The 60,948-nt window shown below is 35.9% G+C and overlaps 2 protein-coding genes across 2 annotated transcripts; both read left to right on the top strand.

Moving 5' to 3' along the window:
* Positions 1-1,691: 1,691 nt before the first annotated feature.
* Positions 1,692-15,197, top strand: dusp3a (dual specificity phosphatase 3a). The gene is made up of 3 exons (XM_051124280.1): positions 1,692-2,125; positions 8,160-8,386; positions 12,204-15,197. Exons 1-3 carry the CDS (start codon positions 1,959-1,961, stop codon positions 12,410-12,412), a joined length of 603 nt encoding a protein of 200 aa, XP_050980237.1. The 5' UTR covers positions 1,692-1,958; the 3' UTR covers positions 12,413-15,197.
* Positions 15,198-27,931: 12,734 nt separating this feature from the next.
* sost (sclerostin) lies at positions 27,932-31,805 on the top strand. The gene is made up of 2 exons (XM_051124278.1): positions 27,932-28,258; positions 30,328-31,805. Exons 1-2 carry the CDS (start codon positions 28,018-28,020, stop codon positions 30,720-30,722), a joined length of 636 nt encoding a protein of 211 aa, XP_050980235.1. The 5' UTR covers positions 27,932-28,017; the 3' UTR covers positions 30,723-31,805.
* The last annotated feature ends 29,143 nt before the right edge of the window (positions 31,806-60,948 follow it).

Raw genomic sequence — 60,948 nt, 5'->3', positions numbered from 1 at the left:
GTCCTATTGAAAGATGTTTAAATCCTCAGTTAAAATTTTCTGTAGGGAAAGTGTTTTCATGACACACCATCAATTGGCCATACTGGCGGCACTGAATGTAAACAATGCCACTGAACCCAACAAAACTTGTATATTTTGCTGATTACTGCTTCTGAAAACCGTTAATTATCGTCATGTTTTGGTCTGTGCTAATCAGTTGGAATGGGAAAAACATTTAGAGTACTATAGACAAGGAGAAAAATGCAAAAATAAATACAAAAATAACTGTCTGGGGAACCAAAGGCATTTGTGGTTGGCCAAACTGAACCAGGATTTCCAGGGCAAGAATCTTGACAATATTTGTGTTTGTTCAGTCAGGTAGGTAAAATATTAGGCTAATATTACAATTAATACTACTTGCATTTTTTCCTACCTATTAACTTTAGTTCATCAAAATATTGCACACTTTCCTGCTTACTAATATGATTTAGCAGCTTCCACCCATGTTTACATGGTTTAGACAGAATAAATAAGCAGAACAACGTACTTAGTAGTACATTAACCATGCAGCTCATGTTGTTTCATCCGATTGGGGTAACTGACAAAACAGTTATATAAGTATATAACTATGATTCCTTATTTGACAGTTCAGAACTTAACGCCAATCAGGTCAGCTTCACGGCAAGTAAGCAAATAAATATAGAGGATTTGCACTTACGTCACAATTTGATCAGTTACCAGGTTGTGTGGCCATACTGGTGATACTTGGATGTAAACAACGGCATGGATTGTACAGTTAATGTACTATTGAATATGTTTTTCCACTAATTAATGCTGTGTAAACCATGGAAAAAATGTGTGGAAGCTGCAAAATCATATAAAGAAGGACTTAATAAGCAGGGAAGGGCATGATATTTTGACAAAGTAAAGTTAATAGGTGGTTAAGATACGTATGAGTAGTATTAATTAAGATATTAGCCTAATATTTCACCTACCTGACCGGAAATTATAAGAACAGACTCGAATGTAGTCAAGATTCTTGCCCTGGAAATCCTGGTTCAGTTTGGCCAACCACAATCGCCTTCTTTCCTCAAAGAGTCTTTTGCACTCTTCTCCTTGATTCGTTATAACTTTTGGCATCCTGTAGTACTCCAAATGTTTTTCCCAGTCCGGCGATTAGAACAGCCTAAAACATGACAATAACTGACCATTTTCAGCAAAAATTTGCGAGTTCCGTTCGGTTCAGTGGCATTGTTATGTTCAGTGCAGACTGAAAACACTTCAGGCTATATCTTGTTACTCCATTAATATTAAGTTAAATTTCCTCCTGTAACATACGCTTTTGGACCAGATAACACATTTTCCTTAAATTAGATCTAAACACAGGTGGGTCATGGATGGTCCAGAGTTAAAATACAAGGGTTAAAAGCCACTTGTTGTATTAAACAGGAGAGAGAGAGAAATAAATCAAGAATCTTAATTACTTTCAGTAAGCCTGCCTGTCACAACATCAATTAACACACAAATCTGGCCTTTCATTGAAGGGAGGGGTTGATGCTTGGGAATAGACTAGTACTACTAGATTAATGAGCGTTACAAAACGGATTGCGTATAGAATGAACGCACAATAGGCCACATGAAGACGTGAAATGCTGTGTAACCTCTCTGAAATCTGAATGGATTCGACGAGAGAGTGATGTTCCCTTTAAAGCAGCTCTCATGACTCTATCGGTGCGTTGTCGCCATCTTCCGCCAGTTCTGTTACCGACCTCACCGAAGCATCACATCAGACCGCCGGTGGGCGAGTCCCGGGTGTGTCTGTCTGCCTGCGAAAGAGCGGCCGTGCGAGCGTGCGTTCAGGAAAGCACGCTAAAAACACCGAGTGGGGAGGGAAATAAAATGCTGGGGAACCGAAAGCCGTTACATTTTCATCACTAGACACTTGTTGTATTTTTTTGCTTTTGGAGGAGGACTGAAGCATGAAGAAACATCTCAGCCCCGCGAAGGTACCACTGGAAGTCACCGTACCAGACACCGAGGCGACCATACAACAACTCAACAAGCTGCTGTCCAACGGCAGCGGATTCTACAGCCTCCCAGCACAACATTTCAACGAGGTCTTTCCCAGGATTTACATCGGCAATGCGTAAGTTCAACGATCTTATGGAGACTTGTGTGCTTCTGATGGGAGGAAAACACTGACAGGTAGCCACTTGGACAAATATGTGTTGATTCGTGAGGTGGCACGAGCAATTGATGTGTAGCGGGTCGGTAAATAAACCCTCTCAGTAGATATTACCTGAATATTTGACAGTGCCCAGGTGCAAAACAACAAACCTGTGAATGGAGCATGTCAGCTCTCCGCCTACGAGAACAATCACGAAGCCACAGGAGATTTTGCTAACGTTTAAATAGTGAGTCAGACTGCAAGGGAAGCTGTTTTTCTCCACGACCGTCCTCTATCGGTACCATCTCGCTATCTCTGAGATCACTGGTTACAAAATCGCTTCTGTTCGACCTCAGTCACGTGTTTCTTTGTATTAAACCACTACTATTGCACATTAGTTGTACATTTTCTCAATCGTACAATAACAAAACGACCTCAATGAGGTTTAACGAGTCGTCGTTAACAGAAAAAGGACTTTTGAATAATTTGCTAATAAGAAAATATACATTTGAGTAATTCTGACACAGATCCTTTGTTTACAACTTCCCAGTGTGACAAGTCTGCTGCCACTTTATTTCCGTATGTGGTTTTGAGCTAAAGGTCTATAAAGGTAGTCAGGTAATGTTGCTTATTTTTTTAATGTTTTAAAATTTGCATTGGGTTCATGATTACACAGTGGAATGCATTTTTAAAGACACATTGCTCTTACATGTTAAAATAAAATGTTAAAATGGTATTTTTGGTGCAGTAGACAATCTAAAGCACATTCTTGTTTTTTTTCCTTGTCTAATACATCGCAAAGTATTTCAGGAAGTCTGTATGAATTTAAAAGTCTGAATTAGCTGTTGAGTGCATGTAATCGAATTGAATAGTTCAAATTAAAACACATTGCTTTTGAATCACCCCACTGAATCTTAAATTCTAATCAGTTTTTTAAAAGATTTACTTCCCTTCCACTTGAACAATTAATCGCGATTAATCACATCCAAAATAAAAGTTTATGTTGACTATATGTGTTTGTACTGTGCGTATTTATTATGTATAGATAAATACACACACATGCACGTATAAACTAAGGAGAAATATGTTAATTTATATATAAAATATTTATATATAATCTAAATTATATACGAATATAAATATATACATGTATTTTTTTTAAATGTATACATGTATGTGTGTATTTATATATAATAAATATACACAACACACACACACATAGTATGTAAATATAAACTTTTATTTTGAATGCGATTAATCGTTTGACAGCCCTACAAAGGTGTGGTGCCCAGAGGTGGTTTGCAAAAACTCAAATGAATTAAGAGTTTTGCATCATTTGCTAGTTTGTGGCTAATATGAATAGCAAACATGCGAAATATTTAATGCAATATTATGAAATATTTTAAACTGTAATAATTTACCAGCTAGGTTCATAAATTGTCCAATATTTAGCCATTTTGAGATTATTGTGCCTGATATGCAGATCAACAGAAGTATAATATCCTGTTGTGTTATCTCCAGCATCCTGTTTAGTCAGTGGATTATAAACAATTTTCAGATATTTTAAGCGGATATCACATAAAATATTCCATAAAAAATGGCTTATTACATTTAGGAGTATAATATTTATTTCTGTATCAAATTGTATCTGTTGCAACTCTAATGGCAACTTTTAAGCTTTAATTTTCATTTCAGGCACTTCTAAATAGCAAACTTCCCTCTCCCTTGTTAAACACACACACAGCTTGGACACAGACTATACACACACACATACACACACACACACATATATATATATATAGAGTGACTTTTCCTCTGTGTCACTTATTTCTTTAATAAATCAGCTCACATAAGCATCATTGTATTGGATAACTATAGAACAAGCACATTATCTCTTTGTAACAACAAATCAATTTGAGCATTAAACCACAGTCTAATGTGCCTGGCTTAGTCTATGCTACTGCGAGCAGCGGGAATTTACATATGGTCATTTGTAGATATTGACAAAACATTTTCACTGAGCTGCTAATGTCTGTATCTGTGCTGTCTGTAGATTCCAGATTTGCATTCAAACAGATAGATAGATAGATAGATGGATAGATAGATTTAAACGAAAATAGTTTATATAGATGTACACCTTGCACAACAAATTCTGCTGTTTTCTTTACACAGTATACACAAAAGAGTTCTTATTGCACATTGCACAAAGTATTATATTAGGCCTGAAATTGCAAAAGAATTATGTTTGAAATTAGATGATCCCATCCATAATTACCCATCTAGATAAGATTGAATGTCCACATTGTGTTCAGCACACCCTGCACTGTTTTGTTTGTTCACATTCTTGCCAATACAACAGAGCACATTAATAAACTGAGTGCAGATATAAGAGTGTGCCAAACCTTTGGGATTATTATTCCGTTAGTGTTATGACTGTAGGATGTGATCTAAACGATACTGTCTTTAGCAATACAAAGTTATTATGATTATACAAAATAGACAAAATACTTGAATTTTGCTAGTACTCAATATAGACCGTTTATCATATGTAAAGGTGCAGTATGGGGCAATGGGCCACTTTCTTCATAGCACACCTCTCTTTGTAAGACTTACATTAATAATGCATGTGAAGGGACTGCAGTGAACAGAGTGCAAGACAGGTGAACAAGATGCAAAGCAAACACTTTCTCTCTCTATCTCACTCTCTCTCTCATGCACATGCATACGAGCATGCATACACAACGCAGGGAGAAATATGACCACAATCTGCAAAGGCTCCATATAGACAGGATCTCACTGGGGGAGAGTTTGAATTATGGGTGTTGGGCGGCGCATCTGAGTCCATCACTTCATCACCACTGAAGAGCCAGCGCTGCTGGCAGAAACAGAGACTGATGGGTCGCTACATCCTCCAGTTATAAACCAAAAGAGCTGGAGACTTTATCTTTATTTAGGGTGTTCTTTTGAAATACTGTGTAAATACAGTGTCTTAATATTTTAGGAAAGTATTTTAATAGGTTTTAAATAGGTGTATTTTGTCCATTATTTATCCACCTTTTTTCCCGTAAGAACGGGTATGGCCATTTGTAAATTTTATGGGTCTGGCTCCCGGTCTCATCCGCGCCAGCTATTTTTAGCTGTACAAAACAGCTCGTTTTGCTGCTTGATATTGCTAAACGGTTATTACCATGTTATTTTAATGTATTATCTAAATTATGAATACACTGGTTTGTAGTGCAAACAGTTTTACTGTAGCAAATAATAAACCTAAAGTCTCACCCATAGGCGTTGAAGAAAAAGGTGGATATGTGCAGCGTTTCCTCTACTGCATTCTCACGAGGGATTGCGATGAGGAGTGGACTAGAGAGACATAAAGAGGCTGGATTTTTAGGAGACAAAGATGAAAGAGTTCCAGGTGCTCGAGCTAAATAGAGACAATGCAACTACATGACAGAGCATTCTGCTCATCTCTCTTCTCATCTCTTGTTTTCTCCCTCTGTGGACTCAGAGTCCTATTTTGGGCCTTACGCTGGACGCCTATGGCTCTTTGTATGCCTCTGGGCAGCAGCCAAGATCTCCTTGGTGTGTCTGTTCTGGTTTAGAACACTGCTGTCCCCGGGGACCCTCTGACATAGGCTGACATCTCAGCCAACTAAAAGCGGCTCCACAATTCACTCCAATCAATCTCAAAACAGACACAGCAGACGATCCATAGTTGAGGCTTTCTGGGTGGGGTTGGCAGGGTCTTGTGTTTACTGGAACTACAGACTGAGAGAGTGCAGATTGCCATTGTTTGTCGCAAATGCATAAAACATGTCTGTAACATAAGGGGTTATGTAACTGTTTATCAAGAATTAATGGTTACAAGGTATTCAGCAGTGAGAGAAAAGAACACAAGGAAAGTTATTCAATTTTTAATATACCCTAAGAAATGTTTTTGGGAGTAATGCCATGAATTACTCATTCTCAAGCCATCCTAGGTGTATATGACTTTTTTCTTTCTGACGAATATTAAAAATGTCTCTTCCAAGCTTTATAATGGTCATGAATGGGTGTTACTGTTTAATAGTCCAATAAAGTCCATCCATCCATTATAAAAAAGAATTCCACATGGCTCCAGGTGGTTAATAAAGGCCTCCAGAAGCGAATCGATGCGTTTGTGTAAGAAAAATATCCAGATTTGTTTTGTCATCAGTTGGAACACCACTCTCTCATTTAAAGAGTAGTTCAATTCCAGAACAAAAATTTTACAGATAATTTACTCACCCCTTTATCATCCAAGATATTCATGTCTTTCTTTCTTCAGTCGATAAGAAATTGTTTCTTGAGGAAACATTTCAGGAATGATCTCCCCCAAGTTTAAATTTCCAAAATGCAGTTTAAATGCAGCTTCAAATGGCTCTAAACTGCTGAGGAAGAAGGGTCTTATCTAGCAAAACGATTGGCCATTTTTTAAACAAATTGACAACTTGTATAGTTTTTAACTCCAAACGCTCGTCTTGTCTAGGTCTGCATAAACTCTGTTTTTCCCATTCATAACAGTTAGAGTATGTCGAAAATCTCATTTTCTTCCCCAGCTTCAAAATCACCCTACATCGCTGCAGACGTACTGAGATAAACTAGCGATGTAGGACGATTTTAAAGTTGAAGAAGAAAACGAGATGGGATTTTTCGACATACCCTAACTGTATTTACCCGGATTACACAGACTACGCATGTTCATTGCAGAGATGAGACGAGGTTAAAAAGTATATAAATTGTCAATTTGTTTTGAAAATGACTGATCGTTTCGCTAGATAAGACCCTTCTTCCTCGGCTGGGATCGTTTAGAACCATTTGAAGCCACATTTAAACTGCATTTTGGAAGCTCAAACTTGGGGGCACCATTGAAGTCCACTATATGGAGAAGATTCCTGAAATGTTTTCCTCAAGAAACATAATTTCTTTATGACTGAAGAAAGAAAGGCATGAACATCTTGGATGACAAAGGGGTGAGTAAATTATCTGTAAATATTTGTTCTAAACGTAAACTAATTCTTTAACGAATGTACGACTGTTAGCGGAAGCTAGAGATTATGATTTAGAAAGTTTTAAATGTGGATATTTTTCTTACAAAAATGCTTCAGGAGGCCTCCAGAGCTGTGTGGAGTACTTTTTATGATGGATGAATGCACTTTATTGGACTTTAAAATCTCGTCACCCATTCACAGCCATTATATAGCTTGGAAGAGCCAGGACATATTTTAATATAACTCTGATTGTATTCATCTGAAAGAAGAAAGTGATATACACCTTGGCTTGAGGGTGAGTAAATCATTGTTGTTGAGACCAGAGGAGAGTTGAATTCAAGTCAAGACTGAGTCCACATGTTCCATGACAAGACCAAGACCATAAAAATATTCTGTTGGACTCAAGGACCAGCCTGTTGGAAAAATATGGTATGTTTTTAAGCATGGCTGCTGGTTTGAGCTGGTTTAAGCTGGTCCTAAGCAACTAGCTCCTAGCTTAGGGCCAGCTCATGACCATCTTAAACCAGCTCATGACCATCTTAAACCAGCTCAAACCAGCAGCCATGCTTCAAAACATACCTAACCAGCATATGCTGTTTTTTTTTTCAACAGGGCAAGGCCATATTTTCCATCACATTGATGTCTTGGTTTTATTGACTTGAACTCAACACTTCTGGTCTCAGTCTTGACTTAAATGAGCTGGTCTTGTCTACAACACAGCCCTGAAGGAACATTTCATCTCAAACTGAAAATCTTTTCATCATCTTCTCACCTTCAAATTGTTCCAAACATGTATGAGTTTCTTATTTCTGTTGAACACAAAAGATGTTGGTAAAATGTCGGTAATCAAACAGTTGATAGCAGCTAAATGGTTTGGAGCAAGTTGAGGGTGGGTAAATGATAACAAAATTTTCATTTTTGGGTGAACTATCCCTTTAAAACATCACAAAATTGGTTTGTTTGGTTTAAGTGAATCTCACACGAGCTCTGCTTCTGCTCCCCAGGTTTGTGGCCCAGAATGTGATGCGTCTGCAGCGGCTGGGTGTGACACACATACTGAATGTCGCAGAGGGAAACTCTTTCATGCATGTGAACACTAACGCAGAGTTCTACACAGGAACCGGGATCACGTACCACGGCATACAGGCCAATGACACTGAGCAGTTCAACATCAGTGCCTTCTTTGAGGAAGCAGCAGACTTCATCGATAAGGCTCTGGCACACGGAAAAGGTCGGCTTTTCGTAAATGCTTTTGTTTCCTACCAAATACCCACTTTAGACTTACATAAGCTGATTTGAAAGAAAACATTTTCCATTCACTGACAAGACTATCCCTAGATATTACAGGAATCTTGTTCAGTCCATTTGACACAGATTCTTGATAATTCATGAAGTATGAAGGCAGCGATGTCTTTGCTGACTTAGAATACAAAGTATTCTGTGGCGTTCATGACTTGACCTTTCTCTAACAAGCCAAGTTACTTATTTTAACACCAAGATTTTTCCCCTATGCCAGCCTTCTTTGTTTTAATGCTTAGCTTGCACAATAGTTAGGCAGAAAAAATACAGTGGATTTATTGAAATGTTACAGTATATGTACCCACAGATAATAATGTATCCCAAAGTGGATCTGGTAGTCCCTACACACAGATTTTATCCCTAGATATCTCACACCAGTCGTTTTAATTGGTGCATTTAAACCTATCTTTTATGGCATGGATTTTATGCCATCTCTAACACAGAGGAGCAATTATAAAGCATCTTAATTGCAAGTCATCTTGGCAGCAGGAGCCCAGTAAGCGGTAAATCAGACGCCAAGCCTGGGTCGAGGGAGGACACTAATCTTTTCACTGAGAGCTTAAGCTGAAACAAAACCTCTAGAATATATGCTGCCACTTCGTAGCCCGCCTGAGCTCAGCTGTGACATTTGCGACAGCCGTGCTTACAGTGGGCTTGATGTCGTCTGGCGAATTTGCTGGCTGAATCACAATGAGCAGTGGGAGGGATGAAGGTCTGAGTGCTCCCGCTGCCTCTGAGTCACACTGAATCTGTTTTAAAAATATGCTCTGCATAGGGGTGGGTCTCGATGGCTGATTTGTCGCCTAGTTTTAGATTCAGGTGCACTGTGGAGGACTGACATGATTATGTGAGCACATAGAAAATCTGTATTCTTGCTTTACCCCTATATAATTATTTTGAGCAGTAGGGTCAGATTTTGTGGGGTTTCAGGTTTGCATAATTCATTCTTGATGTCAAAAAGTGACATGTGACATGCAATTTTATATTTCAAACATAGATGACGTGATAGAGGCCAAAGTTCAGAGTGCCGTCATCCTTAGACGCCACTCATACAGAACTGACGTTTTTGCATTTAAAATGTGAGATGCAGGGCAGCGGAATTAAACTGTATGGATGAAAATTATAACCTGGGGTGGGCGATATTACCAAAATCATATATCACAATGTAAGTAATTTTACTTGGCAGTAATAATATATATCATGATATAGTTATTTTTGCTCAACTCAAGCTCACTGAAGACAAGTAAACAGTCATTAAATACGAATAAGAAACTAATTATAAGCAATTGGACAAAAAAAACACTACAGTAGAACAAATAAATATAAGAAATGCTCCAACATAGTAATCAAATATATAAAAACACTGAATATTATTCACTGTGTAAATTAAATATTTCTTATTAAAGTTCTAAAAGCAATTTAATCTAGAGCAGTGAGAGATTTTCTCTTTTGTTGTCTGATTAACATTAATGACTGCTGTCACTTTAATAGCTGCCTGGATTCAGTATACTGTTACACATGTGTTTTCTTTCTCAGCTGTTTGATTTCACTTAAAAGGCTAGTTCACCCAAAAATGAAAATTAGCCCAATATTTACTCACACTCCAGGCATCCTAGGTGTATATGACTCCCTTCTTTCAGACAAATCCAGTCTGAGTTACATAAAAAATTATCCTGGCACTTCCAAGCTTTAGAATGGCATGGGTGGGTGTTTCTCTTCATCAGTCCAAAACAAGTCCAATAAAGTGCATCCATCCATAATAAAAAGTGCCTCACACGGCTCAGGAGGGTGAATAAATGCCTCCTGCAGTAAATAGATGCATTTTTGAAAAATAAGAAAATTTTGAAAATTAAGAAAAATATCCATATTTAAAACATTTTAATCACTTTAATCTACTGGTGTACCAACTGGTGTTACACTGAAGTCTTACCGGGTAGATAAAATAGGACGTCGGCGGTGCATATGCGCTGCTCAGAAGTGACGAACGTGGGAAAAAACGAGGATTGGTAAAGAAAAATGTTGGAGGATTTTGATATAAGCCAAGAGGAGACTGGTTTGCTAAAGTAAGGACACTTTGCTTCCTTTGCTCCTGTAAACAAACGTTGGTTTGTGCGAGACTCATCAGTGTATGAGAAGCGCTGACGTCCTATTTCATCCTCCCGAAAGGGCTTCCGTGTACGACCAGTTGGTGCAAGCTAGATTAAAATGATTATTACATTTTAAATATGGATATTTTTCTTACAAAAAAGCATCGATTCGCTACAGGAGGCCTTTATTCACCCCCTGAAGCTGTGTGGAGCACTTTTTATTATGCATGGATGCACTTTATTGGACTTGTTTTGGACTGATAAAGAGAAACACCCACCAATGCCATTCTAAGGCTTTGAAGTGCCTAAATAATTTTTAGTATAACTCAGAATGGATTCGTCTGGAAGGAAGTCAAATACACCTAGGATGCCTGGACGGTGAGTAAATAATGAGCTAATTTTAATTTTTGGCTGAACTATCCGTTTAAGACCTAAATTACTGGGTTTTACAAGAATACTTGGAAGTGTCCTTCTAAGTATCCTCGGGCATTTTGACGCATACAAATGTGTGTATATTTAAGCGTTCAAGGCCTATAAAGCAGCAAAAATAACTCAATACTCCTGTGCTCTATGAGCACCATCTTCAAAAAGCATTTAGAAACAGTCTCTCAGACAGCGCACGTTTCTTTTTTGCTGCTGATTGCATTTCAACACCTTAAAATCTGGTGTTTTTAGCTGCAAAACTTAAAAATGAATGCAAACGATCCGTTTTCGTGACCACGCAGCACAGCGATGTCATGTGAACGTGTAACCGTGTAACAACAGTTGACAAATTTACGACACAGGATATCGATATTGTAGGAATTGCTTTCAGAACCATTTTTACCAGCTGATGGATTATAAAAACATGACAGCCAATCAGAATCTATCCTGCTTTAAAGAGCACAGGCATTTAAAGTGGCAGACAACATAACCGCAGAGAGTGCTTATAATAAACAGAACATTATTGTGTGATAAAGCTGTAGATGCTAATATAGTTATTGTTCTTGGTGTAAACAGGCCTTTAGAAAAGTGTTGTTTTACTTTGTACAATGCCATGGCATGTGCGAGATGCTTCAAAAGATCCAAGACATAACCGCAGTGGTAAAATGCATCTGTCTAGCAAATGTTTGCATAGAAAAACAATGGAAAAAAACTTATTCTGTGTGAACAGCCCCTTCCTCATGCGATGTAATGGATGCGTTTGGCCAGTGCGGAATGGCTCTCACTGTTTTTTGAAGCTCTTGCACCATGGATGGTGTATCGAATTAAAACACTTTTTTTAAAATCACCTCAAGATCCATCTGTACTGATCTATTCCATTCCAACCATAGTTTTGCATAGCGGTAGCTCTGCATTGGTCTACAGGGAACAGAGATTTAAGAATCAATGAAGGTTATATCCTTGACACATAAACAGCACAAAGACTCACGGGAAAACGTAAGTAAGCGTTTGGAGGAAGTGTCAGGTTTCAGATGCTCTGCTGCATCTGCCAAATAAGCACAGCGGAGCCTGGCAAGGTGAATTCCTCCAGGAGAGTAAGCTGGTCAATAATGAATGTGTATGTGTTTGCTTGCATGTTTGGAGGGGAATCGGTCTGAAGGTTGATTTGAGAAGGTTCATGATGAATCATGAGATCTTCGGCGATGCTTTCTTAACTGTTATTTCTTATTTCTCTTCTAGGAAAGGTATACGTTCACTGCCGTGAGGGCTACAGCCGTTCGCCCACTATCGTCATCGCTTACCTCATGCTCCGTCACAAGATGGATGTACGAGCTGCCACAGCTACAGTAAGACACAAGAGAGAGATCGGCCCGAATGATGGATTCCTACGCCAGCTGTGCCAACTCAATGAAAAGCTGGCGAAGGAGGGCAAGTTGAAGACCAAATGATAGAATGTGCTCTACCCCCACATATTTCACAAATGCAGGCACACTCACTAGTGTGCACTGTTTCCGCTCCAAGTATATAACAGAATGTATGCATACAGTACATCCAGAGCTTAAGCATGGAGGTATACAAAGAGTATTCAAACACACACTCACACGAGGTGTTGTCAGTGTCCTGAATAATTACTCCTGCTTCCAGCTGGCTGGTAAAGGGAAATTTACTGGCGTATCTGAATAATTAAGGCTGTAGAAGAAGCAAGGGCAGCATTTTATACGTCATCACAACTGGTTTGTTTTTGCATCATTTCCCATGATAATTAGCGGCCCACCTAAAGCATTCCAGTACCCAACACTTTATATGTCTCACAAATTCAACTTTTGGAGCATAATAGCCCAATCATCATCTGTAAAGATAGTAAAGTAGAGCACAATCATCCTATAGGTTCCAATCTGCCAGAAATACTACGATTGCTCATCCCATTTCTATTTGTATGCGAGGGAATATAATATTTAGGTATAAAAAGCATGTCTAATACCTTTTAACCCATCCTACAGCCAGATTTTTGATGGCTTTCCAGCATTTTAAATCAGGATTAAACTGTTGTGTACCAGCACACACCCCATTCGCTCACTTAACACGAAACAAATTAACATTCCACGTCGTACCGAACGATAGCATACAATCAACAAGATATATCTACAACAAGCCAAGCGTATGTTGTAGCTCAGATTCAACAGACGCTACAAACAGGTTCTATGCAGCAGTGATAATGCATCAGCCCCATTAGATGTCTTTACTCTGGAATCACTGTCTCTCACTGCCAAGTCTCATGCCACATTTTGTCCATCACAAGATCACACTCAGCCTTGACCAGAGAGACACGTCCGATAGATGGAGAGCCTCTGCCATGCCAACTGCCTAATGATGTGCCCTTACACAAGGTTTGTTACCCAGAGGGCTAGCGCCCCTTTACACTGCTAGTTCAAAGATCGCATGAAGCGTGTCAGTTACATCTGTGGAGTGTGGATCAGATTTTTAAAAGTTTGGTTTACTTCGGGCTCAGCTTTGTCCTTAAAACAGAATCAGTTTAGCACTGGAATTGACTCATTTAGCTGCTGGCTTGTTTCAGGTTTTAAAGGGGTCATATCGTACATATTTTTATCATTTAATTATTTCCCCCGAGGTCCACTTATAACGTTAGTCCAATTAAACGGGCCGTTTTTGCTGCTGTGCCTTTAAGACTTCTAGCATCCTCTTTGCATGTGAAAGAAGTTACATTGATGAATAACTGATGGTTTTCGATATAGTTTATGCTGTCCGTTGTTCAATAACAGCATCTTTGCAGATTCACAAAACGGTCTGCGTGTTGAAATACTGAAATACAGACAGTAACCGCAGATTTTATTCTTAGCGTTAGTTATTCAGTTTAGGAATAACAGGATTCTTCCTACTTTGTTTAAATAGGCTGGTTTGGCTGTATTAATGTGTAAATATAGGTGGTCATGTGTTAAATATTCAGTTTTTTGACATCAGAAATGAGACATTTGTTTAGCTTAGCTTCAGTAAATGTGACCCTGGACCACAAAACCAGTCTTAAGTCGCTGGGATATATGTGTAACAATAGCTAAAAATACATTGTATGGGTCAAAATTATAGATTTTTCTTTTATGCCAAAAATCATTAGGATATTAAGTAAAGATCATGTTCCATGAAGATATTTTGTAAATTTGCTACTGTAAATATATTAAAACTTATTTTTGATTAGTAATATGCATTGCAAAGAACTTAATTTGGACAAATTTAAAGGCGATTTTCTCAATATTTTGATTTTTTTGCACTCTCAGATTCCATATACTGAAATAGTTGTATCTCAGCCAAATATTGTTCTATCCTAACACACCATACATCAATGGACAGCTTATTTATTCAACTTTCAGATGATGTATAAAGCTCAATTTTGAAAAATTGACACTTATGACTGGTTTTGTGGTTCAGGGTCACAAATGGTCTGGGGAGGACGTTTTGATTTCTTAAAGCTAACCCAAAAATGAGATTTCTCATAATATGACCTCTTTAAAGGAGAACCAGCGTCACTTCATTTCAATAAGTGCATGCGAAAGTTTCAAGCACGTAGCTTTTTGAATTAGTCTAATTTCTCTTGTCAAATTCAATTGATGTAATATTAATATCCCCGGGCCTCTACATTTATTATTACTGAGGGGGAAAAAACTAGAGTACAAATCGTAGGCTAGATTAAAACACAAAGCACTACTTATGCCTCTTTTTTATATTTCTATATTCCAGATATATATACTTGTATATACGTATTTAGATGTTGACATATATGAATGTATGAACTGTCCATAATATTTGTGTATGACCAGTATCTATTAACAATAGAAATATCTAATATATTGTAGTCAACATTCACTTTATTTTAAAACGCAGTGAACGCCATACCTAAAACACCGAGTTGTTTGCTTGAAACTTTGATTTTATTTAGATTTCTTTATACTGTGATGGAGAGTGGTGTATTTTGCTTTATTGTTTGATATTTCACATCGTGTTAGAGGATCAAAGTCTGTTTTCACAGGTGCAGCCCTGGTGAAAAAACCAGCATATGCTGGTAGGTATGTTTTGATGCTGGAATGCTGGTTAGGTAGGTTTTGATGCTGGTTTATACTGGTCCTTAGCTGGTTTATGCTGGTCCTTTGCTGGTTCATGCTGGTCCTTGACCAGCAACATGGCCAGCAAAAACCAGCGAAGGACCAGCTTAAACCAGCTAAGGACCAGCTTAAACCAGCATCAAAACCTACCTAACCAGGATTCCAGCATCAAAACATACCTACCAGCATATGCTGGTTTTTTCACCAGGGAGGCTACCTCACAACATTCATACCACTGTAGCTAATCCACAATAATTAGATTTTTTTGTTTAGTTTCTAGTCTTAATAACGTTTCAATTTACAGATACCTATATATATGAAAGCATTCAAACTATAAACATTCCTTTATTATAATCTGGAGACCTAGGCTTTATACAACCTAACCAACTGTAGCTATGGAACCTGTGTGCCGTGACAAAAACGTGAACCAATGAGGATGGTCTGTGCCAATGGCAAGCAAACTGTGGGAGTTTATCAGTCGTTAAACTGAACTGAAACCTTCCAGTGCTTTGAGTTTTTAGCAGCAACTTTTAACCTCAAAAAGCAACAATAACACGTTTTGGATAAGCATATTTGGACATTTTAACGTGAAGATGTGTTTGCTGCCGCTGTTGGCTACAAGGCTTCAGAAGAAGACGAACACACCCTTTTCTGGATCTGAGGAAGGAGAAACACTGCCATCTGCTGTTGATAACCCATGTGGTTTGCACAAACTGTCCTGCTATGTATTGCCTTTTATTCATATGTATCCGATTGTATGTTACACAGTGTATAGAAATTGTAAACAATGTAATTATACAGGGAAGACTAAATGAAAATGGTTGTACCACTATATGGCTTAATGATGTCAATAGTATATAATAATGAATCACAATGCTGCTTGGTCATTTTGTATTTATGTCCCGTGATATAACACAAACTAAGGTGTCTAAAAAGATGCATTTGCATTTTTGGACATCAGTGATGTGCATTTTTGCTTCCGAGTTTGTTTTGTCCATGCGTACAAGCACATAGCTGTATTCATGTTGCTGAAACGCCGCTGACTACACGTAACTCTATATCGTCTGTGTGCCGTCTCTTACTCCTTTATGCTTTGTGTTGTTGCTGTAATGTGATATTGTAAATGATTGAGCACTTGTTTGTTGTAAAGGACGTGGAAACCTCAGCAGTTGCAAATTTGGCAGGAGGGTTTGGCACAAATGTTCACGCTCTCAAATTATGTTTTGCATTTTGAGTTTGGGAGTTGCTTGATGTGACTAGACGACAGACTTATGGTTTTGTTTTAAATCTGACTTAATCAGGAAAGGAATTGCCGAATGCTTGAAATGGAGGTCAAATGAATGCATTCACACGACACAGGCTGTCTAAACATCCCACCTTAAAGCCTTATCCTGAAGATGGATTATATATTTTTGATTCATGTCTTCACTTCACAAAGCAAGGTGTACAGCTTCTACAGACACTTTGTTGAAGTGCACTTGATTAAATCACAGTTATTTTTCTTACATTGGACAAAATGTTCTTTTGTTTTATGATGTCAGAAAATAAATGGCAAAAAATCAAACTTTGCACATTTTTTAAAGATTTATTTAACTACTTTAATGAGTCTCAACTGGGAGAATGCATTGTGAAACCTATACAACTGTAATAAACAATATATATATATATATATATATATATACACACACACACACACAGAAGTATATATTCATGATTTACACACACACACACACACACACACACTACATTAGAATTATAACTACATATTAACAATTTACATTTATATTTTCAGAATTATAACTATATTTTCATGATTCACACACACACACACATATAACAATTTACATTTATATATTAAAACTTACATCTACATATTGCAATTTACCATTTATATTTTCAGAATTTTAACTATATTCATGATTTATATATATATATATATATATATATATATATATATATACATGCATACACACACACATTAACAATTTACATTTATATATTCAAACTTACATCTACATATTGCAATTTACCATTTGTATTTTCAGAATTATATTCACATTTTACATTTATATATTCAGAATTATGACTATATATTCATGGTTTACACAGACACATGCAAACACACACACACACACACACACACAAATAATTTACATTTATATAATTCAAACATCTATATTGCAATTTTACATTTATATATTCAGACAATTATATATTCAGATTTACTTCTATATATTCATTATTTACATTTATATATTAAGATTTTATTTTTATATTCAGACTTACAACTACATATTCTAAGTTACATTTATATATTAATTAACTTCTATAAAAAGCCTTTTGAAGGAAATTGTATGCTCACTAAGGCTACAATTATTTGATGAAAATAATATAATGATATGAACTAAATATAATATTATGAAATATTATTATTTCATAATTAAAATGATGTTTTCATTTTAATATATTTTATAAATGAATTTTCAGCAGCCATTAACCCAGTTTTCAGAGTATCATGATACTTTAGAAATCAATCTATTTTGTTTATTTGGTGCACAAGAAACATCTCCTATTATTATCAATGCTGAAACAGTTTTGCTGCTTTGTTTTTGAAAATGTGATACTTTTTTATTATTTGCTGAGTAGAAAATTCAAAAGAACAGAATTTATTTATAAATCTAAAACATTTGTAACATTGTAAATGTCTTAAAGCATAAACACTTCATGCTTTAAGAAACTGTAAAAAGTATCTTCAACCTTGCTAACACATTTTTTCCCACTTCTATTTTTCTACTATTGTCTCTCCAAACTCCAAAGCCGCCAGAAAAAGCACCATTTAATATAGCTTTTCATTGCTTCATATTGCTCAATGCAATAATAAATTATTTTTGCATTTCCTCCTAGAGCATGAGAGGGTCTCATTTTTCATGTACAAGGGTAGTTTGCATGACAATACCCTATTAGTTCTCCTCGTGTGTTGCAAGCAGTCCATGTCTTTGGGCCTCTGCGGTCTTTGATTACAACAGAATGGGGCACATGAAAAAGCGCTCACAACAGCCCCTAATTACTCCTGTTAGGTAACAGAGATAAATAGGGTAACGTTCAGCTGTGGACAGACTTCAATGCAACATTTGACTTGCCTCAGCAAATCTACAAAACTGAGCACATGAATGACTTCACTACATCCGCAACTAGATTTAATGTGCATGGTGTCATGTTTTACTGCGTGTTATATATTTGTTGAAGAGATCATTATAAAATATAAGTGCAGGGTCAAGGTTTAGGGTCAGAATATTTATGCATTTATGGAAGTACAGTATGTATATTATTTATGCACTCTGTTTATTCATAAATTAGAAACATATCTGAAAGATGCTTTATGGAGAGTTTATGGTCTGTCTCCAACAGATGGAGACAAACGCTTCCATAAATCTGTCTCCCTCTTGGGTCCTCTGCTCCTTGTACCATGACTCGCACACTAACATAATACTTTCTTTTGACACAAATACATACTGTACTCTGTCACAGAATCACAAAGGACAATTTCAAATGCGAATGGCCTTTGAGGTCCTTTAGCATTTGTTCGGCGCACCTGGGATGACCAGCTCAGACTTCATGTATCCTCAAGGATCACTGAAAATACTCAAATCAATTGGTCTGACATTAGAGCTGATCTCTTTCCATGACCCTGTGCACACAGCAATTACCCGAGCCCAGCTGTGGGGTCCTTTGAGAATGCTGTCCAGGGGCTCCTCCCTGTCACACTCACAAAACCATGCAGGACCACAGAACCAGACCCGGAGGAGAAACACAGCAGAAAGACAGAGCAGGCTGGGATGTTCACAGATTGCAGTTTCCAATTAAATCAATATATATATAAAATTAAAATAAATGTAATATTTAAATTTGAATAAAAATGCAATATTTTAAATGTTGTTGTTTTTTATTTTAACTGGAAAAATTTAATTAGTTCTTAAAGGTCATGCATATAGATAGACAGATAGATAGATAGATAGATAGATAGATAGATTGTTTCATTAAAATGTAATATTTAAATGTAAATTATTTTGATATATACTAAAATATTTTAATACAAAATAAAATAAAATTAACATAAATTTAATATTTAAATTTGAATAAATATATATACTTAAATATTTTAATTAAAATAAATTAAAATAAATACATTTATAGATAGCAGGCTGGGGTTTTCACAGATAAATCAATCAAATAAATCAATATATGTAAAATTAAAATAACTAATATTTACATTTGAATAATTTTATTTTTTATTTTCATTTCAACTGAAATGTGAAAAGTGTAATATTTTTAATATATATATATATATATATATATATGACTTTTAAAAATAAGATGTAATATTTAAATGTAAATGTAATTATCATTTAAGTAAATTAAAATAAGTAAATGTATTGATAGATAGGTAAATAGTTTTTAAAATAAATGTAATATTTAAATGTAAATTATTTTATGTATATGATGTATACTAAAATATACATTTAAAATAAATGTAATATTTAAATTTGAATAAAACTGTGTATATATGTGTGTGTGTGTGTGTGTGTGTGTGTGTGTGTGTGTGATAAAAATTAAAAAAAAAAACCATATTTCATATATATATATATATATATATATATATATATATATATATATATAAATGTATTTAATATATTTAAATGTAAATTATTTTGATGTATACTTACATATTTTCATTTAAATAAATTTAAATAAATAAACATATAGATAGATAAATAGATAGAATTAAATTTAAATGATTTTTTCATGAAATTTAATATTTAAATGTAAATTATCTTTGATATATATCAAATTATTGAAAAAATATTTATACTCTTTAACACACACACACACACACACACACACACACACACGTTTGTACTTGTTTTTGCTACATTGTGGGGACCAAACGTCCCCACAAGGATAGTAAAACCTGAATTTTTTGACATTGTGTCAAAATAATGTTAAAATCATGTTAAAAAATGATTAAAAATAGTAAATGATGTTTATCTGAAAGTGTAACGATGCAAACATGTTTTCTGTGAGGGCTAGGTTTAGGGTTAGGGTTGGGTTAGGGGATAGACAATATCGTTTGGTCAGTATAAAATCTATAGAAGTCTATGGAAAGTCCCCACAATTCACAAAAACACATGTGTGTGTGTGTGTGTGTATAATGTGTGTGTGTATAACATTTTAAGTGAATCAAAACCTTTCAAAGTTGTTCTAAAACTAACACAATACTATATATATATATATATATATATAGTGATATAATGATATGTAATGATGCTACATAGATTATAGATAGATTTAACTTAATAATTTTTTTATGAAATTGTACGATTTTTCATGTATTTATTATTCTGTATACTATAACTTTAATGTATTTATATATTTTAACTTTAGTTTTTGAAGCATTTGATTAAAATTTTTCAAAATTAGAATCTTTAGATGAACTACGTTAATGTCATGCGTGTGTCTGTGTAAATATGTTGAATTAATACATAATAAATAATTATTATTTTGTTTCATATTTTAACAAACATTGTCTAAACATTTTAGCATGTTATTCAGTTGGACTTGACCAAATTCCGTACAGATAGTTTGGCAGAAGATCTCCATTTTAGCAACAACTAATCTAAGAACTAATCTTTTGAAAATCTCATTATTAATGGCACGTCTTATAAATGATATCCCCTTTCTTTCTTTATCGTCCTCATTAATGACCGGCTTAAATGAAAAGCATATGACGTTTCCCTTTTTTCAACTTTTTTTTGTCCCATTTCACTGCATGCTCCCATAATGAAAACTTAAGAAAAAAAGGAACATCTGTGGAGCAGCACTAATTATTGGGAAATATGGGAGAGAACATTCTTGGAATGGATAGGCTTCAGATCCTCTTCCAAGCACTTGTGCCCGCAGTGGTGTTGCTCGTTTCATCTTCCTGCACTCTGCTGTTGTGTCGTTCCTGCGGGGCCTTGCCAAGTGCGTCTGATATCTATTAAAGAACTGTCATGTAAAGAACAGCAGAATATGGCCGCACGGCTCCTCAAGGTCCAACTCAGATCGCTGGTGAGATACTGGTGGGAGTGTTTGATTTGGAAGCGAACGGGAAGAAAGCTGGATGCGCTGTTATTTTTCCAGAGGCATTGTTTGATTTCAGTTGTGAAATACTTGTTCCTAGTCGTGTAGAACAACAAATAAGACACATCTAAAGCACTACTTCATTGTTGCGGGAGATCAACTGTAATGATCTCTAATTAGCCACAGACACAAAAACCACATGAAAAAGGATCTTCAGCTGTGTATCGATACACAAATGCAGCCAAAGCTAAGATACAAAAGAGAAACATGAGATCATGCAGAACAGACTTCACATTTGACCTTTATTCGCAAGGTCATGTATTAATCCATTTGCTAGTTTTGGAAGACACTTAAGTCTCGATTTCGGCGCCAGAAATCCAAAATAGCATAAATCAACTGTAAATATTCAATGTTTCGGAAGCTTTGGAAGCTCTAAACACATTAACACTAAAACTACGAATTTTCTTCACAATAACACAAATAGCTTGGTATGCTGACAACAAAAATGACCTTTTAGAGTGACGTCTGACTTAAAGGAAACCAAACCGAAGAAGGTTGTAATGATATATCAGCACAAAGGAGGATTTACGTGCATGTCTGTTGTCTTTGGCCACCCGTTACAAATCGACAGCTTCGACAAAAACAGACGGAAGGAAAGTCCACACCGTGAGGTGTCCGAAACCTGTCCCTTCCCAAAGCAGGTTTATTTTCTCAGCACAGTTTCGTCAGCGTGGGTGGCCGGTGGGAATATCTTCCCTGCTACTCCATCATCAGCTACCATCACATGACAGCCAGTGGCATGACCCTGTTTATTGGTCCTGCTTATAATTAGTCTTTATTAGATTAGATACCAGAGAGCAAGATTATTTTCACATGCTTGTTATCTGGTTTTATTGATCCCATAAAAAAGCAAACTTGTGGAGCTTTTTGAAACATGCTCTTGAAATAACTTCCTTTTTCCCTCCCTCTTTTTGAACCCAAATAAATTCCTGCGTGCTCAGCAGCTGAGCCTTTTTATACGTTCATGGCTAATTAACGCACCTTTCTCGAGCATTCTGGGAAACGATGACGCTTCATCAGAAAAGCACAAAACCACTGAGCGTTTCAGCTATTAAAATTTAGATTTTTAACAGTCACTTCCTGAGAAACTTTCACTCTGAAAACTAACACCCAATGAAAGAGTGATTCATGCACAATTAAAACGGCATTTTGGTCCAAACATCACATGAATTACCGATACACATATTTTGGGTTTTCCGTCAAAGATTACAACATACAAAAAATCTTCTGAAATCAAGTGACATTTCACACTCTCTATCTATTACAAGTACAATGCTGATAGGTATTAATACTCATTAAAATAAGATTAATACCATCACAATGAGAAAAGATTAAAATGCAATATTTACAGTTAAAGGTCAAATGTTTACATACACCTTGGAGAATCTGCAAAATGTTCATTATTTTACCTAAATAATAGGGATCATTCAAAATGCATGTTATTTTTTATTTAGTACCAACCTGAATAAGATATTTCACATATGTGTTGTTACCTGAATGATTCATAGCTGTGTTTTTTTTTTTTTTTGTTTAGTGATAGTCGTTCATGAGTCCCGCTGTTCTTCAGAAAAATCCTTCAGGTGCCACAAATTGGGGTTTTTTTTTCTGCATTTTTGTGTATTTGAACCCTTTCTAACAATGACTGCATGATTTTAAGATCCATCTTTTCACACCGAGGACAACTGAGGGACTCATATGCAACTATTACAGAAGGTTCAAACGCTCACTGATGCTTCAGAATGAAACACAATGCATTAAGAGCCGGGGACGTGAAAACTTTGAAGATCAGGGTAAATTGAACTTATTTTATCTTCTGGGAAACATGTAAGAATCTTCTGTAGCTTCTGAAGGGCAGTACTAAATGTAAAAAATATGATATTTAGGCAAAATAAGAAAAATGTACACATCTTCATCATGTCCAAAAGTTTACACCAAAGTCTTAATGCATCGTTTTTCCTTCTGGAGCATCAGTGAGTGTTTGAACCTTCTGTAATAGTTGCATTATCGTCCTCAGTTGTCCTCAGTGTGAAAAGATGGATCTCAAAATCGTACAGTCATTGTTGGAAAGGGTTTAAAAACACAAAAGATGCTGGAAAACCAAAGATTTTGGGAGCTGAAGGATTTTTCTGAAGAACAGCGGGCAGTTTAACTGTTCAGGACAAACAAGGGATTCATGAAAACTATTACTAAACAAACAAACAAACAAACAAACAAACAAAACACACACACACACAAACCAGCTGTTTATCATTTATGTAATAAGACAGTATTAAGAATGAAGTGTACGTAAACTTTTAAACAGGGTCATTTTTATAAATTCAAATATTATTTTTTTCTTGTGGACTATATGTAACAGTCTTTTATGTGAAATATCTTATTCAGGTTAGTTTTACATAAAAAATAACATGCATTTTGTTTATGTGAAATAATTAACATTTTGCAGATTCTGCAGGTGTATGTAAACTTTTGACCTCAACTGTAATTGTAAATTATTTTAAAATGTTAATTATTTAGATAGATATATAGAAAAACAGATTATATTTTTAATTCAATGTAATATTTAAATGTGAATTATCATTTATATATATAATTATTGAATAACTTAAATAAAATGAATATTTATTTTAATGTATTTTATGTATGAAAAAAAAGCAGTAATAATGTCACTGACTACTTTAGAATGAAATGGCAGTTCACTGAAAATGTACTTACCCTCAGATTATCCAAGATATAGATGAGTTCTTCATAACAGATTGGAAAAATGTAGCATTACATCACTTGCTCAGCAGTGGATCCTGTGCAGTGAATGGGCGCCGTCAGAATGAGAGTCCAAACACCTGATAAAAACATCAAAACAATCCACAAGTAAGTCCATCAAATAATGTCTTTCAGAGTGAAAAGATGTATGCAATAAACAAAGTATGTAATAAACAAATCCATCATTAAGACGTTTTAACATCCATAATATTGCTTTCTCCAGTGAAACACTCATCTCATCTGAATCAGGAGAGAAATATGCACTGATCAAGTATTGTTTACAAGCAAAAACAGTCCAAGACAGTTTTAAACAAATATGTTAGTGGATTTTGACATAAGAGGACAACAGCAGATAAACTTCTTCACAATAGGAAGCATTGTTATAGATAGAAGCCGGACGTTAAAATGCCTTGATGTATTTATCCAGTCAAACTCATATAGACTTTGGATGGCCTGAGGGTGAGTACATTTTCAGCTAATTTTCACTTTTGGGTAAACTATTCCTTTAAGATTAAACAAACATGGTATCACAGTGCACAGTGTAAATTACAATACCAAATCATTACAACATGTGATGTTGTTCTGCTAAATCTCACTTCCAGTAATCCTGGACCAGATTTGATTAAATAAATAGATAATAATGAAAAACAAGCAATCATGATTGTAACAAAGTGAATCAGAGAACAATGACGCACAATATTTCCCAGTAAGACTCTCTCACAACTACTGAAGTCATATGCAATGTCCATGTCTTTCTCCCACAAATCCCATTTGTTCATAACCCCCACCAGAATGAATTTAATAGCTTAGCTTCTGATCATTCTAGTTGCAACTACACCGCCAACCTCTGAGCTTATGTTGTAGTAATCATCAATGGATAAATAGGCTGAATAATATGTTAGGTGAGCAGTGTTTACAAATGCCCTTGTGGCAGCAACTCTACGTTAAGTGGTTAGAGAGCGGTTAACACATGGACCCAGTGGTCAGCAAGCATTGCCCAGGCGCACTGTGAAACCACAGCTGAGGTTTCTACTGCTCTTTTAAACTCAGATGAACTCTTTAAAGACATGATTTAGACCTGGAAGCACTCTCAGTATGATTCAGCCAGTCATGGCTTATTTAAACATCTAATGTGCTGCTATTTCTGTAAAACTATTGTTTTCAGTATAAAAAATGTGCTAATAATAACAAATGCAAATGACTTGGCAGAATGAGAAGTAAAGCATTACTGTAAGATTATATGTTCATGAGCTGCAGGGGAGCTGTACTTTATAAATCATGGATAAAAAAATGATCTGTAACTATTTTTTTCTTCCGTAACATTGCACAGATGCTTCATTTATAATAATATTTGTAAGAGCTGGGTTTCTAAATGGAACTTCAGTCCTCAGGACAGTTTAAAATAATGTAATCTACGCATCTGAATCAGGAAATAGCTGATGTTTTGGTGCAAAACGGCTCCATTTACCAATTATTACATCGATGTGTCCTCTTGGCAGGCTTTGTGAAATGTTATCACAACTACATCCCTTAGAGTATCCATTAATCTGTTTGCTGACTCTAGTTCTGTGTAAAAAATGACAATATTTATCACAGATACAACATAATTTCCCCACTTTATTATTACACATGTAAGGAACTGCAAATAAATGAGGCAACAAAAAAGTACAAGTTTGGACACTTTGAACCATGATTATAAATTTAAAGACGTAAGCAATAGCATTAAATGTTTTATATATATGAATCAGGGGGGCAAAAAAAGTATTAGCAGAGCTTTTTTAACATCTTTGCTCAACTTTGACCCAGTTCCATCTTATCTGAAAACTTTTAATGCTCAGCTGCAAGTCAGTATGTTTGCATTTCAATTGCATTGAGTTCAGCCCTGTCAGTTCAGATGAGTTAAATGCTTTGTTTATGTGGCTTTGACATTGTTACCTTTTTTTCTTCTTTGTAAAAATATCTCTTGCAGCCCTTGTAAATCTGGAACACATCGAAGTGTTATTTACGCACAAGCTGCTATCTTTATAAAGCATGCCTGCGAACCCAAAGAGATATAAAAACAGCCAGTGAATGACAGGGAAAGAACACAGGCTACAATCAGACTAGTCTTGTGGTGGACATTGTGATCTTCATGATTACAGGACGAAAAGAAGAGTCACAATAGATTAGACTCTTTCAGCTAAAATGGTTTCTAAACTTTAACGACTGGTGTGCACGTTGTGTCAGAATAGCAGTAGTGTTAAGTTGTTGCTCAAGCAGTTTCAAGCATACTGACACATTTTCTATACTTTGTTTAGCCTAATCAACAGGAAAACCAGAACATGTAGGGTACAACGGGGCTAAAGGTGCACCCGGGGTAAAAGGTGCCTTTGATATTATTTTCCTTTAAACCACTAGATGGCACTTTCTAAAACATACGCTTTTCAAGATGCACGTGCAAATCTGTCTGATCCTTCATGCGATCGCGGGCAGCAGCACAAAGTCGATTCTGTGCTTACTTGATTTAACATTTGATGTTTTTTAAAATGTTGTAGATTTAAGTGGCAAATGAGAATCGCTACAATTATTCAATGCATCTTGAGACAAAGGTCTTCTTAATGATTTTACATTTTAAGATAATTAAAACAGCAGTTTTACAAAAAAAAGAGTATGCAAAAGTATGCACAATAATTAACATTTAACATTTGTTTTTACTACTGTAAATCTATATTAAATTATTATGGGATCTCCTTCAATGCTTTCAGAATTTTAAAATGATTTTGTTTCTGTATTTTAAAATATATGTTTTATAATGACAGTATATTTACTTAACAATTAAATTATATATATATATATATATATATATGTGAAAATAAGCAGAAAAAAGTGATTGTTTTGAACAAGTACTAACTTATACATTATTTAAAAAACATTATTTTAGCTAAAGTATTTGCATCAATACTGTGGGGTAAAAGTTCCCCCTTGCCACTTCATACATTTATGAGATTTTTAAACAAAATAAACGACTTGTATGATTTTTCACACAAGATCTGTTGCTCCATTAATGTTCAATACAAACGTATGTATTTTTCTGCAATCATACACTTTGGGCGCAGTGAAAAGCACACTGTGCTTTTTTTTTCTTAGGGGGTGCCTTTAGCCCCGTTGTAACTATATGCCAGAATTAGGAAATAATATCCTTTCAAGGTGTTTGTTTGGCTCCCTCAAGAGGGCAGTGTTTGTACAAAGCGATGTGAGACAGTTATGTGCCACAAAGCATCTGAATCTGGTGCGTGTCCCACTGCTTATTCATATTCATCTTTAATTTATCCTGTCAGATTGCTAACGTGTCTTTAAATATTTACCCACAAACAGAATCAAAGAAAGTCAAAACAAGACATTTGCAGTTAGTAAAAGTTCATACAAATATATATAATATTTTAAAACGTAAAACTAATTTTTGCTTAGTCACAGCACTTAAATTTCACCGCTGGCTAAATACGCTAGCAAAACAAAAACAAGTTACGTTCACGTTCTCACACTACAAAACTGCGCCTGCTAAAAGATTATCTAGCAAAACTTTCTTTTTAAAAACATTTAAGGAAATTCATATCAGCAAGTCATTGGATAGTTTAAACACTGACTGCTTTTAACATAAAGCTATATATAGGCTATTATTGAAAAGGCGTGTTCAGACTTTTAAGTGGCTGTATGTAAATGTACCTTTCTAAGCAAAGAACACAGAAAAGACACCGTTTGAATCACAGCAATAAAGACATGCCCTCTCATTTCTGGTTAAAAAAAAAACAAAAAAAAGGACTTTTCTCTCTCCAGGTTTGACCTTACCCGTTCCTCCCCATCAGTTTCTGAATGAGCGGCTCTGGCTAAATCCCTCCCACTTCGTGTAAGCGCTAAATTATCTGGGTTTTTGCGAAACCTGTGGTACTTTAAAAAGGCAAGCCTCTCACGGAGAGAAGAAAACCGGTCGGAGTTTGCCCGCTGAACGTCTCGTACTCTCTTTCAGTATGCAGGTGTCTCTAGCGCTCGTGCAGTGCGGCGCGCGGCTGTTGCTGCTGCTGCTGCTACAGGGATGTTTCACAGCTGCGCACGGATGGAGAGCTTTAAAAAATGATGCTACAGAAATTATCCCAGAATACACAGAGGACACGAATAGACCCGAGGAGCAGATACAACTTTCTGATAACAACACAATGAACCGAGCTAAGAACGGAGGAAGGAGGTCATCCGCCAACTCACGCACTTATGGTAAGGAAAAACTTCAGAGCTCTATCAAATCAACAGCAACACAAATATGTACTAGTTGAAATATGACAGAACGTGGATTTAATTAATTTATTTACTTTTCTTTTAAGATTACTTGCGGGCTATTTTCTCTTAAAAACTGGGCCGTATCAACATATTAAATAAACTGCACCAATAGATTTTTATTATTATTATTTTTAAAATTAAAAGTTAATAAGCTTCCAGGTAGCTTAATAGCATTAGTTAACTTAGTTATTTTGAATTTTATTTCAGCTATTTTGTTAAACAACTACTTAAATCTTAGCAGTTTAAAAGAATATGTATCTTTTAGTAAGTTTATGCATGTTTGTGTGTTTTAAATGTGTGAAAATTAGGTGTTAAAAAGGAATTAGTGTCAAATATGACTAGACAATTTCCGCTAGATAGACAGACTGTAGCAACTAAAAAGTTCATGTGGTAACTAAACGTCAACTATCTGTAATTAAATTTGCTCTAACAAGTTGTTAATAGCATTAAACAGATCACTTCTCCAACCAATGACTTAAAATTCACTCTGTATTTTATATTGTAAGGTATACATGTATGCTACGCATATAATTATTATTTACTTCCTCAAAACTGGATATTCCTGTATTGGCTCTAAATAGATCTGGCCGCTTTTAAATGAAAGCTCTATAGTTGTTCAGAAAGAATGCATGCCGTTCCACCTTTTCACCAGCACAAGTGATAACTTCGATAACCCTTTTTTCGTTGCCGTATCCCCAATTTGACATAATTAGACAAGGTCTGCCTTTCCATAACCATCTAATTGCAACAGTATGGTTTTGGGGTAGTTGAAAATGTGAGAAGTTATTCTAAGGGGTCATTTCTTCAGGGTATTGCCATGATAGAGAATGACTCCCACCTGTGGAAAGTAAAACTACTGTGAATTCAGGTCTAACAATATACACTGTGTGTGTGTGAATGTATATGTTAATGTGAGAATTAAGAAAAAAGTCTCTTACTGCTTGTTTCCAGAACACAAGTCAGCAAAGTCTTGGAAAGCGTGTTAGAGCGAGAAATTGGAATGTCTAAATTTATAGCTAAATAAATACACCGATTACTTCCAGAAATAATATCAAGCAAGCCTCCATGAACGGAGTAATGAAAATATGATAATAACAATAAATAATAAAAGTAATTAAAGATTGAGACACTCACAAAGTCAACCAAAGATACAAGATAATTTCAAATATCTAATATCATGTTAAGTTTCACCATAAGGAAACGGTTATCAAGCCAAGCATGTACGTTATACTTGCTCGCTGGGGGGTGGAGAAAGACATCACACTCTCATGTGCTGCTCTTGACGGGGTGACGTGTGGTGTAGTTTCTCCGGTGGTCAGTGTGGGGTCATGTTGAGATATGTTCTTCTTCCTCTGGCTCTCATCCCGCTCCTCATAAAACATCAGATCAGGTTTTCTGAGAATCAAGGGAGGCAGAACCTGAACTCATCACACACATAAATCCTTTGTTCTTCTCCATGAGGGGGAGGCGAAGAAGGAAACAGATCTTTCCATTCTCAGTTTCATCTCTTTAACGACACTTTAAATGCCAAATATTAATGAAAACATCTTATTGAGGTCTTTCGATCTGGTTCACAAGCAGTCATTCGTTTCAGAACAATCTGGTTTGGTGTTTAGTGTCTGTGGGTTTCTAATTGATGGAGATTCTCATCAATTCCAACCTCGAACCTGATAGCCAAATCCAAATCAGATTAATAAAAAACACTGTACTCACATTAACAGATTTTATCATGCATTTCCTTGCTGGCTGGACACACAACAAACTTCTCTGGGAATCTAACAAAACACACAACAAAGTCAAATTCAGGAAATTTACTTAATGCCTGTGTATATAACAAAACATAAAACATAAAATCTGTTTTGTATATTGTAGCTGTGAATAATCCAAAACCCAGTATGTTATACAGGCTATAATAAATACCAGTTCTGGTAGCTGTGTTTTATTTAAGATGCATTCGTTTTGTAAATATTTAACTAATCTGTTCTGCTTCTCCACTTTTTTTCCAGGAGCCTCTGAAGTAAGCTGTCGCGAGCTGCGTTCGACCCGCTACGTTACCGATGGATCTTGTCGCAGTGTCAAACCTGTGAAAGAACTGGTGTGTTCTGGTCAATGCCTTCCGGCTCACCTGATGCCAAACTCAATTCTAAGGGGAAAGTGGTGGAGAAGCAGCTCATCCGATTACCGCTGCATTCCTGCACACTCCCGCACCCAGAGGATACAACTCCAGTGTCCTAACGGACCAAATCGGACATACAAAATCCGTGTAGTCACGTCTTGCAAGTGCAAACGCTACACTCGCCATCACAACCAATCGGACGTCAAAGAATCGCCCTCCAAGAAACCCAGACGCAATAAGAAGCACCGCAGCAAAGTGCCGTCAGTCAGCAGCAATTCGTACTGAGGGGAAAAATTATACAGACTGATACAGAAACTGTCTCTTGCACACATACAAATACACTTGTATACATATGCACACATATTTTTCAGAAACTGCAATCCTCAAGTTCAAGGGAAGGAACAAACGCGTTAGCTTTATAACAAACTTGTTGGCGTGCCAACAAGTTTCCAATGTATTTCAGATGTCTCACTGTGCCGAAGTAGTCCCAGTTTGATCACAGAATGCCAGCGGACTAATGGACGCTTGAGTGAAAGACGTATGCTGTTATGTGAGATTAGTTCAGGGAATGTGATAGTTCGTGATATTCTTGCTCAAGCAGTTCAATTTGAGTTTGAAGTTCATTGAAAGGGTAAGCTAACTGCGCAGCGCTCATTTGAATGGTTGTGTACCAGATTTGGAGCAGCGTATGATTTGAGCGTCCAGCCGTGTCGGGCCCAAAAGACACGCCGCTGTTGACAGATCGCTGAGGCCCAGAATTCTTAACCTTGGTCAGTTTTACCAGCCGACGAGTCCTTTTGAAGGGCCGGGGAGCTGAGCCAGTCACCATGTGAGTTTCTGCAACTCTGAAACTGATCAGAACTGGCAGTTACGAGGAGTTCGAAAAGTTGTGTCAGCCCTCCGCGGTCCAAGTCCCTGGAGGTCAAGAACCGCAAACGATATTCCTGTGACTTGTCCTAATTACCAAATAGTTCCATTCCTGTGTTTAGGATTTGAGTCATAAAAAGCCATTTCCTCTAGACATGGTCAGTTCCTGTTTGTTAGCACACCCGAAAAAGAGGCCCACATGTGTGCAAGAATCTGCAGCGATTCCTCGCGGGCAAAGAACCTTTCTGCACCCTCCTTCAATGGAAACCATTTGGAGATATTCAGCTATCTGCAATCGCTAGCAGGTTACCTACACCCATTACTGAAGTCTTCAGCAAAGATGTCATCCTTCCTGTCTCGTGACCGGAAAAGTGAGACAAATAAGTGAAGCAAACGTTGAAATTGTGGGCTGGATGTTGATTTTACACAGGATAAGAGATAAGAAAACTGTTCAACATGTTCTGCTCGTGACTTCCCCACCTTTTTTTTTTTTTTTTCAAATCAGTGCTGATAATATTTGCTTATTTTTCAATTGTGTATTTGAAATAGCAACTGGAAGGGATTTTTATTATGTAAGCAAACTTGCCATGAATAGCAACTTGTACATACTGTACCTGTGTGGTCTCACTGAGTGGATCTAGAACGGATCCGCGCTCTCTGTCCGACCAAAAGACTGTTACAAAGAATGAATTGCGTATTTATTTTTTTCAATTTCATCATTTAAATTATTTATACGATCATTTTGTAGAAAATAATAGCCATTATTGTACTATATGTAATTATAGTGAATTTCATAACGAAAAAGAATACATGAATAAAGTTAAGCAACGTATATATGTGAAAAGAAGTGTGTTTGTTATCATTCTTGTCTGACTGCTTTGACAGATCCTTTCTCCTCTTGGGCCGTGCCCGCACACTAAATCCGTCCCTCAATGAGCCCTCTGTAAACAATATTCCACAATTAGGAAGTAGAGGCTTTGTAGCACTTTGGAATGTCTAAGACACCTTTACAAAAGGCGAGAAAAGGAAAGAATCCCCTCGTCAGACAGGAACAGTACAGTCACAACAGAAACAGCCCTTTTTATCCGGTATAGTGAACTCAACCCACAGGCCTCCATTCATCTGTTTGTTTGTTTAAGCTTGCAGAGTCTGAGCCATAGATTGACAAGGAAATGTGTATTGGCGGACTTGTTCTAGTCCTTCTAATCTTGTCTGTTGCACACTTGAGTGCTTCCTCATGATGAAATTCTCTATATCAAGTCTAAATGGGTCCAGGCTGCTCAGTACACAAACTACATGGTGTCATTATGCTGTAAAACAAACAAGTTTACTTTTTATATAGGCCATTCTACAAAAAAAATGTCTTTGTCCAAAAAATGTGCATTTTATATCCAAGGCAGACATTTCTAGTAATTGTGCAGTTAATTCTCATATTGTATTTTCAGAAAGTTTTGGAATATTTGTCCTCTCCCTAAATTTGTCACTACTGAAACACACTAATATATAATTTAATTAGAAGGGTTATATATTGACATTTTAAGATTTTGCTTACATCTACAGTGTCAATATATATCTTTGCTATTTCATTAATATTTTTTCAGAGGTAAATCAATAAAAATTACATTTGAACAATATTTCAAGTGTAATTTATGAGATTTGTTGTATTTTGAATCCAATTCTTCTTTTCATGAAAGGCAAAAAGTTGATCATACTGATTTCAAAGTTAAGGATTCATTAGTTTGAAAGTACACTGAACCAAACACTATCATAACATCTTAGCTGATAATTCAGTACACTTTATTTCTGACAAAACATCTCATGTTTCGGTCGTGACAGCACATTTTCGGTAGTGGCAGTAATGTTTTGGTAGCAACTACATCAGATTCAATAATTTTAACTTGCAGACTAAACACTACTAAAACATACTAAAATACCAAAAAAAATGGCATAACTGTACAAAAATTTTGTTTATTTCCCCCAAATATGATGATTATGTGTTTCCTTTTGTCACTACTGAAACTTCATCAAATGTTTAGCTCGTGACTGTTTCAGTAGTGACAAATTTATGGGATATCACCTAAAAAAAACAAAGATGTCACTACCAAAACTTCACCAAATGTTTAGGTAGTGACTGTTTCAGTAGTGACAATTTTATGGGATAACACCTAAAAAAAAACAAAGATGTGAAGTTTTGGTTATGACCATTTCAGTAGTGACAAATTTGTGGAATAACACCCAAAAAAAATCAATGATGTCACTACCGAAACACAAAAAAACCAATGATGTCACTGTTTTGGTAATGACAATTTTATGGTATAACATAAAAAACAAAAATGTCACTACAGAAACTTCACCAAATGTTTTGGTCGTGTTTCAGTATTGACAAATTTTTGAAAGAACAAAAAAATATAAAATAAAAAAATTAAAGATTTCACTACCGAAACACCCCAAAAAAATCAATGCGGTCACTACCGAAACACCCCAAAAAATCAATGATGTCACTACTGAAACACCCAAATAAATCAATGATGTCACTGTTTTGGTAGTGACCATTTTATGGGGTAACACCTAAAAAACCAAAAATGTCACTACAGAAACTTCACCAAATGTTTTGGTCTTGACTGTTTCGTTGGTAACAATTTTAGATACTTTTAAAACTAGCTCAAAGATGCTAATCAGCGCATGGTTAGCTAGCATAGTTCTCAACAGTGGTACACATATAAAAACTAAATGTTATGGAATAACTCCCAAAAATGTAATAATAATTTCAGAAAAAAAGGTGTTTGTTAGTGATGTTCCTGAATTTGACAGATTTTTCAGATTGTTGAACACATTTACCTCAAAATGAAGGGGCATATCTAACCACCTTGTAACTTTAAGAGAACAGTACAAGGGAATATTTCCTGATCATAAATGTAGGGGTGTAGTTCAAATCTGTCTCAGCCAATGGAATAAAACATACACTGTTTCGGTAGTGACGTAAAAATGCGGGACATTTATTATTATTATTTTTACATAAAGTTACATAATCTTTTTTGTTTTTAAGAATCAAAAAGACACATTTAAAAACAACAATGAAACAAGATATAAAAATTATTTCAATATCATTTTCTTAAGTTGAAATTTAGGGGCTAGGGTTTGGGACAGCCACCTCCCAACTGAAAGTACCCAAGAAATGACGATTTAATATATATTACACTTACTAATATTTTAAATATTTTTGTGGGTTTCAATAGATAATAAAAGGATCTTAGTAAACATATAATATTAAAAATGCTTTTTAAATGTGTTTTTTGATTGTGGACAGCAGTTTGCACCACTTCTGTAGAATGGCCCACATTTTTTTTTGTTCTTTATTAGAATCATTGGTTCCATGAAGAACGTTGAACATCCATGGAACCTTTCAAATGCAGAAAAGGTTCTTTATAGTTAAAAAAGATTTTTTAGATTTTTAAATTGTTCTTCAGAATGGTTATTTTAGAAACCGTTCAGTGAAAGGTTCTTTGGGGAACCAAAAATGGTTCTTCTATGGCATCACTGCAGAAACACCCTGTTGGAACCTTTATTTTAAGAGTACGTATTGAACTGTTTCAAACTCTGAAGAAACATTCTTAAACTAAATGATTTCTACTTGTTCTACTATACAACATCTATCGAGAACATATTTTACTGCAAAATTCTAATATAATCGTCTCAAATTGCGGCCACTTGACGTGCCATGCCTTCACTCAAAAGTAGCTGGCAGGCAGAAGCTTTTCCCAGTAATTCAAGAACAAGTGCTTGAACGTGTCACTTGAGTAGTTCCTAAATAAATTGATGCTGACAAAGCATCTGACCTGAGTTACGGCCCCTGTTTGCAGTCGTTACTCGGCAGGGACCTGGCACGGACCTCCACAGCCACAGGGAAAGCAGGAGTGTGTGAGAGAGGTCAGCTGGGACTCGCTCCTCAGTGTGTGTTTAACACTTTTGTGCCTGCTTCACAGTATCTCAGACGCCACAGCGCTGCTCAGACGCTTAACTCCTCCAGAGACCTTGTCGGGCCAGATCAGACAATAGCTAGGTATGCGCTTCTGAATGTAATAAAAGTTGTTTGGATTCTTAACTCTACTTTTGTTCTTAGGTCAATAGTACAGAAATTTTTGATATGTAACATTGGCTTTTTACATTAGTTGATATCTTACATACATAAAAAATCTCCATTTATTATTTAGTTAATTTAACAATCTAAGAATAAAAATCTGTTCATATATTAAATAAAATTACTGTTTATATGAAATAATATTAAATAGTAATTTTAAATAAATTGCTTTTTATTCACTACCAGCCAAAAGTTTTTTAATGTTTTTTTTTTTTTTTTAAATAAGTTTCTTCTGCTCACCAAGTCTGCATTTATTTGATCCAACGTACAGCAAAATCAGTAAAATTGTGAAATATTTTTACTGTTAAAATAACTGTATTCTGTTCGAATATATTTTAAAATTCAATTTATTCCTGTGATCAAAGCTAAATTTTAAGCATCATTACTCCAGTCTTCAGTGTCACATGATCCTTCAGAAATCATTCTAATATGCTGATGTGCTGTTCAAGAAACATTATTATTTTTATTATTAATTACTTACATTTTTTTCAGGATTCTTTGATGAATATAAAGATCCAAAGATCAGCATTTATCTGAATTAAAAAGCTTTTGTAACGTTATACACTATACCATTCAAAAGCTTGGAGTCAGTACAATTTTTTTAATTTATTTATTTATTTATTGGGAAATAAATGATAGAAATTAATACTTTTATTTAGCAAGGGTGCTTTAAATTAATAAAAAATAAAATGCTAAATAATAATAATAATAAATGTTTTGGAGCAGCAAATCAGAATATTAGAATGATTTCTGAAGGATCATGTGACTGTAATGATGCTAAAAATTCAGATTTGAAATCACAGGAATAAATTACATTTTCAAATATATTCAAATAGAAAACAGTTATTTTAAATAGTAAAAATATTTCACATTTTTTATGTTTTTTTGCTGTACTTTGGAACAAATAAATGCAGGCTTGGTGAGCAGAAGTGATTCTTTAAAAGAATGTTAAAAATCTTACTGTTCAAAAACTTTTGACTGGTAGTGTATATAAAACTATATGAAATTAGCCAGAAAAATAGGCACCAATTTGGGACTACAAAGAATTCAAGAAGTTTTGAATTTCTTTCTAATTCAGTTCAAGGACCAGGCGGTTGCAGTTTCTTCAGACAATAGGAAGGTTACGAAAATAATGAAGCTCTTAAAGTATCTTTTAGCCCTGTTAGCCACTTGACTTTGACTATAATGTATTAAAGACATTCATTGTTGAGGTCATAGCTCAACCTAAGATGACGTCTTACCTTCCAGTGCCTCAAAACACACAGGCTGACCTTTCTTAGTGGTACACTGTGGACTTCCAACACATGATGGTGATTAAGCAAATCTCACTGAACCGCTCCAGAATGTCACTTCCTTTTGGTCAAGGCTGCATGCACGCAAAATTAAATACACTGCTTCTGCATATGAAATGTTACAAAGCCGCTGTGTACTATTAAATAAATTCAAGAAGTTGTTCTTGAGGTTGCATAGTACCTAAATAAATTCATGCTGACTGTCGGAGCTATGGACTGTTTGTTGTGTTTAGTTCCTGTTTGTGTTCATTGTGCTCAGTTCTCAGTTTATTGTCTGGTCTACTACATCCATATGTGTGATTCCTGCTTCTCTGCCTCATGTTTACCATTGTTTGGATTAATTAAAGACTGTATTCGTTATATCTGCATCTCCCTCAAGTGTTCATTACACTATATTGTGACACTGACAAAGCATGAGTCTATAGATCAGTGATATTATTAATGAAGGCACTGATGTTCTGTCAAATGTAGGCCAATAAAGCATCTGATCAGCTGATTTATTTATACTTCTATTAATTATCTTAGATGGGATGGTTTCTGTTATTGCCAAACCCCAAAATACCTCGGTGATATATCTTTCAGTGATGATTGCTCTGTTAGCTGGGATTATGTTGTAAGTTTTGGCTCGATCAAAAACAGTAAAGGTCAAATTCTCACAATTGTTTGAATCTTAAGTTTCCTTCTAGACTTGTATAATGGCCCAACTATTGTCGTCAATATCCAAGTTTTTCCTAGGGTGGGTATATTTACTGAGCGTAATGTTATACAAAAGGAACAGAAGTTTGTCAGGAGCCCAAATGCATGAAACAAGAAACAAAATTCCCCAACATACAGTGCTTCCCAAAAGTATGAGGCCACGCTGAAACCCTGGGATTCAAAATCTATGATTTAAAACAAACAAACATGAATTCGTGAAATGAAGTGTAAAAGAGGGGTTTAAGATTATATAAGGATGAAATATGTAAGATTATATACACTAGTAGTTAAAAGTTTTTGAACAGTTAGATTTTTAATGTTTTTGTTTTAAAGAAGTCACTTCTGCTCACCAAGCCTGCATTTGTTTGATCAAAGTACAGCAAATAAGTAAAATTTTGAAATATTTTTACTATTTAAAATAACTGTTTTCTATTTGAATATATTTTAAAATGTAATTTATTTCTGTGATCAAAGCTAAATTTTAAACATCATTACTCCAGTCTTCAGTGTCACATGATCCTTCAGAAATTATTCTAATATGCTGATTTGCTGCTCAAGAAACTTTTTATTATTATTATTACTATTAGCAATATTTAAAACAGTTGTGTCAGAATTCATTTTTTTCAGAATTCTCTGATGAATAGAAAGATCCAACAATCAGCATTTATCTGAAATAAAAAAGCTTTTGTAACATTATACACTATTCCATTCAAAAGCTCTGAGTCAGTATTTATTTAATTTTGTTAAAAAAAATAAATTAATTAATAGTTTTATTTAGAAAGGATGCTTTAAACTGTTCAAAAGTGATGAAAAAGACATTTATAATGTTAAAAAAGATTTCAATTTCAGATAAATGCTGTTCTTCTGAACTTTCTATTCATCAAAGAACCCTGAAAAAAATTTCTACTCAGCTGTTTTTAACATAATAATAATAATAATAAATGTTTTCGAGAGGCAAATCAGAATATTAGAATGACTTCCCAAGGATCATGTGACTGCTAAAAATTCAGCTTTGAAATCACAAGAATAAATTACCTTTTAAAATACATTCAAATAGAAAACAATTATTTTAAACAGTAAAAATATTTTACAATATTACTGCTTTTGCTGTACTTTGGATCAAATAAATGCAGACTTCGTTTAAAAACTTTTGACTGGTAGTGTATACAACTGTTAAAAGGTTTGGGGTCGGTAAGACCCCTCATATAGCATGCATTTATTTTATCGAATAAGACAGTAAAACTGTGAAATATTATTACAGTCTAAAGTGACTGTTTTCTATTGTAATACATTTTAAAATTTATTTTTCCTGTGATGAGAAAGCTGAATTTTTACTTCATGTTCCTGTAATCGTTCTAATATTCTGATTTGGCGCTTAAGAAATATTTCTTACTATTAACAGTGTTGAAAACAGTTGTGCTGCTTAATATATTTGTAAAAATTCCAAACAAAGAAAAGCAAAACAGGCAAGTTAAATACTCAAGAACATGACGTAAGTCGGACCAATTAGATAAATTAACAAAACACACCTGGAAACAATAAAACAAATGATCAAAAAGGTCAGGAAATGAGAACTTAATATTAAGCATATCAAAATAAAAGGGCATTGGATGCACTGCATGCTATTGGATACATTACTGGGGATTACTTTGATTCGAAGTGTTTAACACACCAGTCAGTCTGCCTAAAACTCAATTCAAGGCGCTCCAGAGAAGAATTTAATTTCAAAAGTCAAACACATGTGGGCTATGACCGATGCATTTGGATACGGATGTTTACTCTCCATCTGCCACTCCCTTATCAGGTCATAGAACTAACAGCTTCTAACAAATCCAAAGCAGAGCAGCACTTGGCACAGACCTGGGAACATGGGAAGCGTTAGAGAGGACAGAAAGCGGGATCTGGTGGTGGCGGCAACGGGGGCGTCTGAGGGAAAGGCCAGGGTCAGGGCAGAAAAGAGAGACTGGAGCCACTCAGCATGTCCTCCGTCACACCCCCATCAAAAAGGCTTTTAAGTGTCCACTGCTCACTGGATTCAAAGAACGAACCCTGGGACTAAGAGTGGTAAAGGGCCACCTATCAATGATCCATGAAGGATGGCTCAGTGGGAAATTCGGGTGGGGGGAAAAACGGATGTGTCCAGGGGTGGATGGTAGCATCACGGTTCAGCGGCGTTTGATGAGCCTTGACCGTCCCAACCAAGTGGCAGCATCCGATGTAGGCCAAAGATACGCAGAGCAAAAGGAAACCAGATAGTTAATAAACATTTACGTTACTATCTCAAAACAAATATGCATCGGTGGACATTTTGTGCCTCAACCGTCACCAATATGCCAAAAAGCTGGAAGTTCTTTTTGTAGAAACACTGCGCAAGAGGCTCTGCGCAATGTATTTGTGTGGGAAGCGAGGTAATGTTCGTATCAGTGTTAACTGCAGGCCTTGCCAGCTGGGTGTCGAGTCTTGGCTCTGGTTTTCAGTTTGTTTGTTTAAAAGATTACAATCCATCCAAGTCAAACAGACACCTTGAACATAACCCAGCTCTGCCAATAAACACATACCAAATGGTGTGAGTATAAGTGCTATGCACTCTTGCATCAGAGGGGAAGGAGAAAGGCCAGGTAAAGGCCACCATACGTATGTGTGACATCAACATATGATGTCATCATGGCTACCAGTATACAGAAAGGCGAACTGATTACATATAATAATTCTACAGCTTAGTCAGTTAACATAAGCAAGGTCTGATGTTTATGGAAAGTCTCATATGGAAAATCTTCATTATGTTTGGATCTTTCTATGACATATTCTGGAACGGCATGTCTAGAGCAACAACAAATACAATCGCCTGGTCTATTCTCTCAGTGACAATCATCACTAGTTTGTTTTCAGTAAAATTATGATCAGAATAGATTTAGCTGCCTATTATGAGAAGAACATGGCCTTTAGAGTAGAGGTTCTCAATCATTACATTCCAAACCTGTTCATCTTCGGAACACAAATTAAGATATTTTTGATGAAATCCGAAAGTTTTCTGACCCTGCATAGACAGCAACACAATTGCCACGATCAAGGCCCAGAAAGGTTGTAAGGACTCTGTTAAAATAGTCCATGTGACATCCGTGGTTCAACCTTAATTTTATGAAGCTACGAGAATACGACACATAGAAGAATGATACAGAAGCGAAGAAATTGTTGAATTAAGTATTTTTGTTTTCTTTGCGCACAAGAAGTATTAGTAGCTTCATAACATAACGGTTGAACCGCTGATGTCACATGGACTATTTTAGCGATGTCTCTACTACCTTTCTGGGTCTTGAATGTGGTAGTTGCATTGCTGTCCACACAGGGTCTGAAAGTTCTTGGATTTCATTAAAAATATCTTATTTTGTGTTCCGAAAAGAGCGAAGGTCTTACAGGTTTGGAGTACACTTTAAAAAATAAGTGGCTTCACGATGCCATAGAAGAACCTTTTTTGTTTTAATGGTTCCATAAAGAACCTTTAACATCTGAAGAACATTTCTGTTTCACAAAAGGTTCTTTGTGGCGAAAGAAGGTTCTTCAGATTATAAAATGGTAAGAAAGAGATGGTTCTTTAAAGAACATTTGACTAAATGGTTCTTTGTGGAACCAAAAACAGTTCTTCTATAGCATCGCTGTGAAGAACCTTTTAAAGCACCTTCATTTTTAAGAGTGTAATTAATGACAGAATTTTTATTTTTGAATGAACTATTTCTTTAAAAAGCATAAAATCAAGATCTACTACATACTGAATTATTGAATAATGAATAATCATTTTCTCCCCTCAATGACATTTTTTTAAGAACACATAGTTAAACTTTTGGAATCATAGAGTTTCAACAAATTATGTTTAGTGAATTTAATGCATCAAAACTCCCAGTTTCTGTTATTAATAATAATAATAATAATAAAAAAAGTTTGTAAACAATCAGCATTTTTATTACAGCAGAAACAGCAGTAATATTTTTATGTAATATTGTGTTGTACCGTCAAATTAAAAATGTTTGAGAACCACTGCTTTATTCAAGACACAGTTTTATCCTAACTTTTTATAAAAAATTTAAAATATTGGTCTAAACCTGAATGACTTTCTTTCATACATTAAATATGAGTATAATAATATGATTATAACACTTAAACATGGAAAATATCAGATTTTTAAAGAGTTTTTAACATTTTTTGGGCAATACAATGAAAGTCAGCCAGATCTAATGTTGTTTTGAGCGCTTTCTGTATTATGCCGAAAAAAAGCAATGCATATTGTTGGATATTAAGCAAAAAGTGAAACACCAAAAACCTAGTGTTTGCATCCAAACACGTGTATTTAATTTGAAAATGGTAGGAAAAATGATTGTCTGCCTAATGTCGATCCATTTGTTGACAAAAGACAATCACACTGGTGGATATAAAATATGGTACCAACCATTGAAAGTCCATGTGGGTCACGCCCAGCTCTCATCACCCACATGTGCACCACAGCGGGTTTTGATCATGATACAACAGTTTCTTTTTTTTGCCGTGAGCTTTCATATGTCTCTGTAGCATTACCTCACCACTCAACACAGGGGCTGACAGCTCTAATGGTGGTTTCACTATGTCTCTGTAAAAATGCCACTCCACTACTTCAACATCCCAAAAAAAGCTTAAGAAGAAATGCAGAAACCTGGGAACCACATATAAGATATCACCTCATCATTGCCAAGTTGATTAATTTTATTCTTATTGAAAGAGCAGATCTGTCCTGCAGTGCACATTCTGGTCAATACATTTATTAAATCGTTAAATTATATTAAATGTGCTAAACTTAGCTTTTTTGTTTTTGCTCTGCTTTCCTCAGTCATGCCCTCTCTTGGTCCTGTGGACTTTTTAATACTTATTATCATTAAAAGACACTTTTCACACTATTACTAATTTCCCAACAGCAGATATACTTTAATTACAAAGAATTCTGTCATTTGTCTTGCGAAAGCTTATAAAGCTAAAGCTTATAAAGCTCTTCAATGTATAGAAACCCTTTTCCGCCACTTTTTTTTTTTTTAAAGGTAATTGCAATTTCAGAATTGTGTAATACAAACTCACAATTCTGACTTTTTTTGTAACTCATAATTCTGAGAAATAAAGTCAGAATTGCAAGATATAAACAAGATAAAAAAAAAAATGCACAAATGCAAGTTTTTCTTGTAAATGCAAATTTGCTTCTTGCAATTCTGACTTTTTTTGAGGGGGAAAAAGACTGATATGTTCTCAGAATTGCAAGTTTATATCTCACAATTCTTACTTAAATAACTCACTATTGCGTGTTAAAAAACAGAATTATATAAATTAGCAATTATGAGCAAAAGTCGCAATTGCGACAAACTCGTAATTCTGAGAAAATAAGTCTGAATTGTGAGTTTATATCACAATTCTGACTTTATTTCTTAGAATTGCAAGTTTATATCTCACAATTCTGATTTAAATGACTGAATTGCTAGATATAAACTCGCAATTATGAGCAAAAGTCGCAATTGCAACATATAAACTCGTAATTCTGAGAAAATAAGTCTGAATTGTGAGTTTATATCATAATTCTGACTTTATTTCTTAGAATTGCGAATATTTATTAGAATTGCTAGTTTATGTCTTGCAATTCTGAGAAAAAAAAATCAAAACTGCAAGTTTTTATCATGCAATTCTGAGAAAAAAGTCAGAATGAGATTGTATCATGCAATATTGTGAAAAAAAGTCAGAATTGCAAGATGTAAACTTGCAATTGCGACAAAGAAAGTAGGAATTGTGAGATACAAAGTTGTAATTACCTTTTTTTTTATTTTTTCTTCAGTGGTGGAAACAAACTTCCATATATCAATGACACGGTTTCCTCCTTTGTAAAAAAAAAAAAAGCACGCTACCTTTTAAAAAAACAATTGATTTGTTATAGAGGAAATTATGTCAATAATTTTTATTTTGTTATTGTTCAAGTCTGAATATCTGGGACAAGGGACCAATAAACAATAAAATATATGAATAAAGAGCTTTTAAAAGGTAGCAGACAAATACAGTAGATGAGGGCACAGCTTTAATGTATCCTTCCAAAATAATAATAAACCAAAATAAAAAAATTGTAAAATGAAAATTAAAGTAATATAAAAAATCATGTTCTGGGGCATAAAATGACATAAAATTATATGAAATTGAAAAACCGCACAATTGTTCTTGTCCTCAGTTTCCTAAAAAACATGTCATTGTGCGAGTTACATGCGCCCTCTTGTTTGATTGTGTTACAGATGGGAACTGTTTTGATTTTTGGTATTTTGAGTGCTCTGATTAATCAGACTCTTTTGAATCCTTTAAAAAAGAAAGGACGAAAAAAAGCAATCAGTAAAAATGCAGTGAAAATTGTTTCCTAGCCGTGTGGCCTGGTGCATAGCCCGAGAGGGGGTTAGAAGATATCTTTTGGATCTCTGAAGCTTAAAGGGATTTGAATGCAGTGATCAATTCAGCTTTCTAGTCTTATCAGATAACACACAGCCTCTAGGAATATCCATGCAAACTCACTCACTTGAAATACCAAACAGAGGTGTGCAAACTTTGTTTCAAAAACGTCCAAATCCCTGTAAGAGCATAGCGAACACAAAACGCAGCAGAAGTCAACAGAGAAAGATGCTTTTAAGTTGATTAGTACATAGCGTTTGCAGTTTGTATCCATCTAACCTAAAAATACTCAAAGGTGTGTGAGTTCTGCTTCTTCTGAAGTAGCGAAATATCTGAATTTACTTCCATTTTTCCTTTTAACTGAGCTTGTATTTGAAGATGGATGGGCAAATGGCCCATTTTAACCTCAGATGGAGGAGACATGCAGTGGGATGATTTTAGCAGATGCATACCCATAAAAACAGTTTAGAAAAGAATTGTGTAGGAAAACCGTGTAAATTAGAACGTAAAATTTCCACTCAAACCAGCCGTCGCCATCGCAAAAGACTTGGACGGCCTGCTTTGCATTAACTTGCAACTGAAAACTTTATATTAAGTATATAAATCTGGTTGCATCTCCATTTTTTCCCCACTAAACTAAACTTAAGGTTGACTAAACCCTTTTTTCCAGTGAATAAAATGGACATACGCCAATTTTTTTATGAATTCTACAAAAAAAATCAAGCCAGAGGGAAAATAAATGTGGTTGAAATCATCATGTCCTCCTGACATGCATTCTAACTATGTGTTTTCAATATTTTTCCTTCAAACATATGCAAAGCACATTATCAATCTGAGACCATCTGAGATTTCTGACAGAGAGCGTGTAAGAGATGGAGACAGATGGAGAAGGAGGGAGAGAGATTATTATAATTGCACAATAATGCTTTTTGAGTTGCCAACGAATTAAATGTAAATGTTTACGTAGAAATAAAATTGCATGCAATTGTTTCCCAATATCTGTTAAGCATGTGATAATAGTTAAGTGAACTCAAGTAACCCAAATCTAGTCTAAGGGTCACCTGCCTTATGATCTGTGAACTACTTTCCCAGACACTGGGTAAAATTACAGTTTTTAAATCCCGCTAGATCCGGAGCGACACTAAAGCTCAGTTCGGTCCCTGACGGACAGGTATCAAACACAACTTGAAAGCGTACAACGTAACATCTTCGTAAAGCCTGAACCGAAATACGTAAACCAGGAATTTCACTTTCGCCAATGACGCTCTGACTCGAAACTTCCCATCGTCACCAAACCCTTGGAGAAATCAGTCTTAATCCCACCAGATGAGTGATGGGAGACCTTTTTTCCGGGTTCTCCGAGGCAGTTTGTCAAGCTTTTTTTTAATAAAGTCAAAAGCCTGTTTTCTTTTCTCAGTTTCCACAGCTTATCATCACGTTTCAGCCATAAAATGCTTCATGTGAAACTTTCACAATATTAACAGACAACTTCAAACAGCTTTAAACAATCTCAAGCTTCCAAAGGAAGCACTAAAAAATAAAAAATGCAACATTATTGTTATTTTTTGAACAGCTATATTCCTAAATGTCCTATTGACATGAGTCATTCCTTTAAAAAGCGAATAGTTTGAATGCCTCAATCTGTCAGAATAGTTTTGAGGCCCCACTGAAACGTTAGAGTCCTCTGGAAACCATAGCAATGGTAAACTCTAGACATAGAGTACACGTGTGCTGTTGAATGTAAATTATCCTGAGAGCCGCAAGACCTAGGGCTGGAGTCAACAGGGAAGCATCAGCGCTCTACTCCGCATCCCCTACGGTCACCTCTCTAAATGAGTCGTTCTGCTTTTATGGGTGAACGCAAGTGTTGAAATCTGTGAAGCATGTTGTAGGTTCCCTTGGCTCCAGTGCATCCATCTGGACAATAAACCCCACAGCAGCTAGACCGGAGAGACGTGCAAATAACAAACAAAGGGTGTGGGTCGGAGCAAATTCCGTGCATCTCGCAATCGCTTACCACTTAATGAAAAATCTGATCATCGGAGCATAAAAGATACATCTGCAGGCGAGCACATTTTTCCCATAAAAGGACACGTCGAGAAATGTCCCTGATATTTCCAATGGCCAAGATCGGTGATTACGGTTGTTTCATCTTGCCTGGGCCTGATAAATGAAACCAGAAAGTGGTGAACTCGCAGTTGCTGTGGAGACAAAGCAGTATTCGTTCAGCAGGTGCTTTCCCCTAAAGCCAAAGCGTGGATGAAGCACACATATGCGGACGAGGTGGTTGCTTTTTACACTCCCTTCAAACCACAATACACATACCTCACATTCTCCACAAGTGGAGGGGCACAAGCGCAGGGTGGAACCGCACACGCCATGACCAACATTACATAATTCCTAAATATTTTGAAGGTCAACAAACATCTCTATTTTATTAATCTTGCATAACATCCTGTGTTTGGAATCACAAGCTCAGTTCCAAAATCAAGTGAGCGTCCTCTGTAGGCAGCGTTTTAAGGCTTCGGAGGTGCGATCGTGACACAAAGGCTGTTTTGGAACTCTGGTAACTTAAATATGCTGCCTCTTGTTTTTGCCAAATTCTTATACTGTGCTCCAGATCATTCTCACAGCTCCTGCTTAAAAATAACCACTGGAAAAACGCATTTGCAAATGCATTTCTAGTATTCACCTCCGAAATTAGTCTGGAACAAGGCTCATAGCAGCATCACCCATATAATTCATAAAGGTGGCAATCACAGAATGCACTGTAATGAGCTTTGTTTAAACAAATGCTAATGATAATGCTCACCAAAACTGCTTTATTTGATAAAAAACACACTAAAACGGAATTACTCCAGTCTTCAGTGTCACATTCATCAGAAATCATTAAAATACACTGATGTGAAAAATACAGTAGCAACATTTTCCCTGGGTTATCTTCACGTTTCAGCCGTAAAAAGCTTCATATGAAATTTTGACAGTCTTAACAGACAACTTCAAACAGCTTTAAGCATTTAAAGCATAAAAAAAAAGAAAAATTTTAATAATTATCATTATTTGAATAGCCATATTCCTAAATGTCCTATTGACATCAGTCATTCCTTTCAAAAAGTGAACAGTAACAAAGGTAATTTTGGGAATGTCAATTTACGTTTTTTCACTGTAAATTATATATTCCATATATAGTAAGGGAGCTCACCAGTAACCAATTAATAGATTTTTACTGTAGCATTTTTACAGTCTTTTACCATTAAAATAATTTTTTACATTTCTTATTGTTATGAACATTAAAAACAGTTGTGGTGCTTAATATATTTTAAATATTTTTTTTCTTTTGAACTTTCTGTTCATTAAAGTATCCTGAAAAAAAAAAGAATTACAGTTTCCACAAAAATAACAATGAAAAAGTCACATTTTAATTAATTCTAAAACTTGTGCATATACATACATATATATATATATATATATATATATTTTTTTTTTTTTAAATACATACATAAATTCTTTTTAAAGTATTGTGTCTCCTGTGTGTCACATTTTAATTAATTCTCGCATACTTGTTTATATATTATAAAATAATTATATATATATATATATATATATATTTTAAATATATACATAAGTTCTTTTTAAAGTACTGTGTCTCCAGAGCATTCCAAATCAGTTACTAATGAGGTTCCATTTAAGTTAAGATCAGGGTTGCCAGGTTTTCACAACAAAACCCACACAATTACTTAATTTGCATTCCAGGGGCTAACTATCAAATTTCTGGGGTTGCTTCAATGCGCGGACATGAAAAACAACCTGCGCCAACAGTGTTAAAGTAGCCTGCGGGAAAACCGCAGACTTGGCAACACTGGCTAAGACACTACCTTAGGCCTAGCATACACTAGACGAGTTTTAAGTCTTAACTGATTTTAAAACCATGGGAGACCACAGACATGAAGACAATTTAGCATTATAGTCCTCTAAATGTGCACACAAGCTTAATTCAACCAGACTGCAAGACCACACACTTGACTGTACGAAAGATTTCACAGTGACACAAGATCTCAAGAAGACCTTGTGAGATCAAACGTAAATAGAGAAGAAGGAAAACACATGGAGGACAGTCGACATTGTCGGCTGGCTCTACTGGGCCGTGTTTGGTTGTACAGTGAAAAAAAAAAAACCCTAAAAAAGAATATGGGTGATGTTCTTTCTCAATACTCTACTTTTGTGGCATGTTTGTGGTTGCCAGTTTTCAGCTATAGAAGCACGCAACATCCGGTAGGTGGCACTTGCTCACTCTCATTGGCTGCGAGTCATAAATTATCCTACCTGATCTCATAACAAAAACGTACCTGTGTGAACTTTTTAACAAGATGCGAAATATGTACCAATAAGTACATATCACTGCAGTTTCCAACAGAAACGAACACTAGAGGCGATAAAGCGGCAAGTACTTGTAATCATTTTTGTACACAGTTATGATTACAGCTTCATGTTTTGGTTTTTTGTAAGCTTGCTCTGTATCTCAGCCAGCATGGAATTGGACTTAGGATGCAGAATCTTTGGGTACAAATCCTATGAAAACATGACTCCCGATGAAAGAAATTGAAAAACAAGCTAAAACAGCATGCTCTGATTGCATTTTTACATCACAATCATTTTTGTTCATACTATTGGGTATGTTTAGGTGTAGTGAAGATGGTACGTTATTAGCCTGTTATAGAACCACCCAACGGACATTTCAAGTCAGAATTGCAGTGACACGTACAAAACCAACATCACATAAACTGTACCATACATACTGTACCATACATGCGTTCATCTGTTCCGAAAGAACGCTTTTAGCGCCATTCAGTGGACATTTCTGTTAGATACTGTAGTGATATGTACTTATTGGTACGTATTTAGCAAAAAAGTTGCGAAAAAGTTTGTTTCACTGTTTTTGTCATGAGGTCAGGTTGAAATGATTAAAGATGTTTGATTTATATGATTTGAATTTGGGGACACTCCGTCTCGATTGGAAGCAGTTAAATAGTCATGATACCATACAACAGGATTTTTTGGACAAATTTTTTGGCCACAAAATTTGGCATAAAAAGTCATGAAAAAGTTCCCACAGCTATGTTTTCATCATGAGGTCAGGCTGAAATGATAAAACATGTTTGATTTATACGATTTGAATTTGGGGACACTCCGTCTCAATCAGGAGCAGTAAAATAATCATAATGACACCATACAACAGGATTTTTTGGAAAAAAAAAAATTTGGCCACAAATTGGGCATAAAAAGTTGTGAAAAAGTTCCCACAGCTACATTTTCATCATGATGTCTGGTTAAAAATGATCAAACATGTTTGATTTATACGATTTGAATTCGGGGACACTCCGTCTCGATCAGGAGAAGTTAAAAATCATAATGACACCATACAACACAGGATTTTTTGGACAAATTTTTTGGCAAAAAATTGGGCATAAAAAGTTGTGAAAAAGTTCCCACAGCTACGTTTTCGTCATGAGAATAGGATGAAATGATCAAACATGTTTGATTTATACGATCTGAATTCAGGGACGCTCTGTCTCAATCATAAGCAGTTAAATATTCATAATGACACCATACAACAGGATTATTTGGACAAATTTTTTGGCCACAAAATTGGGAATAAAAAGTCGTGAAAAAATCCCACAGCTACATTTCCATCATGAAGTCAGGCTAAAATGATCAAACATGTTTGATTTATACGATTTAAATTTGGGGACACTCCGTCTCGATCAGGAGCAGTAAAATAATCGTAATGACACCATACAACAGGATTTTTTGGAGAAAAAAATTTTGGCCACAAATTGGGCATAAAAGGTTGTGAAAAAGTTCCCACAGCTACATTTTCATCGTGATGTCAGGTTAAAAATTATCAAACATGTTTGATTTTAATTCAGGGATGCTCCGTCTTGATCGGGAGCAGTTAAATAATCATAATGACACCATACAACAGGATTTTTTGGACAAATTTTTTGGCTAAAAACTGGGAAAAAAAAGTAGCAAAAAAGTTCCCACAGCTACATTTTCATCATGAGGTCAGGTTGAAATGATCAAACATGTTTGATTTATATGATTTGAATTCAGGGATGCTCCATCTCGATCAGGAGCAGTTAAAAATCATAATGACAGCATACAACAGAGGATTTTTTTGGACAAATATTTTGGCTACAAATTGGGCATACAATGCTGCAAACAGTTCCCACAGACATTTTCATCATGAGGTCAGGTTGAAATGATCAAACATGTTTGATTTATATGATTTGAATTCAGGGATTCTCCATTTTGATCGGGAGCAGTTAAATAATCGCGATGACACCACACAGTAGAGGGTGTTTGGACAATTTTTTTGGCCACAAATTTGATCAGCCTTAAAATCTTTAAGCGTGTGGCCAGCCTTAGAAGTTGCCTGTAGGTTTTAAGGATATCTGTACAGTGTTGGAGAGAATATGCTCTAAAAATACCTCTGAATCATTATACCTGAAGGTTCTGACCAAATATAGCAGACAAAGAATGGAAATAATTAATCAACCAATGGCCAAGTTAAACTAAGGACACCCAAAAAACACTCTCCCCTCCAAAGTCCGCTAAACTCACAGGTCTGCTAACGCTCCAAGAGACAACCGGTACAGGAAAAGTCCCGCTGACACAAACTGAGGTTCACACAAATCATCTTTCTGAACCTGGCCAAGCTCATGGGGGTAGGTCGCCCGAGAGACGGACAGCCTCATTTGGTTCCCTCGTCCTGGGATCCATCAGGATACGTGACAGGCCAATTGTGGCCCCCCTGTTCTGACAGCACCAATAAGTCCACATGAAGGGAAAGCCCTTGACTGGCCCTGCCCCCACTTGCCTTGCCTCATTACCCTCCACAGGTGCCTCCCGTGTCAGCCGCAGCCTCTATCTCACAGGACGGATCTGATCTCCCCCACACACTTGGACTCAACCTGCGGACCATTACTGTAACAATCCCCAGAGCCCGGCTGCTCCGGTACTACATATCGTGGAAGTGTCACACAATTCAAGAATGATTAAATGAAATAGGTGTTCAAAGTATATCAAGTGTCACAACAAATGAAAGGAAAGTCAACGAGAACAGACCAGACAGAGGCATCGTCATATCGAACCGAACGCCATATTTAGGCATCTGCCAAGTTACACAAACGTTCTCACTTGTTATTAGGGAGATTGAGAGATGTGTCATCTTTCATCACATACAACGGACACGCTTATAGATAAAGACGGTTTCATGTTTTCATTTTTGACATGCATTCTTTTTCATTCTGGAGAAATTCAGGTTTACTGAACTCTCACTCCAAACAAATGTACTGTGCATTTTGTATTTTTTTTTTTCATGCACACTGGCTGGAGACGAGGCCTGGAAGTCCCAATCCTCCAGACTGTAGAATGAATTCTGTATGAACTTCATATGACAGAGGAAAAACAGCCTCCAGTCTAAACACTCAGAACACCTCTATGGGCCGCGGTGGAGATCAGCCTTTCAAAAGCAATGTTTTTACAATGAGACACATCCGGTGCTATCAAACATCGCTACATCACAAGAATAAAGAGAAGTTCTTTAGCTTTTTTGTTATTGTTGCAGATAAACGAATACCAATTGTATGTACTTCATACACATTGATATCATCTGTGTATTCTGGTGTTTGCACACATTTTCATTTAAATATCTGCTATGTCTATTTTGCATGCTGATAGCGTATAGTTTCTTGTGATACACTGCCAAAATGCAGCCATCAGGGATGAGTAACTAGATACTGCATGCTGCGATGTATTTGATAAGCAGAGAGGCTTGTTTCTGTAGCAGTTTTTCCTCAGTATGCAATTTACTGATGGTTTACATGATTCAACTACAGTGTTTTTATTAGAATTTACATTGCAATTTTTTAATCCATGAATCAACACTGAATACAGTATCAATCTTGGGTACGAAAATGAATCTAGATGAGACAAAAATGTACATTAAAAAAATAATACAACTAAACCATCAACTAAAATTAGATACTATTTCAGCTAATTACTACTAAAATTAATGAAAATGATGTGACAAACTTTGATTACATTTAAATGATATTTATATTAAAAAGAAAAAAATCTATGATTAAGAAAGAATGGTGTAAGTTCACTTTTTTGTCATTTAAATCTTGTTTTTGTCCACAAAAATTAGTTACTATTTTTGTCAGATTACAACTAAAATGAATAAATATGGAATGACAAAATATTGACTACATTTAAAGTATATTTTTGGCTAAATTTATGACAATTTTTATGCTTTAATTTTAATAGTCGATTGTAAGTTTACTCTTTTGTCATTTGATTACTCTTTTGAAACATTGATTAAATTTAAATATTGCTCTTTAAAAAGACAAAAAACTATGATTAAGACAAAAATGGTGTAAAAAAAAAAAAAAAAAATTAAATTAAATTAATTTTTTAATTAAAAAATAATTTATTTTTAATGGTAAATCATGAGTTTACTTTTTTGTAGTGCTGTCAAACGATTAATTGTGATTAATCACATTCAAAATAAAAGTATATACGTTTTATATATATATATAAATCTTAAATCTTAAATCTTATTTCCTTCAAATAAAATTAGATCATATTTTAGTCAGATTACAAATAACTAAAAGTAATGAATATGACATGACAAAACATTTACTAAATTTAAAAAATTACAAAAAAAAAAGAAAAAAAAAACTCTGAGACAAAAAAAGTGTAAAAATTAACAACAGTTTAATTTTGATGGTCATTTGTGAGTTCACTTTTTTGTATTTTAAATCCGTTTTTCTATTTTATTTTATATTTTATTTAAATAGTTTTATATTTTAGTCAGATTACAAATAAATAAAATAAATGAATATGACATGACAAAACATTGATTAAATTTAAATATTTCTGTTAAAAATGATCAAAAACTTAACTTAAAACTTAATTTAAAATTGAATTCATTTTTAAATAAAAAATTTAAATAAAAAAAAAAATCTTAATGTTGTTTGTGAGTTAAATATTTTGTTGACTAAATCTTGTTTTCATCCACTAAACCATTAGTTACTATTTTACTCAGATTACAACTAAATCAATTAATGAATATGACATGACAAAAGATTTAGTACATTTAAATGATATAGATAAAAAAGGCAAAAAAAAATCTGAATTAGACAAAAAAAAAAGTGTAAAAATAAACACCAGTTAAATTTTGATGGTCATTTGTGGTTTTATTTTAATGCCCTTTGTGAGTTCACTTTTTTGTGAAAAGTTACATTTAAAGCATATCTTTTGTTAAAAATCAAAAAAATATGACTAAGACAAACTGTTTAAAAATGTACACTGGTTTAATTTTAATGGTGATTTATGAGTTTATAGTAAAACTAAACTAAATGAGAAATACAAGCACAAACTATAAATACACCAGACAAAATGTCTCACGATAATCCTCCCTGAAACTGCTATCAGTAGGTCACTAAAAATGTCTATGTGCTCTTTGTTAACAGTGCTGGGAAGTAATTGTTAAGTGCTGCGATATCCATTAAGACTGAAGGCACTTGTAGAGAATTACAACCCTGTGTCTCTGAGGTGCTGATTGAGCAGACAGATGGTACATAAATTATGATGAAAAGACATCAGCAGGTTGAACCACCCCATCGAATGCTTAATCTGCCGCCAAGAGAGATTTTATTTTCCTTGAAAGACTACGAAAAAAAGGACAGATTGGAGAGAGAAAGAAAAACAACAAAAAAATCAAGAGACTCATTCCATTAAACCTGAGGCTGGCAATCGCGCATTTGGAAAGCTTCGGCATCTGTTGCTAGATTTTCCAAAAGCGTGTTCTGATTTTCCAGAATGCTCACATGATACACGATAAATCATTTAACCTCTGTAGGTGGTTAAGAGGGATCATGCACTCCTATGTCCGGTTCACTTGTCCTTTTGAAAAGCGGCATTAAAATTTACATACTCTGTCTTCCTTACAACCGCCGTGGCCAGAAAGAGCATCCCGACTATTGCGACAAAGGCAAATCAGTGGATTTAGAGACTGACTGCCCAGATAAAACATTCTCCCCGTCAATGACGAACGCAGAGATCGTTCAGCCTGAATGAACTTCCAGAACCTGTTCGCGCACTCGTTCTGCAAGGAGCCCCTGGAGGACTCGAGGGGGGCTTGTGTGCGTAACCCTTTACCCCACTTGTCCCGGATACACATCTGCACCTGCGCTTTACGCAGGTCCCCATTAGCCTCGCACGGTCACTCTCTGTCCTGTCTCTGCAGTCTCAGAACTTTTTAAGCGTCTCGGTGTCTGTGTCTAGTTGCGGGGTGCTCTCCAGGGACCCGATTAGAACAGGCCGCTCTCTCAGCTGTGTTCTGTGCATGTCAGAACGGGCCTGCTTTATTGTTTCATTATGAGGGGGGGTGACATTCAGGGAGTGTGTTTTACTGCCACTGGCTGTTTGTTAAGTCCAGGGATCACGACTCGTCCAACACTCACTAAATCATAAAAAGCTTTTCTAAACGCTGATTGCTTTCAGAAACACAACTGCGATCCAGACTGATACACAGTTGAAACCGTGAAAACAGCTTTTGCAGCTCATTACAAATGAGCTTTTGGACACAAAGAGCTTCAAGCATTACTTCAAAACATGTTGCATTGATAAAAGGACATAAAATCCAAAAAAGCCAATTAAAACGTCTCGTTTAGAAGTGCACCTGATCATTACGTTTTTCGCCGTTTAGAGGAGATACGGGTGTTTTTCTCTATGCTGTCGCGTAAACTCAGATGCACGTCTTTTTTAATGTCACAAGTTCTCCGTGACATTAAAATGGCCATTACTTTTAAGCTCTGCTAAGCTGATTCAAATGCATTTCCAGCTCTTGAAGGACATCTAACACTCCTGAGCCTTAACCAAGGCTGTCTCCCGATCCCGGCCTACGTAAGTCTCCGGCATGCCAACGAGTGACTGCATAAGAGCATATAAATTTATTTTTTATTGGGGATTTGGTAGGCGGTAACACTATACTTTGAGCTGTTTGCTTAGGAGGAGAATGGAGGTAAGGAAAGGGAGAAGATGGGTAATGGAAGATTAAACTTTCGAGTCCCCCACCAGGACGTGGTCTTGGCTCTCTCGGAGAGGATGTGTGGAAGCTGCCAAATGTAATGCTCAAATCAGTCATAGTGAACTGGTTGTGGTTTAATTTGACATTTTTCACATTTGGACGACACTTTTATCCAAAGCGACTTACAATGCATTCAAGTTATACATTTACCAGGATGTGTGTTCCCTGCGGGAAAACAAAGCCACGACTGGATTTCTAGCACCAAATTCAATTAGTTACAGGAATATTTTTGGGTGGTGAAATTGTTATTTGGAGATTCAGAGTAATACTTAAAAACTCAAAACAAACAAGTATATGAGTATTTCAGATCAGAGTGAAAACATTACATTATCAAAAAGAGAAAAAAACCCTGTTCTGTTTTATATTTTTATAAATTTTATATTTTATATATTTAAAGCCAAATATGAATCTCATACAGTTAATGTTTTTAGGCATTTTACATTTATTCTAAAATAACTCAAGGCAGTAACAGTTTAAACAATATATTTTATTTGTGAACTTATGTTCAGTTAATTGTTTTAATAGTTAACTTATACCTATTTTTTTAAGTTTTCAGAGAATCAGTCATCATGGCTTAGTACATACTGGTCACAGACACAAAGATTTACTTTAAATTTATTCAAGCCGATTACTCACTAAAAACACCCAGATCATGTTTTCAGGCCATTTTAAGACCTAATGTTAAGCTTATACATAATTTTAAGACATAATAAAGGGGTTATATCTAAGTAGGGCTGCGAGATAATTTGATAACGATAATTATCGCAATATAATTTTCCTCGATAAAACGATATGAAGAGTTCGATAAATGTTCAATGTTATTTTATGTACCAAAAGCGTAACGAAACAGCACAACTCATTTGAATTGCGCCACACAGACCGTTTATCCGCTTGGACCAAAGTTCAAACTGCCGCACTGCGCAAGTTCACTAGAGAAGATGCATTTACTCCGTCACTCCGTCTAGTCAGTGTTGCCAGATTTAGCAATTTTTTTCCAAAAAAGCACCTAGCGACAAATCTAGCGACTTCTAGGACAAACCTTGTTTAGTTTCTGAGGCTCTCAGGTACTGCCGCACAAGGTCGTGCTTTCCCTGCGCGTGCACACCTCTCTCTCTGTAGCTGGGTCTGCTCTGTTCAATGAGCGGCAGAAGAGCAACGGTTTCAGTTAGAAAAATTCTGTTGTATGTGAGCCCAGAGAAGCAAGACAGTACGACACAGTGACAGCATGAATATGCTATTTAGCGTATGATGTCATCTAACGACATTTGGTGACTTTTCAAGCGGGGTTTAGCTACTTTCCATTGAAAGAAGTTGGCAACACTGGATCCAGTGTGGAACACTTGAATTCAGCGATGAACACAAATGACTCTGTGATTCAAACTAGTTTAAAGCTGTGTGCAACGAGACAGTCAAAAGGCTTTTCTTAATCTACACATCGCCATCATTTATCATGGATTTTCTGTAGGAACACTCACTGCACCATGGTATTGTGGCAGCAATGTGGGATAGAATTTTATTACAGGAATAATGGTTTATAATTATCAGTGTTTCCCATTAATTAACCAGACTGTGGTTACTTATTTATAAAAGGACTAAAATGTTGTGTTTCGTGCTATTGCTTCGGCAAGTATCCGTCAAACGAAAGCCGAAAGCATAATATGACTTTATCCCTTAATCAAGTCTGTTGGTGCTGCTTGACTCAAAATGAAGCGCGCACTTCATTCAGGCGATCGGCTCGTGATCTGCTGTTTGTCTATGGGATTATTTTTGTGCCAATAAGAATGAACGTAACTTTGTAAAACTGAACGTAACTTTCCAAGAAACGATCAAAAATATGCCACTGCAAAAGAAGAAAAACACAATGAAAATGAAAAAATGAACTCAGTCGCACGAATTAAACATGCTCTTCAAATATGCTTCATTCTTTGTTAATGATTTTCAAAGAATCGTTTTCGCGAATCATGGATTCGGAATGTGTTGCCACAGCTTTCGCTTACGCTTCGCAAATTTTCGTTTGCTGTTTTGGCACAAACCTCTCGGGGGGGCGGGCTTAACAGCGATCTACTCTGATTGGCTAATGAGCTTTTGATGGACAGTTGCTCTCTGACCTGGAATCACAGACGGTGACGTCAGTGGCGCGCATTACGTCGTGCTTTGTTTATATTAAGTATTAATGTTATTAGTATTTCACCTACGGTCGTCTCTTAGTTTCTAAAGATGAGCTCCCAGGAGAGACATGGAGCGGCATCATCTTCCACCTCAGCTTGTCCCTCAGTAAGTTCGTGTTGCTAAAGTAACGTTAATCAATAACATTGATAAAAGTTTTATTCATGTACAGTGTGCAACAGTTCTGATAGTTTCTATAAACAAAGCACGACGTATTGCACACCGCAACAACTTTCCAATATGCGCGCCACTGACGTCACCGTCCGTGCTTCCAGGTCAGAGAGCAACTGTCCATCAAAAGCTCATTAGCCAATCAGAGTAGATCGCTGTTAAGCCCGCCCCCACGAGAGGTTTGTGCCAAAACAGCAAACGAAAATTTGCGAAGCGTAAGCGAAAGCTGTGGCAACGCATTCAGAATCCATGATTCACGAAAACGATTCTGTGAAAATCATTAACAAAGAATGAAGCATATTTGAAGAGCATGTTAATTTCGTGCGACTGAGTTCATTTTTTTCATTTTCATTGTGTTTCTCTTCTTTTGCAATGGCATATTTTTGATGGTTTCTTGAAAGTTACGTTCAGTTTTATAAAGTTACGTTCATTCTTATTGGCACAAAAATAATCCCATATTTGTCACGTCTTACAGTGGGTTTCCACAGGCACGTAGCGAGCAGAGCGGATCGGGCGTTTTCAATTCATTCCTATGGAAGCTGAGCTTAAACATGCGCGCAGTGCATTAGCTCAGCTTCCATAGGAAATATCTGAAAACGCCTGCTCCGCTCTGCTCGCTACGTGCCAGTGGAAACTCACCGTAAGAGTCAGAGTGGCTCCTTTGATTGACAGTGAATACTTAGCATAATTTTAATGGGCGAATATTTACAGTATTTCACTGGATTTGAAATGAAGCGCATTTGTAAACCTGTTTTCCTTGAAGCTGGAGTTTTCCACCAAAATAAAAGCTCAACTGCAGTTTCTGCAAAAATAAAAGCTCATAGGTTTATCTCTTGCAAGCACTCTTATCACTGTTGTTCCAAAAGCGCCACCTGCTCAGAGAATGAAACTCTGCCTGTCTGCTGTCTTTGTTTTATGCAGGTTATAGTTTCACAAAGCTTTGAAGTCTACTATGATGTGCATATATTGAAGCCTACTATGTGCATATGTTGAAGCCTACTATAAAGTGCATATGTTGAAGCCTACTATAATGTGCAAATGTTAAAGACTGATATAAGTACATGTGATGAAGTCAACAATAATGTGCTTGTGTAGAGACTTTGTAAAATGAATGGACTGAATGGACTAAAATCTTATTTCTCCTTGGAGTTTTGTGGATTGGTCTATGTGGATCCTGAAATAGTTCACCCGTTGTTGTTTTGTGTAGGGTATTAAAAGGTATTGTTCCTGGGCCTGGAGGTTCTGTTTTTTTGTTAGTTGAATGAGTTAATTAGAATGAGCTTCAAATCATTGTTTGGTTGTTTTTGATTAAATTAGCAAATTTACCTGCATTGTGACATTGTAAAATGATTTAACTATTGTGGTGGTTTTTTTTTACCCCTGGCGCCCGAACCTTATATTGCAACGCCAAATTCCGTTACAAGCTTATACATAATTTTAAGACATAATAAAGGGGTTATATCTAAGTAGGGCTGCGAGATAATTTGATAACGATAATTATCGCAATATAATTTTCCTCGATAAAACGATATGAAGAGTTCGATAAATGTTCAATGTTATTTTATGTACCAAAAGCGTAACGAAACAGCACAACTCATTTGAATTGCGCCACACAGACCGTTTATCCGCTTGGACCAAAGTTCAAACTGCCGCACTGCGCAAGTTCACTAGAGAAGATGCATTTACTCCGTCACTCCGTCTAGTCAGTGTTGCCAGATTTAGCAATTTTTTTCCAAAAAAGCACCTAGCGACAAATCTAGCGACTTCTAGGACAAACCTTGTTTAGTTTCTGAGGCTCTCAGGTACTGCCGCACAAGGTCGTGCTTTCCCTGCGCGTGCACACCTCTCTCTCTGTAGCTGGGTCTGCTCTGTTCAATGAGCGGCAGAAGAGCAACGGTTTCAGTTAGAAAAATTCTGTTGTATGTGAGCCCAGAGAAGCAAGACAGTACGACACAGTGACAGCATGAATATGCTATTTAGCGTATGATGTCATCTAACGACATTTGGTGACTTTTCAAGCGGGGTTTAGCTACTTTCCATTGAAAGAAGTTGGCAACACTGGATCCAGTGTGGAACACTTGAATTCAGCGATGAACACAAATGACTCTGTGATTCAAACTAGTTTAAAGCTGTGTGCAACGAGACAGTCAAAAGGCTTTTCTTAATCTACACATCGCCATCATTTATCATGGATTTTCTGTAGGAACACTCACTGCACCATGGTATTGTGGCAGCAATGTGGGATAGAATTTTATTACAGGAATAATGGTTTATAATTATCAGTGTTTCCCATTAATTAACCAGACTGTGGTTACTTATTTATAAAAGGACTAAAATGTTGTGTTTCGTGCTATTGCTTCGGCAAGTATCCGTCAAACGAAAGCCGAAAGCATAATATGACTTTATCCCTTAATCAAGTCTGTTGGTGCTGCTTGACTCAAAATGAAGCGCGCACTTCATTCAGGCGATCGGCTCGTGATCTGCTGTTTGTCTATGGGATTATTTTTGTGCCAATAAGAATGAACGTAACTTTGTAAAACTGAACGTAACTTTCCAAGAAACGATCAAAAATATGCCACTGCAAAAGAAGAAAAACACAATGAAAATGAAAAAATGAACTCAGTCGCACGAATTAAACATGCTCTTCAAATATGCTTCATTCTTTGTTAATGATTTTCAAAGAATCGTTTTCGCGAATCATGGATTCGGAATGTGTTGCCACAGCTTTCGCTTTCGCTTACGCTTCGCAAATTTTCGTTTGCTGTTTTGGCACAAACCTCTCGGGGGGGCGGGCTTAACAGCGATCTACTCTGATTGGCTAATGAGCTTTTGATGGACAGTTGCTCTCTGACCTGGAATCACAGACGGTGACGTCAGTGGCGCGCATTACGTCGTGCTTTGTTTATATTAAGTATTAATGTTATTAGTATTTCACCTACGGTCGTCTCTTAGTTTCTAAAGATGAGCTCCCAGGAGAGACATGGAGCGGCATCATCTTCCACCTCAGCTTGTCCCTCAGTAAGTTCGTGTTGCTAAAGTAACGTTAATCAATAACATTGATAAAAGTTTTATTCATGTACAGTGTGCAACAGTTCTGATAGTTTCTATAAACAAAGCACGACGTATTGCACACCGCAACAACTTTCCAATATGCGCGCCACTGACGTCACCGTCCGTGCTTCCAGGTCAGAGAGCAACTGTCCATCAAAAGCTCATTAGCCAATCAGAGTAGATCGCTGTTAAGCCCGCCCCCACGAGAGGTTTGTGCCAAAACAGCAAACGAAAATTTGCGAAGCGTAAGCGAAAGCTGTGGCAACGCATTCAGAATCCATGATTCACGAAAACGATTCTGTGAAAATCATTAACAAAGAATGAAGCATATTTGAAGAGCATGTTAATTTCGTGCGACTGAGTTCATTTTTTTCATTTTCATTGTGTTTCTCTTCTTTTGCAATGGCATATTTTTGATGGTTTCTTGGAAAGTTACGTTCAGTTTTATAAAGTTACGTTCATTCTTATTGGCACAAAAATAATCCCATATTTGTCACGTCTTACAGTGGGTTTCCACAGGCACGTAGCGAGCAGAGCGGA

Source organism: Labeo rohita, chromosome 12 (genome assembly GCF_022985175.1).
Source record: "Labeo rohita strain BAU-BD-2019 chromosome 12, IGBB_LRoh.1.0, whole genome shotgun sequence".
NCBI lineage: Eukaryota > Metazoa > Chordata > Actinopteri > Cypriniformes > Cyprinidae > Labeo > Labeo rohita.
This window is presented reverse-complemented; position numbering and strand designations above follow the sequence as displayed.

Bases quoted from the DNA above. Each gene is read 5' to 3' on its own strand.
- sost (XM_051124278.1), top strand. From the start codon at position 28,018: ATGCAGGTGTCTCTAGCGCTCGTGCAGTGCGGCGCGCGGCTGTTGCTG. The intron at 28,259-30,327 runs GTAAGGAAAAAC...CTTTTTTTCCAG, and splicing joins CGCCAACTCACGCACTTATG to GAGCCTCTGAAGTAAGCTGT.
- dusp3a (XM_051124280.1), top strand. From the start codon at position 1,959: ATGAAGAAACATCTCAGCCCCGCGAAGGTACCACTGGAAGTCACCGTA. The intron at 2,126-8,159 runs GTAAGTTCAACG...TCTGCTCCCCAG, and splicing joins AGGATTTACATCGGCAATGC to GTTTGTGGCCCAGAATGTGA. The intron at 8,387-12,203 runs GTCGGCTTTTCG...TTTCTCTTCTAG, and splicing joins GGCTCTGGCACACGGAAAAG to GAAAGGTATACGTTCACTGC.